Here is a 72,089-nt window from a genome sequence, read left to right as displayed (position 1 = left end):
GCTCCTCTCAGACCTCTCATTCGTTCGCTCCCCTCCCCCCACTTGCAGCAACTAAAACTAAGCTCTGCTGGCTCCGCAGCCAACGCATGCGTGTTTTGTTAAGAGACTCTTAACAAAATGTGCAGGCGCAGGCTGCGAAGCAGCAGGACTTAGTTTTAGTCACGGGGGAGGGGGCGAGTGAGCGAAGCGCGGCGCTGGGGGGCAGGGGAGTGGAGCGCCAGGGAGAGAACCAGGGGGACTACCTGCCTAGGGCACTATTTGCCCTAGAGCCGCCCCTGGCTATGAGGCCTTTGTTAACATACTTGCTTGGCTCCAATTTACATTTGGGGAACTCATCGGGTGCCCCTGCCTGATTAGTAGGTGTTGCCAGGGTTGCTATAGACTCCAGTGGTCTGTGCCTTGCAATTGGGCAGCATATCCTCCCACCAGTGACACCACTATTACATTGGCAGCTGGCTACCACCACTACAACAGCTCTCAGAATTGAGCTTTTAATACCTCTGTGGCAGATGTTGTATGTCAGTGGGGTCTCTGTGCTGTGCAGATGAAATATGTAGCCACTTCTAGCTCTGCCTTACCCCAATTGATTCCTGCTAGCTTAAAATGATAGACAAGTTTTCTCTTCTGTTCACAGCTCCTTGTCCACAGTATGATAAACCTTTATTTTCCACATATAATTCAAATTACTTGGGCTGTGTGCTTTTTTTGTAACAGATGGGATGATGTTCATCACACTCTCCCAAAGGTGATTGGAAGTACCAAGAGAGACATTTCTCTTTTAGTGCCTGAATTTCTCATCAGGGAAAGAGTGCTGATGCACCAGAATTAGTGGCATTTCATTTAATATTCAGAACACAGTACTCGATTCCATTTGTTACATACAGCTGTGGAGAGAAGTCACTGGTACTGTCCAGAAGTGGGGGTTACAGTCTAATTCTGCAGAACGCAGTTTGGTAAATCAATTCCAACAGAGGTGTGTGTGAGAAAGAGAGACAGAGACAGACAGAAGGAGAGACCTAGACTGCATATGCTAGTTCTAAACTGCAACCATGTCTACAACATAAGCCCACTGGAGGGGAAACAGCAAGTAAGTAAACAAACAAACCCCAAATGTTTTTATAGTTCAGGTAGGAAATCCAGATAAGTAGGTTTTTTAAAGATTTGTCTGCAATCATATATGCCAGGGGTGGCCAACGGTAGCTCTCCAGATGTTTTTTGCCTACAACTCCCATCACCCCCAGCCAGCATGGCCAACATATATGTTATTTGAGGACAATAGAAGGATATTTGTTTAAGTATGTTACCCTCCACTCTTTATTTTCAAACACAATCATGGCAGTATATAGTCATGAAATAAAATACAAACAGTATAAAGCACCAGTGCATGAAACAGTAAAAATTACAACATAAATTAGACAGAGTAGCAGCAGCCATATAATCATATTGGATATGGCCTTGTAACTCAGGACAGTCCAAAGGTTAATTTGAGTTGCAGTTTCATAATACAATCTCCTTTTTGCTTTATTACTTACTACAATATATTTGCTTATGTATTTAGTATTGTGGAAATTATGGGGACATGATACTCTACAATGTTTTGTGCTGCAGTGAAGCACTTAACCAAATTGCAGGGAACAGTTTTGTGGTGGCACAACTGGTATCATGGAACTCATGTGGAGGAACAGCTATGTTGATTGGGAAGCTGCAGTGAGAAGAAAGTGGGTGAAAACTTTCTCTTCTGTCATGTCAGCACAGCTGTGCTTGTACTGTGGACTGCACAAAAGGAGCAGTTTCTCCCCCTACTCTCTCCTCTCTGCAGTGTTCCAACCCATATGGATATTCCTTCATGCAGGACTAGCATCCCCAGGAGTTATCTTTCTAGGAGGCAAAAGGGACTTCCAGGACAGATAAAAATGTAGGGAAATCAGCACTCCATCCATACATGTAGTCAAATACAGGCAGTATTAACTAAGGGAGAGGTGTCAAACATGTGACCTGGGGGCCGAATCAGGCCCCCAGTGAGCTCCTATCAGGCCTCTGAGCAACTGGCTGTCATCTGCTTTCTTCTCCCTCTCTTTTGCTTCCTTCTCCATCACAGCTTGCTTTGCAAGACTTGCTCAATCGCACAAGAGCTATAGAGCAAAGCCTCTATTTTCTCCATTGGATGAGGCTCCTCCCTTGGGGAGGAAGGGGAGAGAGGCAGAGCTTGCTTTGCCAGGCTTTCTCAATTACACAGCAGAGATACTGAGCCAAGCTTCTTTTCCTTCTGTTGGCTGAGGCTCCTCCCCCTCCTGGCCCCCTGGGGAAGGAAAGAAAGAGCCAGAACTTCCTTTGCTCAGTTCCCTGGTTCCCATGGAAGAAATACAAAGAAAGCACCTTTAAGACCAATGAGTGCTAATGTTTTAAGTATGTTTTGAGGTTTTTTTAAAAAAATCTTTAATTGTGTTTGTGTCTTTTATAAAGTTTATATCTCTGCTACTTAATCTTTAATACGTACACACATGGCCTGGCCTGACATGATCTGGCTCAACAAGAACTCCTTTATGTCAGATCCGGCTATTATAACAAATGAATTTGACACCCATGAACTAAGGGGCCACAAGTATGGGTCATGAGAGGCAAGTTGCTTGGTCCCAATGGTCATGAGAGGCAAGTTGGTTGACTACAAAATTTCTATGGTCATTTTCGCACTCCCCTTAATTAGCAGCGACGACCCTCTTCACCGCGCAGGATCTGCGCGGATTTCGCACTAATTGCCGCGGAGCACCCAGAAGAGCCGGAAAGTCCCGGCGCTTTTGCGGCGCAAACGGAAATCGCCAAAAAGTTTCCGTTTGCGCCGCAAAAGCACCGGGACTTTCCGGCTCTTCTGGGTGCTCCATGGCAATTAGTGCAAAATCCGCGCAGATCCTGCGCGGTGAAGAGGGTTGTCGCTGCTGATTAAGGTGAGTGCGAAAACGACCTATGAGAAATAAAAATGGAAGGAGCCTGAAGAAGCCAAGGTGGTTCCATAAGCAGCTTTCTAAAGACCTGAAAAATTAAAAAAGACTAATTTAGGAAATGTAAGGAGGGCCTTATAACAAAGGATGAATATAAACAAATAGCCAGTGCTTATAGTTAGAAAAGTGGAAGCCCAGTATGAGCTTAGGCTAGCAAGAGATGCTAAAAAAAAGTTATTTTCTTATGTTCAAAGTTAGAAAAAGAACAAGGACATGGTAGGCCCCTTGCAGAGACAGGAAAGTGATATTGCGACAGGTGTTGAAGAGAGGGCAGGATTGCTCAATTCCTACTTTTGCTCAGTCTCCTCTTGTGAGAGAAATGGTGCTCAACATGGCAAAAACAGAACACATGATGAGGGAACAGAGTTGCAGCCTAGGATTGGCATGGGGATAGTAGTTTCTACAGGGCCAGATGAACTACATCCAAGAGTACTAAAAGAACTTGCAGATATAATTTCTGAACCCCTGTCCATCATCTCTGAGAATTCTTAGAGAACAGCTGAGGTGCTGGAAGATTGGAGGGTAGTCCCCATCTTCAAGAAGGGGGGGGGGGATCTGGGTAACTACCAACTCATCAGCTTGACATCTATACCTGGAAAAGTTTGAGAACAAATCATCAGTCAGTCCTTGAGCATTTAGAAAGGACAGCTGTGATTATTAAGAGCCAGCATAGGTTCTCAAGAACTAGTAATGTCAGACTAGCCTTATCTCTCTTTTTTTGTTGTTTTGAAAAAGTTACTATCTTGCTGGATCAGGGGAATGCTGTAGACATCGTTTATCTTGATTTCAGTAAGGCTTTTGACAAGGCTCCACATAATATCCTTGGTTTGGATCCTATTACTGTTAGGTGGATCTGTAGCTGGCTGACAGATTGCACCCATAGAGTGCTAGTGAAATTGGAGAAGAGTAACAAGTGGAGTACCTCAAGGATCTGTTCTGGGACCTGTTTTGTTCAACATCTTTATAAATGATTTGGATGAAGGAATAGAAGGAATGCTTACTAAACTTGTAGATTATACTAAATTGGGTGGGGTAGCATTTAAGTAGGAAAAATCAAATGCATAATTATAGGACAGGAAAACTTGTCTTGGCAGTAGTTTGTGCGAAAAAGGATTTAGGGGTCTTAGAGTATACACTGAGTATGAGTCAGCAGTGTGATGCGGTAGCTAAAAAGGCAAAAGTAATTTTTGGCTATATCAACAAAAGCAGGGGTTGTTTTGTAGAAAAATAGGTGGTGGAGCTCATGCAGCTGCACCTACTATTCAAAGGACAAGATGGGAAGGAGGAGGTGGAACTCTCAGAAAGACTCAGGAGTTGTGCTCCTGTGAGCTCCTGCTGAATCCAAGGCCTGAACAAAAAAGTATAGTGTTCAGATCATGTGACGTGATAGTATCGCTTCACTCTGTTCTGGTTAGACCTTACCTGGAGGATTGTGTTCAGTTTTGGGCACCACAATTTAAGAAGGATATAGACAAGCTATATTTCCAAAGGAGAGCAACGTAGGTGGTGAGGAGTCTGGAGACCAAGTCCCATGAGGAAAGAATGAAGGAGCTTGGTATATGAAGCCTAGAGAGACGACGACCGGGAGGTGATGTGATTACCATCTTCAAGTATTTGAGCGGCTGTCATATAGAGGATGGCGCGGAGTTGTTTTCTGTTGCCCCAGAATGCCAGACCAGAACCAACAGGTTGAAATTAAATCAAAAGAGTTTTCAGCTAAACATTAGGAAGAACTTCCTGACAGAGCAGTTCCTCAGTGGAACAGGCTTCCTCGGGAGGTGGTGGACTCTCCTTCTTTGGAGGTTTTTAAACAGAGGCTAGATGGCAATCTGACAGCAATGCTGATTTTTTGCCAACTTCTGGGCATGGAGCAGGGGTCACTGTGTGTGTGTGGGGGGGGGGAAGGTACCTGTGTATTTCCTGCATTGTGCAGGGGGTTGGACTAGATGACTGTGGAGGTCCCTTCCAATTCTATCATTCTAAGGCCTGCCACACTGGTGTATCACTGGTACTGTTGCCACACTGGCATATGTAGTCTATGCTGAAAGGGAGGAAAGGTAAGGCACTGAGAAGTTTATAGTGGCCCTACCAACAGCCACTAATGAGGGAGCATAGTGCTGATGCCCCCCACCTGAATTTAGACATACATGCAAGGAGACAACCAATGCACAGCAATACCAGCATGTCTCCATTATGTATTGTCAGAACTTTTTTTTGTAAAAAAGCCCAGCAGGAACTCATTTGCATATTAGGCCACGCCCCCTAGATGCCAAGTCAGCTGGAATGCATTTCTGTGCATTCCTGCTTGAAAAAAGCCCCATGTATTGTTAAGTCAATGCACAATAGCTAAATAATGCAAAGGAATGGGGGAGCAATGGGAAAAAATGCAGCTGTCAGACATCCAGACATGGAACCTCCCTTTGTTGTTAAGCTGAGAGGGGTGCATTGTCTTTGAATCCTCAGACATGAGTGGAGATATCAGCAGGCCTGTAGCCATGGGGGCGGGGGAAGCCTCTGGGGGCCCTACCTCTGACTTCTGCTTGAGGTCCCCCAGCTCAAGGCCTCCAGTCTGCTGCCTGGCTGGAGCCTTCTTCCGGAAGCCCACTGCTGGGCTTGCAGGGCTGTGCTGTGGCAGCAGCTTCCTGGAGCCTGATTCGTCATCTGGGCTCATGGGACCAGGCTGTGCTACAGTGGCAGCTTCCTGGAGCCCACTGTGCTGTTCTGTGATGGCAGCTTCCTGGTGCTGCACAGCTTGTGTGACAGTGTGAGGTGAGTGGGGTGGAAGAACTAAGAAATCAATTTCAGGCCTTTGCAGTGGAGGCAGAGATGGAAACATTGCCAGTGGAAGTATCACAAACACAAAGAAGACAGAGGATCATGAACAGGAAGATGGTGTTGGTCATAGGTGACTCCCTGCTGAGGGGTATGGATTGCCATGTGTCCAGGTTTGACACCCTATAGCAGCGCCCGCCTCACGGCCTCACTCGATCTCTTACTATCAGTCTCTTCAGGGTATTTTACTTTTGTTCTCTGATGGAAATAGAATTCACTTCATAGGGGACCACAGCAGCTTTGTTTGTTTTTCCCAAAAATATAGGCTCCAGAGAAACTTTAACGCAAACCACAGATTTTATTTTAAACACAAAGTCTTTAACTTGGGGATATGGGAGATATTTACACAGGCTAACACGTTGTTCAGTTGTTTCAGGCTTTACACAAACTTTTTCTTGCTTTAAGTCTCTCAGTTTCAGTTCACGGTTTCCCTATATCTTGCTCTCTCCACCTCTAGCAAAGGCTGGCCTCTTGGGTATGATGTGCCCAGGTCTCACTAGTCGACTGGAGCCACTACTACCAGCCCTTCTGACTTCTTAGACCCACATCTGCTCCCTCAACCACCTTTCTAGTTCTTCCGAGATGTATATAGGTGTCTGTGACCGTCCAGGTCTTGACTAACTCACACTTGTTCCTCACACACACCGCCCTCTTGGCTGGTTTTGTCGAGCTTGTAGTCTCTGGAAGACTTTCCCGCCACTGTCTCAAGCTCCTTCACAGAATCAGCTGCCCTCTCAGCCTCGGTCAGGCATGAACTGACCCACTCAGTCTCTGTCAGGCTCCAACTCTGACAGACTTCTGACAGGCACCAACTCTGTCAGACACCAACTGACTGAATGACTGCCTCAGTAGTTTCTGTCACTCAACCACTTTCCCTCCCTGAGAGTTCCGAGCACTTTGCCCCCACCCTCAGGTCACCTGACGCAGGCCCTGTGCGTCTTCAGTTTCTGGTTAACCCATAGCTTTCCGTCACCCCCCCCCCCCGGCTTGCCTGGGTTGAAAATAAAAGATATTACAGACAGGATCTCAAAACTCATCAAACCTACAGAGCATTACTCATTCATGATGGTCCATATGGGAACCAACAACATGGCTGTGAACACCATCAAAAGTATTAAGGCTGACTGTGACGCTCTTAGAAGGAAGTCGAAGGGAATGTGGGCACAAGTGATGTTCTTTTCAATCCTTCCTAGAAGATATTGGATTTATAATATAATAATACATTTTTTATTTATACCCCCACCCTCCCCGCCAAGGCAGGCAGAATTTTATTTATATCCCACCCTATACTCTGAATCTCGAGTCCGAGGAAGAGGAATACAACGGGTGCAGTCAATAATGGAGGTGAACCGCTGGATGTGTTGGTGGTGCCAGCAGGAGCAATTTGGATTCTGGGACCACGGGCTATGTTTTCTGGAGGACAACCTACTAGCACATGATAGACTTCACCTGTCAAAGTCAGGTAGGCGTCTCAATCCCCTGTCCCAGTGGGGAAACCCTTAGTTTTCCAGGCTCCATCCTGCTCCCTGGCAGTTGGCTGGCAGAGGAAGCCCCATCCCAGAGCCACCATGTACCCTTGGATCTCCCACAGGTTTGGAATCCTGCAAACACCTCACATTTTAAAATGTGTGTGTGTGCCTTTCAATTTGAGCAGGAAGTGAAAGCTGCATTGGGAAGGGCCAGTAGTGGAGCAACATGTGTGAGAGAGCACAGAGCGCAGTCCCTCTGCTTGCTTTGCTTCAGACGTCTTTGTATAGGAACCAGAGCCAGTAAGTGTATGTGTATGTGTGTGAGAGAGAAGTCTATGTGCTTGTTTTGGATTCCTTTTGGACGTCTTTGTATAGGAACCTGTTTATGGGATGGAGGAAAATTCCACCTCTCTCTTTTTTCATTTGCCTTTGTTAGTTTGAAGAAGTTGGTTGGAAATACAGCAGCTCCTGTCCGTGAAGCTCCAGTGAGATCACAAAAGTATGTGCTTGCAAACTGTTTATTTTGGCTGCTTTGTTAGTGTGTTTACTTTCATTTAATGGAATTGCTGCTCGGGGGGGAGGAAATTAAGACTATACAGGGGGATTGTATTGCTGTATTTTTATTTATTTTAAGAACATAAGAGAAGCCATGTTAGATCAGGCCAATGGCCCATCCAGTCCAGCACTCTGTGTCACACGGTGGCAAAAAAAATTATATATATATATACACACACACTGTGGCTAATAGCCACTGATGGACCTCTGCTCCATATTTTTATCTAAACCCCTCTTGTGCTTGTGGCCGCCACCACCTCCTGTGGCAGTGAATTCCACATGTTAATCACCCTTTGGGTGAAGAAGTACTTCCTTTTATCCGTTTTAACCTGTCTGCTCAGCAATTTCATCGAACGCCCACGAGTTCTTGTATTGTGAGAAAGGGAGAAAAGTACTTCTTTCTCTACTTTCACCATCCCATGCATTATCTTGCAAACCTCTATCATGTCACCCCGCAGTCGATGTTTCTCCAAGCTAAAGAGTCCCAAGCATTTCAACCTTTCTTCATAGGGAAAGTGTTCCAGCCCTTTAATCATTCTAGTTGTCCTTTTCTGGACTTTCTCCAATGCTATAATATCCTTTTTGAGGTGCGGCGACCAGAACTGCACACAGTACTCCAAATGAGACCGCACCATCGATTTATACAGGGGCATTATGATACTGGCTGATTTGTTTTCAATTCCCTTCCTAATAATTCCCAGCATGGCGTTGGCCTTTTTTATTGCAAACGCACACTGTCTTGACATTTTCAGTGTGTTATCTACCACGACCCCAAGATCTCTCTCTTGGTCAGTCTCTACCAGATCACACCCTATCAACTTGTATTTGTAGCTGGGATTCTTGGCCCCAATGTGCATTACTTTGCACTTGGCCACATTGAACCGCATCTGCCACGTTGACGCCCACTCACCCAGCCTCAACAGATCCCTTTGGAGTTCCTCACAATCCTCTCTGGTTCTCACCACCCTGAACAATTTAGTGTCATCCGCAAATTTGGCCACTTCACTGCTCACTCCCAACTCTAAATCATTTATGAACAAGTTAAAGAACATGTGACCCAGTACCGAGCCCTGCGGCACTCCACTGCTTACCGTCCTCCACTGCGAAGACTGCCCATTTATACTCACTCTCTGCTTCCTAACGTAGAGTGAATGAAGTGAGCACCTACTTGTGCCTACATCCTCTCTTGGCCCGCGCTTGGAAGGTGGTTGTAAAATGCTCCTCTACTAAAAATAGACTAGAGTCCAAAGACAGCCCAAAAACTCACTCACAAATTGATTGGCAGTGCATTCTCCCCCACCCCTCATCCTTCCCCAAACCAAAAGTGAATGCTGGTTTAAAAACTGCAAAGCGATCCAAATTTCCCCAGTCCCCCATCCACACATGCCTAATAACACTGAAAGGCCCATTGTAGCCTCCAACTGTAACCGACAACACCCACAGGCCCAGCCCGGATAACCTGGGTTTTTTTCAGGGGAAGGTGGAAGAAAGAAGGAGGTGCCAGTGATGACAGGCAGCCGGCAGCCATACCAATGCTGAGGTCCTTCTAATGGGACAGTGATGCTGGTGTGTTGCTGAGCTGAGAGAGAAGGAATGGTTGCCTTCCTCTCACACAATCTGAGGCCCTCCCAGTGATCTTCCTCATTTGGGGTGCAATTCTGCTTCACCTCCTCGTGGTGCACCCTGGGTAACGCAAAAGAGCCTGGACCAGCCAACCATCCATCACTCAAGGTAAGTCAAAATGCTTCTTGGTTTGTGTCAGATACAGAATGACGTGGAGCTAAATGTGGTGTTCCACCACTTCTCTTGCTTGAGAGTTGTGTTGTTTGGGGCAGGGCTGGACAGCTGGCATCTGTAGATTGTGTGTTCCGTGGCAGGGAAGCTGGCACCTGGGTGAGAGACCCAGAGCCAGCATGCTTGTTGTGCTTTGCCAGCTCTCCCCATGTTGTTTGGGGCAGGGCTGGAGAGCTGGCATCTGCAGATTGTGTGTTCTGTGGCAGGGAAGCTGGCACCTGGGTGAGAGACCCAGAGCCAGCATGCTTGTTGTGCTTGGCCAGCTCTCCCCATGTTGTTTGTGGCAGGGCTGGAGAGCTGGCATCTGGGTTTGCTGCAGCCAGGCAGATTGTGTTTTGTGTGCCAGTGACGTTGGCAACTGGGTTTATATTGGTTCCAGGCCTGCAGGGTTCATAGAATAGATAGAGGGATGTAGTGCATTTGGGTCCTATAGAGATTCTCTGGTGTGAAGTTAGGTTTGGCTTTTGGTGCCCCAGGAATTAAACCCCCTGGTCCATTTTTTTTTTTTTTGGCCTTGTGGGTTTTGTGTGGGACAGTGCCCTGAAGCTGCACAGCAGTTTGGGGGGCTCTCCTCAAAACCTCCTGCTCCCCAGAGCCACTTTTCCCACGACAATTACAGTGAGGAAGTGGCTCTAATTGGTTTTTTCTCACCATTTGGAGCAGTGTTCCTTTTGGGGTGCCCACAGATGGGTGCAGTCTTTGTGGGCTAGGGGGATTTCATGCTGGGGAGTCCCCTGAAGCTGCCCTGCAGTTTTGGGGCCTCTACCTCAAACTCCCCTTTGGCCAGAGCCACTTTCCCCACAGCAATTATAGTGGAGGAAGTGGCTAATTGGGCTTTCCCCATCATTGTTGGCAATGGGCCTTTTGGGGAGCCCAAAGTCAGGGACCCCCTAGCCCAATCTTTTTGGGCCTTGGAGGTTTTGTAGGGGAGAATCCCCTGTGGGTTCCCTGCAGTTTTTGGGGCTCTCCCTCAAACCCCCTGCCCCCCAGTAGCCTCTTATTATGCCCTATGTTGCCATTGATTTCAATGGCCCATAGGGTATAATGGTGGGATAGGGGCATCCTCTTTAGGTGCCCCTGGAATGGGACCCCCTGGCCCAATCTTTTTGGGACTTTGGGGGTTTGTAGGGGAAAGTCCCCTGCAGGTCCCCTGCAAATTTGGGGACTCTCTCTCAAACCCCCTCTCCTCTAAGTGGCTTCAAATATACCCTATTTGTCATTGATTTCAATGGCCCATAGGGTGTAATGGGGCCGTATATTTGGAAATAGCCGCGCATCTACCGTATATGCGGCTATTCCGACTACAGCATTCAGAAATATACGGGATTCCGTATCCCTCCCCCCCCCCTATACTTCCGAATCCGTGTACTTCCCAAAAATTTTTTTTTGCACATCCCTACTGCTATGTTGCCAAGCCACTCTTCCCTGCAATGGCCAAGACCACCTCTTCCTCCTTTTGGGAGGAAGCAGGTCTTTTCTGAGCAGGAATGTAGTTCTGGCTGGCTTGGTGTCAGGGTGTGTGGCCTAATATGCAAACGAGTTCCTGCTGTTTTTTGTTTTTGTTTTTTTACAAAAAAGCCCTGTGTGGAACAGTGGTGATGTCAGTGGGTATGGCCTAATATGCAAATAAATTCCTGCTGGGCATTTTCTACAAAAAAAGCCCTGGGAGGAAGGGAGGGGAAAGGAGGGAGTGCATGTGTGTGCACCAGAGAAAAGCTTCCTCAGTTACTCTCTTCTGCTTCATCTTCCAGGAATGCTGCCTAGGGTGCCAGCCTCCAGGTGGAGCCTAGAGATCTGTTTTTACAACTTATCTCCAGCTGGCATAGATCAGCTCCCCTGGAGAAAATGGCTACTTTGAAGGGTGGACTCTATGGCATTGTACCATGCTGAGGCCCCTCTACTCCCCAAACCCCGCCCTTTCCTGGATCCACTCCCAAAGTCTCCAGGTATTTTCCAACACCAACCTGGCAACCCCATGTGTCACCAAGCCTCTCTTCCCTCCATTGGCTGAGATCTTCTTCTCCTTTGGGGAGGGAGAGAAAAAGGGAGTAGGAAAGAGAGAGAGCGCCTGAGTATGTGACAGAGTCCCATGGCACTTTAAGACCAACGAAGTTTTATTCCAGGTATAAGTTTTCATGTGCAATCACACTTCTTCGGAGAGAGGGAAATTCTTCTGACAAGCACAATTAACATTAAGATTGCCTGGCTCTGCTGTTTACTTTGAGACCTGATCACACACATGTACACTGAAAAAGGAAGGGGGGCAGGAAAGAGATGCATCTGGGTAAGGGGATTAAAGGGAAATTGTTTTGGCTTGTTCTGGAAAGGTGTTTTTTTTTTAAGATTAGATTTCAATGTCGCTATCTGGGATTTTATTATCTTTTTAAAAGATCCTGATTAGGAATTACAACACTGGGAGTAGACAGCTAAGTATTTAAAAAAACATTTATGGTTTCATATATTCCAGTTCAACACATGGTCTCCATCTCTTCCCCTCCCTGCCCTCAACATTACTGGCTGCCTTTCTTCACATTAACCCCACCCCTTGCTTTTAAACTGTTTTATTATCATTCCTAGCACTGGGTGAATTTTGTCTAGTCTGAAATCCACACATTATTTCACTTGGAGAAATCTTCTTTTTCAGTTCTAACAGACTGGGGGGTGGAGAGGAAACCTAATGGTACAGCTTGTAATCTTTATTAATGGAAGGAAGTAAGAGTCCAGTAGCATCTTAACAACTAACAAAATTTGTGGCAGCTTTCATGCATCTCTGCTCACTTCTTCAGATAAAGCTAGAACATGAGTTCATCTCTCCTTATATCTTGGAGAGTGAAGTGATTTCGGATGCCAAATGACAATAGCAGGCACTGGTAATGAGAGAAGAAATCCACATCCAAAGGGGGATATTATACTGGAGACAGCATTGTCAATCTGAATAGACCGGGGGGAAGGGGGGAAGAGAAGCTTGCAATACCTAACCATTTAATGTTTTCCCAGGCTCAGAGCATTTTATATTTTTAGTTTCTGCTGTGATTTTTATGCTTTTTCTTCATGTTTTATTTTTAAAATTTCATTGCCAAATCCCAGTATTTTCCCACCTTTCAATTTTAAACAAAATGTCAAGAATTTTAAGCATGTTTGTATTTTAACTTTAAAATAATATCCTTAGTTGTGTTTATCTGTATCCTTTATAAAGTTTATATCTCCACTACCTGGCAATGCATTTTTATGACCCACATGGCTGGACCCCACAAAGTCCCATTTGTGACAAATCTGGCCCTCATAACAAATGACCCCTTTGGACTAATATCTTCAGACTTATGTCCATTTATTATTTGCATCCTCCAGGACTGAATCCTCCTGGACCCAACTGAGACCTAAGTTTCCTGTCTCATGACCAATGCTGATATCTCCACATCTGCATATCACACTTAATCCAGTCATTATTTTTATTAGGAGCAAGCCATTCTTGAACCTCCTCTAACCAGATGCAAAAGCCTTCTGAATTTTGCTGGCAAAATGCTCTCAAGATCAAGAAGGAAGCACAAGGCTCACAGTAAACACAGGCTATACAATAAATGATACTAAAGCAATTGAAAAAAAGAATGCAATGTAATAATACAAATTCTATGAAGGAATGATCCTGTCTCTACATGAGACTCAATGCAATGTAGACTCGACAAAAGAGCACCTATGAAGTACATATAAAAGTTCAATCATTTTAAAGTGGAACTCACGTTCCTTATGCTGTACTTTCGTATTGATTGGAAGTATTTTCTGATGGCCCAAAATTCTTGTTGGTCCAGGCACACAATAGTGTTGTAATGGGATGGAATGCTAGCTGAACTGTCCCATTTCCCACAGAGGCTTCCTCAGGCTTGCGTGCTTGTAGGACTCATTTTTCAAAAATTCCATCACTCCGAGTCATGCATGGAAACTGGCGTCAATTGCCGCTCAGCTGACAGGACAGTTAGGCTAGCATTCCATTGCATTACAACATGATTGTGTGCCTGGGCCAACAAGAATTTGGGACCATCAGAAAATACTTCCAATCAGTACAAAATTACAGCATAAGGTACAGGAATTCCAATTTAAAGTGATTGAACTTTTGTATGTACTTCATAGGTGCTCTTTTGTCGAGTCTGCATTGCATTAAGTCTCATGTAGAGATGGGATCATTCCTTCATAGAATTTGTATTATTACATTGCCTTCTTTTTTCAATTGCTTTAGTATCATTTATTGTATAGCCTGTGTTTACCGTGAGCCTTGTGCTTCCTTCTTGATCTTGTTATACACAGTTCCCCCCCCCCCTTGTTTTGGCAAAATGCTCTCTGCAAAAAGCTTGAAAACTAACTCTACTTAAAAGAAAAATACTGGGTAACTCCATGCAGCGGTGCATTGGATATCTCAGTATTACATGTGATTTTAGCCCATAATAATTTTGATCAGTGTTATACTGTATTTTATACCTTTAAGAAAGAGATACCCAACTCACTGCTGCATGGAGTTACCCAGAATATTTTTCTTTAAGTAGAGTTAGTTTTCAAGTTTTTTACAGACAGCATGATATGCAAAGAAGTTCCTGCTACAAAAAAAGCCCTGGTACTTCCACTTAAACTCACTTTAAATATGATGATCATGTAGAGAGCATTTTGCCAGCAAAATCCAGAAGGTTTATGCATCTGGTTAGAGAACAGGTTCAGGACTGGCTTGCTCCTAATTAAACACATACTGAGAGGATTTTGCTAACAAAATGCTTTTGCATCTGGTTACAGAAAAGGTTCAGGACTGGCTTGCTCCCAGGGCTTTTTTTTTGGTAGAAAAAGCCCAGAAGGAACTCATTTGCATATTAGGCCACACACCCTGCCATCACCAGAAGTGATGTCACCCATTCAGTAGGTTATTTGCGGCATATTGACAAAGGATGGGAACCAGGCAAATGACAGCACATTCTACAAACCCACCCCCTGGATCTCCTGGGAAACTTTCCTGGTGTCTTTTCCCATGACATGTCAGGGGCCATGGTGCTGCATGGATGTTGCTTGTGCTGCACCTGCACAAACTCAGTGCTGGGCTTGAATGCAAGATCCACTGTTATGGCACCCAGCCTCAGTTGTGAGGAGTGGGGGAGTAAGTTTAGAATCGCTGCCCTTACCTGTCAGTGTTGCCCCTATGGGTGTCAGCACTAAGTGCTCACCTTGTAGTGCTAAGTGCCCTATCTGTGCTTTTTCCACTGCCAAAGTGCTCACCACTTGCTCTAAGTTCACATGGCAGGGAGCTCTGAAACAGTCCTATATCATGCACCCTAAAAACTGAGTTGTAAGATGTCCTGGGTGAAGTTTTTGTAGGATGGGGGGTGCAATTGGATGATGGGAAAGAGGGTTTGGCTGCCACAGGGAGAGAGGTGATTAGCCAAACCTGTAGTTGGCATTCTGAGCTCCTCTGAGCCTAATTGGCAAGGCTACAGTGGTGGGGGCAATGACTTGAGTTTTCTGCTCAATTGGTGCCTGTCAGCCACACCATATTTTTTATTGGCATATCATTCCACCTCTGGCAGGGGTCATTCCCTGATGAAAGGGCTCAGGAAGCCAACTAATTCTGGCCTCACATCCCAAACTGCCCACAACCACACCAAAGCAGAGGCCTATGCTGCAGTTGCATCAATGGGTGGCTGCTGTTGCCTTCCACTAGTGCCTGAGAGTGACAGAGCAGTGCTGGGAACCTGTGCCATCCTAACTGGTCCTTGCACTGGCATAGACATATGAGACACAAAGATCAGTTGGCTCCCTGAGTGCTTTCAACCCCTGCCCCTTTAGGATCATGCTGTAAGTGAGCAAAGTGGAGACTATTTTGTTATGTTGCCACTGGCATCAAATTTGGTTGTCAGCCTCCAGGTGGGGACTGGAGATCTCCCACTATTACAACTGATCTCCAGGCAATAGCGATCAGTTCCCCTGGAGAAACTAGCTGCTTTGGAGGGTAGACTCTATGGCAGCATACCCTGCTGAGGTCCCTACTCTCCCCAAACCTCACCTTCCCCAAGCTCCACCCTCAACATATTCAGGTATTTCCCAACCGGGAACTGGCAGTACCACAGTGGTGGGAGGGAGGGCTCAGTTGCCTCCCTATACCTCTCAAGAAAGCTTTAGGATTGCACACAAAAATCCCTGTTTAAGTCTCACTTTTACCATAACCTCATTAGGCAATCTCCTAGCTCTCATCTTTTTAAACACACTCCTTACTGGATGTGCTGTGAGGACAATAAATATTGAAGTGTGCTTGCACAAGAAATCTTATACTTTGAATGAAACTTTGTTGTTCTTAAAGGTGCTGCTGGACTCAAACTTTGTTTTACTGGGCCATTTTAAGAGTCAGGATGAATATGATAATTAATCAAAGTGACAAATCCACCATCTCAAACAGGTCCGATTGGAAATAAATCCCGCTTATCTATGGAACTCCTCTCTGCGTCAGTCTAATTAAGGCTCAAAGTAAAACATAATCGCGTGATCCCTGATCGTGCAGCAGCACTCAACAACACAAACTTGACAGTCGCCTTCTCCGCTTAGAATCTTGGTCCTACTTAGCCACTGTTTATATTCCCTTATCAGGTGACTAAAATCAGCTGACAGCAAACTTCTGGGTGCGGAGCAAGATGGAAGGTGTGTTGGAGCACCATTTAGAAGACACATAAGGGCTGTTTTCCTTTTCTTCTCCGCATAAAGTTCCCACCTGCCTTTTTTATAGAGTCAGGATTTCAAGAGGGAGGTGGCATGGTACTGTTTACATGTTTGTTTTATTCAGCGTAGTTACTGTAGTTTTCCTCTTTACTAGAATGAAGAATCCTTCCATTGCGGGAGTCTTATGTACCAATTCTCAGGGACTAAACCTGGGTTGTGAGTAACTTAGAAACTTTGCTTCTCATACAACATACCTCTTAAAGCTTTCATGTTCTCTTCCATTAGGTTTTGTCCACTCTCTCCTTATAAAGCCCTCAACTACCTCATCGGTTACTCTCCACTGCTGCCAACTCCTGGTAATTCCTCCTAGTGTACACCAAGGGCTGTTAACTTGTTTACAATGAACTCCTGAAACACTTAATGATCTAAGTCGAGTTGTCCTCCTTGAATTAATAGGAATGCAGAATCGTGGGTAGGGGTGGACTCTAAACAAAGGGAAATTATCTTCATGCCCCTCTTCCTAGTTAAGGAGATACAAGTTATCTACAACTTAGAACTTTGTGGCCATTCTTAAAGTCACTTATGTAAAATAGGTAGCTAATATAGTTGAAGAGCACAGGCTATTGATTTTAATTCTTGTATTGTGGCAGCAGGCCAAAAAGAAGATATTAGGATGTGTTTGGGATCTATATCTATATCAATTGAGCTAACAAAATAGGATTAATAAGACAGGCAAAAGAAAAGGCTTCTTGCATTTTACAGTTGAAGGCTTTTTGCATTCTACAGTGGAAGAAAAGAGGAACTGAATAAAGGTAGCTTGCGACATTATTGTAACCAAGGCAGAGACCTACTGGTAGAGTACTGCATATGCATCAGTAGAGGGCGTTATCATATAGGCTTCAGTAGCTGAACTGTAGCTGAACTAGTGGTTTGTGGCCAGGGAAAGCACCCTGGCTTACCAGTAGGGAACTGAAATACTAACGGTTTGTTTTAAGCAATAAGAAACTGTAATGCCAGCGGTTTGTTTTCAGGGCCTGACCAGAAAGCCCCGCGCTGCATCTAACGTACTGCAATACTGAAATTAGCCGGAACTACTGATTTGTAACCAGTAAACTATTAGTAAACTAGCAGTAAAGAAGCAGTTCATGACCCATGTATTGCAGCTATAAGCAGCAGTTCATGACCTATGTATTGCAGCTATGTAAGGCTGGGTGAAAATAATATAAAAGGCTTGTGTTTCAGTGTGTTCTTTGCTCAGACTCCCACCTTTGTGGCAGATGCCAGGGGAGTCTGGCCCGCGCATGTGTACTCAAATAAAAGGAAGCTGTTTTCCTGATTACGCCTCAGACCTCCTTTGTCATTGCACCCACTCTAATTGACAAGGCAGGGTCTTCCTGCAACAGTATCTCTTGGGCTGATGTGTTATGGCTGGGGCTGATGGAAGTTGTAGGCAAGAAATATCTGGAGAGCTACCGTTGGCCACCCCTGCGCTACAGAATGGTGAATGTAAAAACAGCTGGTTACTGTAACTTGGGGCTGTATGAATTGGTCTGATACAGTTTTCTAAGTGCCCCAGGAGAGCTAGAATATTGTAGTCTTGATAAATAGGCAGGTTTTTCCTATGTTTGGAACTCTTCTGCCTTTCTCAGATCCTTTGGTTACTATTTCCAGGCAGCTGATACAAGCCTTGTAGCTGAGCAGGTGTGGAGTTGAGAACAAGGGAATAAGAACCTAAAGAATGGAAGACATGGTCAGGGAAGAGAGAAAAGACAAATGAGAAACTGAGGAGGGGTAAAGAAAAGGTTGGGAAGGGCAGTAGAAGGGAATAGTACCAGAACAGAGAATCAAGAGGATTAGATAAATGAAGGGGAGGAAAATGGGGGGAGAAAGAAAAGGAATGAGGAAAGGGATAATGGTAATTGTGAACAACACAAAAGGATTAGGGGAAAGTGGATGTCATTGGAAGAGAACATAAGAAGAGTGGTGCTGGATCAGACCAACGGTCAATCTAGTCCAGCATTCTGTTCACAGTGGTCAAACAGCTACCTCTAAAAAGCCCACCAACAGGAAGATTGCAATAGCATCATCCTGCCTGTGTCCCCCAGCAACTGATTTAAAGAGATTTATTTACCCACCCTCCCCGCTGAGGCAGGCTCAACTCTGATACTAGAGGGAGTAGATATCTGTCATGATTAGTTGCAATTGATAGCCCAGTCCTCCATTAAGTTTGCACACTTCTCTTGGAAGCCCTGCTTCATTGTGGAATAAAACATGAATATTTTTGCATATATACAGAGTTTACTTCTTTCGCTATGTTGTTGCTGGGACAAACACTGAAATCTGTATGTGAGGGTGATATATGGAGAGTCTCTGCCGCTGTTAAAAATAAGAGTTGAATTTATACCCCACCCTTCACTTGAAGTCTCAGAGCAGCTTACAAACTCCTTCCCTTCCTCTCCCCAAAACAGACACCCTGTGAGGAAGGTGGGGCTAAGAGAGCTCTGAGAGAACTGTGACTGACCCAAGTTCTTCTGATGTAGTCAAGGTCACTTAGCTGGCTGCATGTGGAGGAGTGGGGAATCAAACCTGGTTCTCCCAGATTAGAGTCCATGCTCTTAACCACTACACCAAACTGGCTCCTGGAGCAAGATGGAAGGTGTATTTACTCTGCTACAAACAGGGCCAAGACAATAACAGTGTAGCAGAGGCAAGTAAAAACCTAATCCGTATTCAGATCCCCGTGGGACAGTATTTTGTATTCAGCAAGCAGCCAGCCATCTAGGAACCTCACCAGTGGGGTTACTTGCTCCCAGAATCTGGAAAATGTGCAGTGACCTTTGGCAGATCTTCCATTAATGTGTCTTTTAAAAAGTCATCTCAGCTAGTGAACAAAACTACATATAGCGGAAACAAATTCCAGTTGTATGAACTAGTACTCCCTTTTATCCTTGAACAGAGTATTTCATTCAAGTTCTTCTGATGTAGTCTTGGTACATCTCATAAAATGAGATTAAAAGTGGAAGAAGGTGCTGCTAACAAAACAGGATTAAAATGCTATCCCACCCTTTTTTGTAAGGAATAGTGCACTCCTGAATTAACTCCATCTTATATCTTTAAATGGCTTAAATATGTATATGTATGTGTGTGTCAATCTTTTACCATCCGGCACTGTCTTTTAGGTCGTGGCACCCTTACAGACGAACATGCAGGTGTGATATCTGTTCTGGCTCAGCAGGCAGCCAAACTAACATCTGATCCAACAGATATTCCTGTTCTTTGCCTGGAATCAGATACTGGCTAGGCACGTACATCATCAATATATCTAATTTTCAGTGTGGTCCCATCTGTAGAAATTTAACCTCTCCACCTCCCTGGTTTGCAGAAAAATACATGACCACTTTTTTACATTTCCCTCTAGAGGAAAGTTTGAGAGTCATGGAGTAAAAGGACAGGTCCTCTTGTGGATCAAAAACTGGCTGAGTAATAGGAAGCAGAGAGTGAGTATAAATGGGCAGTCTTCGCAGTGGAGGACGGTAAGCAGTGGGGTGCCACAGGGCTCGGTATTGGGTCCCATGCTCTTTTACTTGCTCATAAATGATTTAGAGTTGGGAGTGAGCAGTGAAGTGGCAAAGTTTGCGGATGACACTAAATTGTTCAGGGTGGTGAGAACCAGAGAGGATTGTGAGGAACTCCAAAGGGATCTGTTGAGGCTGGGTGAGTGGGCGTCAACGTGGCAGATGCGGTTCAATGTGGCCAAGTGCAAAGTAATGCACATTGGGGCCAAGAATCCCAGCTACAAATACAAGTTGATGGGGTGTGAACTGGCAGAGAATGACCAAGAGAGAGATCTTGGGGTCATGGTAGGTAACTCACTGAAAATGTCAAGACAGTGTGCGATTGCAATAAAAAAGGCCAACGCTATGCTGGGAATTATTAGGAAGGGAACTGAAAACAAATCAGCCAGTATCATAATGCTCCTGTATAAATCAATGGTGCGGTCTCATTTGGAGTACTGTGTGCAGTTCTGGTTGCCGCACCTCAAAATGGATATCACAACATTGGAGAAAGTCCAGAAAAGGGCAACTAGAATGATAAAAGGACTGGAACACTTTCCCTATGAAGAAAGGTTGAAATGCTTGGGACTCTTTAGCTTGGAGAAACGTTGACTGTGGGGTGACATGATAGAGGTTTACAAGATAATACATGGGATGGAGAAAGTAGAGAAAGAAGTACTTTTCTCCCTTTCTCACAATACAAGAACTCGTGGGCATTCGATGAAGTTGCTGAGCAGACAGGTTAAAATGGATAAAAGGAAGTACTTCTTCACCCAAAGGGTGATTAACATGTGGAATTCACTGCCACAGGAGGTGGTGGCGGCCACAAGCATAGCCACCTTCAAGAGGGGTTTAGATAAAAATATGGAGCACAGGTCCATCAGTGGCTATTAGCCACAGTGTGTGTGTGTGTGTGTGTAAATTTTGCCACTGTGTGACGCAGAGTGTTGGACTGGATGGGCCATTGGTCTGATCTAACATGGCTTCTCTTATGTTCTTAAGTTGTCTGCACTTGCCATCCAGCAGCATCCCTGTTGCATGTGGGAGGTACTAGAGCAAGGGGACTTGCAGATTGAGTCAGATGGGACAGGGCAGAAGCTGCTGCTCCCCTCCCCACTTAAAGAACAGTGTTGGGGCTGGGAAGCAAGCAGCAGAATAGCGAGGGAAGGGAGCAGGAAGGCAGACAGACAGGGGGAAATGGTGAATGGGCAGGTACAGTATTAGAGTGGGTAGGCAAGCAAGTTTGCCTTTGTGGGGGAGGAGCTCAAGTCTCAGCTGTCACTTCAGCCAGGGCCCATGCGAACAGCAGAGGTGAGCAAGAGAAGATTCTTTCTCTGATTTCTTCAGTATTCCAATACTAGTATACAATAGCTTGCATAATCTCTTGATCGGCCTTGTGGATTGCTACTCACATGGGACAGGTAATTACTTTTGCATAAATTGCTTGGGAGGTCCATGGGTTAAGTTTTTTTGTGATACGTAAGTGTAATCAGGCTAGTAAATTTTTACTGCTTTGGGGATTCCATGAGAAGACACTTTATCTTTTACTTTTATTAGATATGAATTTGGGAATGCACCTCAGAAGCAATGACTTTGAATGCAACTCTGTAAGATTAAAAAGGGCACAGATTTGGAAACACTAGTAACCATTTGTTTTGCCTTTTCAAACTGGGAAAAATCTTGAGCCCAAACTGACAGAACTTTCTTGTTGATTTCCCATGCTATGAGACATGCTGAGAGCATGTTGCCGAGTCTGTCCCTTGCATTTGCACATCTCTTAAGCAGCAAGTTGCTCACTTTTGCTATTTGTGGCAAACAATCTACAAGACTACTTGTCTGTTAATGATACTGCCAGATTGTTCCTCTTGACTGTTCTGCAGTTTCGAGTGTTTGTTGATGTTTGAAACACACTGAAAAGCAAAATCTATGTCTTATTGGAGTGTAAAATCTTATTTTGTGACATAAAAAGCAAAAACCTCTCAGACAGGGCACTACTGAGGGCTGTGGGTATGGAAATCCCTATTTCATAGACTTCAACTTCTTCAGAGCTGTTGTAGTAATAAATGCTACAGCTTCATCACACATAAACACTTTGAAAATTAGACTAAAAGTAACAGCTGTTTTTAAGAGTTCTGTTAATGTGATTACTCGGGATTATAATAGTGGTGTATGTGGGGGAAAAATATTTCATTTCCTTTTAGTAATATCATGATCCAGAAACATGATGGCATCACAGTGGCAGTACACAAAATGGCATCTTGATCGTACCCTGCAGCGTGTCTTTTTGCCCTTCAGTAACTCACTATCGTGGACTGCTTTTCTCCTTCACATTTAATACAGATTTTATATCTGACGTCATTAGAAGAACCCAGTTGCTTCTGACTGTGAGTTCACGCAGGAATCTGGTTCATCTTAATATCTGCTGCCTTATGCTACCAAACCTGGAAAGCTTTTTTGCTGTGGAGCTGCAGAAACACCTCAGCAGCTGCTTCATGTGTGCTAGAAGAGGAAAATACACTGCTTGTTTGGTGCAGTTTTGACTAAATTTCTGTATATTCCATTTTGTATTTCTGGCTGTAATGTTCTTTCTTCATGAACAAGATACCTCGATATTTACAACTTCATATTTTACAAACATTGTTAAAATTTGCCTAGGAATGTGATGCTAATAGACATGTAACTTCTCTCAATACAGTTATTTATGCTTCTAAGTGACTAGCCTGGGTTTCTTAGCCTATTTTGTAAAACTCTTGCCTATTTTTGTATTACACCACCTGATCAAGAGATACAGAGATTTGGGATTTCAGTAATTCTTGAGACCCCCTCAATTAGATAGCCCTCCAAATCCATATGTTTAGAAGAGAGCTCAAAATTGTCCATCCACAAGATCATAATCCTCTGGCAGCTATCCCCATTGAGCAAATAAATAGGATTTGCAGCTGGATGTATTCTAGATCAGGTGAAACAATCGGAAACAAAGGAACTTCAGAATGAAATAGCTGCATTATGTGATTCTTTGGAATGCAGATTCCTCCAGTTGGGAAATGGTATATTGATATTTTCTTTAGCTTGGTCTGAAGGTTTGTAAATCTAATATAAACTAATCCCCATAGTAGTTTCTAAAATCCTCCTACTTCTAAACAGGTATTTCAGTTAAAACTTGTACTCTGCTCAAGAAGGCTTAAGTTTAGATTCTGAAAATACTGGGAGTCTGCTACAGCTTAGTACAGACATGGCTGCTGCTAAAAATTACGAAAAGAATTCAAAATCTTGTCTTGCTTAATTCCTGGGTATAGCCAATATAAACATACATTTTGAGAAGGGAAAAGATTATAAATTTATCACTAAAACCCAGAATGAAAACCAAAATTATTGAATGCCAGTAAAGGACAGTCAGAACAGATGTGGAAGGACAGAAGATGTATTACGGATACTCCAGTGTCAGGTATGGAAGTTAGGTTTGCCTCCTGTGACAGCACCTAAGGTATCTTTTTAATACCATCCTTCCTGTGAGCAGGTCAGGGTGATGTACGTGGTTCTTGCATCAACCTGTGAAGCAAATTAGGCTGGATCCAGCGTTATTTCTGGAGAAGTTAACACAGCTACAAAAAATGTTTCCTTCCCACTTTGTCAACCCTAGTCACCTAGATCCATGCCACAGTAATGGATTAGACTATTGTAATGTACTCTATATGGGTCTGCCCTTGAAGTCAGCCAGTTAGTACAGAATGCTACAGTCTAGTTATTATTAGAAGCTAGATGAGGCATGCACATTACATTCTGCAAACAATGTACTGGCTGTACATTAGGTACTGCATTCATTTTGAGATATTATCACATACAAAGCCCTGATTGTCTTTGGATCACCATATCTACAAAACCACCTTTGTGACTGTTCTGCTATAGCAGCTCTGCTCATCTGTTCAGGGCTTTCTGTACATGCCCTCTCCTGTGTGTCACCAGGGAGCAATTCAGAAACTGTTATAGAAAAGATCCACAGAATAAGAGATGAAACCCACAATATACAAGTACCGTGAACAAATTACTGAGTAATTGTCTCAACAATATATAATTTATAACTTCAAGTGCAACTACTTTGAGACACAATTTTATAGCATGGTACATATAAAGTGCAATTCTCAGACCAATTCTAATTTCCTCAGTCTCATTCAAAGTAAAGTCTTTGTGGCAAAGTTCATACAAACTTCAATAGTAATTCTTAGGACAGTAAAAGGATCCTTTGATTCCACCTCAGCAGAAATACTGGTCTATGGGTCTGTTTCCAAGTCCTTCAAGGAGGGGGTTGAATGCCATCCAATTAATCATTTATTCTCAGTCCAATAAAGAATAGTCAACATGTTGCACAAGCGCAGGTCTGAGAATCTACTTTGTGACTGAGGAAATTGGGTCTGAGAATTGCACTTTATATGTACTATGCTAGTTATAAATTATATATTGTTGAGATGATTTCTCAGTAATTTGTTCATGGTACTTATATATCGTTGCTTGAAAATGCAGCCTTTCTGGCACCAGATCTTAATTTAGAATTAATCTGTCATGATGTACTGTTTTATTCTGTGTCTACTTTATTGTGTTAAAGACATGTCTCAAACAGAGAACTTACAATGACAGTGCTTATTTACTAAATATGCAAGTTCAATTTTCTCAGTGAGACATAGGGCCAAACTAGATACTGTTGCCAATTTAAAAACTCCATGAGGCAGCATGACAGGACCAGGCACTCTTGATCCCTCCCCCTCCAGCCCACTTACCTTTCCAAGTGCTAAAACAGCTGCTAAGAGATACTGCCATTTTGGCACTTGAAAAGGTGTGTGAGGGGTGTCTGGTCTTGCTGTCAGGATCAAGCCCTCTTGAGCATTTTCCAGTCACCCATGTTAGGCTTTAAAATGACAGTAGGGTCCCTGTGTCAGACCTGGTGATGCCACCTCATCTATCTTGGTCCTCAAAGTGCATTACACAGTTTTAATCAATACCAATCCATACAAAGAAGACCGACAGCCAGACAGTTACCTGATAAAGCAGGCCAGGACAAAAATCCACTGAGATTTATAGACATTTGCTTTCTGCAGGGACTTTTCCATAAAACAGCATCTTAGGTGGTAGTTAAGAAGCCCATATTGCTTAGAAGACATCCCTTTCATAATACTTTCCAACAATTAAAAACATGTGGTTAATGGTTAAGTGGAAGATCAGAAGTAAAGCATCAGAGCCAGCTTGCATTTTTAAGAGGCTGAGAAAGAGACTTCGAGTTAAAAGGGGCTTTCAGAATGTCAGTCATCACTACAAAACATGCAGTAAGAACACGGATGAGAGAAGATCAGCCAATAATGGTAAAATATGGCAAAGACCAGAACAATATAGAAGCTCCTGATGGAGGCTGGGGATGGATGATCGTGCTTCATTTTTTTCTGGTAAGAAATTGGAACAAAGGTGTTACTTTGAACATCATAACAGGTGAGCTCAACAGATTATTATGCTTCTTGGAAATAGATTGCTTGAACTCAAAGTGGTTAGTTACCAGCCTACATGACAGACAGGTACATGTATATGGGCTTTGAATTACCCATTGTCAATTTAATTTAATGAGGATGAAGGCTGTCCTACAGGCAAAAAGTTATGTCTTTTCCTGAGGTTCTTTCTGTGGTCCCACATCCAATCAGAAGCAGAGGAAGCTGTCATCTGAATGAGCTCAGTCAGTTGCAAGTTGCTGTTGAATGCCCATAGAGGACCAGGAGGGTGGGGTGTGTGCAATAACGTAAGTGAAAAAGCAAATGTATTCCTAATCATGGAGATCCCCAACAGGGGATCTACCATGAGAGCCCCAAATGTATATGGAAGGATTCCCCTCTTCTAGGTCCTATACAGACTCTAACCTAAAATGGGGAAGTACTATGTTCTGCAGAACAGGGACAAGTGGGAACTAGCAATTGACTTTCTGTTGCAGTTAACATTGTACTGAGCATTTTGTTGTTATTAAGGTAAATGTGTCTGTAATGGGAACAATGAAGAACTTTGCAATTTTCTTTGTGGTCTTTCAAGAAAATGTTGGTGGCTCTTCTGAACACATCGGGTGGATTGGCTCTATTATGAGCTCTCTTCGATTCCTAGCAGGTTAGCACAAGAATGTTCATTTAAACAATGTAAAGAGAGATTATCATTCAAAATGTCATCAACATCTACACTATAGCATTTTTCTGCTAATCTTTTTTCTTGTAAACCACTGACTTAAAATTATTTGTAACAAGGACATGAGAATCTAAATTTCCACTTAGGGGGATCCCCCCCCCAAAAAAATCTTATTAAATGGTATTGGACCAGTCATTATATGTCTCAGCCAGGAAACCACCACATCTTTACATGCGAGCATCATGAAATGCAAGCCTTTATCATATGAAGCTTCTCTAAAGCCTATAGTGCAAGAGCCCTGGGCCACTGGAAGTGTCTCTTGTATTTGTGGAAGATTCCTTTACCAAGAAAAGGCCCACCATTAGTGGGAAAGTTCTTAAGTAATCAACTCACTAATTCTTCCAGCTAAAACCCTGAATTATTCCTCAAAATACTGTAGTGCATTTTTTAAAAGGGCTTCCCCCCAACTCTGTTTCAGCTCCGCTAGTAACGACAGTATGTGATATGCTAGGAGATCGGCAGACGTCACTGATTGGAGCATGCTTGTTTGGTGCTAGCTGTCTTATTAGCACACTGGCCACTAGTATCTCCTTCCTTTGTGTTTCTATGGGATTTCTATCAGGTAAGCACAGATTGCAAAACCTGTCTTGTAAAAAAAATCAGCTCTAGATCGCTCCAGATCAGAATCATATTAGCGATGATAAACACATTCAGTTTCAACTGGCTGAGGATAGAAGATACATTAACATAAACATAAATATTACATATATATTTTTCCATTTTAGGACTGGGTTTCGCTTGCTTGTATCAGGTGGGAGCTGTAATGATTGTTAAGTATTTCAAGAAGCGGCTAGCTCTAGCCAATGCAATTAGTCGTTCAGGAATGGGACTGTGTGTTGTACTGGCACCTTTTGTTCAACTCCTGATAGAAAGTTACAGTTGGCAAGGTTAGTAGCCTTCCCACATCTCAACTTAGACAAACCTGCAATTTGGCTTTTTAGTTCTGACATACTTTATCTCTAAAATGTCACAATGATGTCAATTATATTTTCTTCCAGCTGTTAATCAGTAACTGAAATTATTGATGTTATCCTGAATGAGATATTTTAGAGTAAAAGAGTAACTTTATTTTTCTGCTGCTTTAAGTCACTTGGCTATTCATTCTATAAATGAATAAAAAATCTTTAGGGGAAGGGTTGCAGGTGAGGTAAAAAACCTTTCTGCCTGAGACCCTGGAGAGCTTGCAGAGTAGACAATACTGACTTTGAAAGACCATAGTCTGATTCAGTATAAGACAGCTTCATGTGTTCAACCTGCAATGTCACATCTTTCACAAAAAACTGCTTTGTAATAAAAGAAAGAAATGGGTCCAATGCTTTTTAACTTGTTCATTAACGATGTGGAGTTGGCAGTAAGCAGTGAAGTGGCTACGTTTGCGGATGACACTAAATTGTTCAGGGTAGTGAGAACCAGAGAGGATTGTGAGGCACTCCAAAGGGATCTGTCAAGGCTGGGTGAGCGGGTGTCAACATGGCAAATGAGGTTCAACATGACCAAGTGCAAAATAATGCACATTGGGGCCAAAAATCCTAACTATAAATACAAGTTGATGGGGTGTGAACTGGTAGAGACTGACCAAGAGAGAGATCTTGGGGTTGTGGTAGATGACTCACAGAAAATGTCAAAACAGTGTGCAACTGCAATAAAAAAGACAAATGCTATGCTGGGAATTATTAGGTACGGAAATGAAAACAAATCAGCCAGTATCATAATGCCCCTGTATATATTGATGCTGCAGCCTCATGTGAAATACTGTGTACAATTCTGGTCACTGCACCTCAAAGAAGATATAGCATTGAAAAAAGTGCAGAAAAGGGCAACTAAAATGATTAAAGGGTTGGAACACTTTCCCTATGAAGAAAGGTTAAAAGCTTGAGGCTCTTTAGCTTGGAGAAACATTGACTGAGGGGTGACATGATAGAAGTTTACAAGATTATGCATGGAATAGAGAAGGTAGAGAAAGAAGTACTTTTCTCCCTTTCTTACAATACACGAACTCACAGACATTCAATGAAAGTGCTGAGCAGTTGGGTTAAAACTGATAGAAGAAAGTACTTCTTCACCCAAAGGGTGATTAACACATAGAATTCACAGTCATGGGTGGCAGCTGCAGGCATGGCCAGCTTCAAGAGGGTATTGGATAAACATATGGAGCAGAGGTCCATCAGTGGCTATTAGCCACAGTGTATTGTTGGAACTCTCTGTCTGGGGCAAGTGATTCTCTGTATTCTTGTGCTTGGGGGGGGGGGGCACAGTGGGAGGGCTTCTAGTGTCCTAGCCCCACTGGTGGACCTCCTGAGGGTGCCTGGGTTTTTTTGGCCACTGTGTGACACAGAGTGTTGGACTGGATGGACCATATGACTGATCCAACAAGGCTTCTCTTATGCTCTTAATTGCTTCTAATTAGTGCTCTTAAATGCACTAATGATTAGGCAGGACAATTTCATGAAAAAATAAAAAGGATCTGAATATTCAAGTATTCTTTTCTTCTTTGTTAATCACATCCTAGAATGTCATGGGGAAATACCATAACAGTATACATCGGGGCGGCCAACAGTAGCTCTCCAAATTTTTTTTGCCTACAACTCCCATCAGCCCCAGCTATTGGCCATGCTGGCTGGGGCTGATGGGAGTTGTAGGCAAAAAAAACATCTGGAGAGCTACCGTTGGCCACCCCTGGTATACATTATTTCAGAGGACAAATTTAAAAAGCTCTTTTAACAAATTTAAAAAGCTCTTTTCAAGCATTTTTCTTGCAGTGAAAATGTTAACCAATTTTGGCTTTCCTGGTGACATGATGGAAAATCTCATCTTTAGTCTCTCCATTCACTTAGGTGCTCTACTAATATATGGTGGCATGATGTTGAACCTTGTACCTTCTAGCATGCTACTATGGCCAGTTAATATGAAGAGAATCAAAGATGTAGGTATTAGAAATGATGACATGCAAATATCTCCAAGCTGTAAGTTTCCAGAAGCGTTTGAACACTGTCAAAACAAAATCTGCATCACGGGATTAGACCAAATGAATCCTGCAGGTCAAAAATGTGCTGACACAAGCAACTTCCAACTGGCTGAAGAACAACTGCCAGCTCCAGTAAACCACAAGTGTTCTGAAGTACCACAAAAAGACAAGCTTATCAACAATCATTCAAACAACCAAGCCAGTAGTGAAGCCTACTTTCCATCATCCAAAGAAAAAGAATCTAAGCCTTTTCCCTTCAAGCAGTGCCATCTTGATTTTTCCCAGCTGAAAAATCCTTTCTTCTACCTTTTCACTTGGTCTTTTCTCTTCAGCCAGCTGGCCTACTTTGTTCCCACCTTTCATCTTGCAGCCAGAGCTAAAACACTGGGCATAAACTCAATGGATGCTGCTTACATCATTTCAGTGGCTGGTAAGGAGAATGCAACTTCTTTTAAAATGCGGTGTTGGATTCAAAGATGCCTTTCTGCTAGCAGAAATTACTTATGCTTACAAAAGGGTTCCACTGATGTTCTCAGATCTCTCCTCAAGCTACAGTCTACACTGTTCTGTGTGTGGGAGGTGAGCCATAGGAGTAGGGTTTTGGGGTGATATAGGTTGAAGATGATGGTGAGAGGTAGGAAGGATCCATTCCATCAGTAGAGCCTTGTTTTTTTGGATCTGTTCAGCTATACAGTTCATTAAATCTGAATTATATAGGAAACCAGAACCACAGGATGCAATGCTTACACTACTGAAGAAGTGTGCACGCTCACAATAGCTTATACCCAGAATAAAATTTTGTTGGTCTTAAAGGTGCCACTGAACTCAAAATTTTGTTTTACTACATGCTGGTAGTTCCTGAGGACTCTTAAATTCCAGGATTCTAAGGCTGATTTAAATACATTAGTTACAAAGGATCTCATTGCACTATGATAGCAGGCATAAGCAAAGTAAATCTGATGCTATAAATTACAAAATAATCAATATTTAGGAAAATTAATTATAACGTTGGATTAGTGTAGACTACCCCCTGGAAACATCAACATTGTGTGCCGTAGGCATAAAGAACATTAGAAAAGAACTAATGATGATGATGATAATAATAATAATAATAATAATAATAATATTTTATTTTTATATCCCGCCCTCCCCGCCAGGCGGGCTCAGGGCGGCTAACAGACATGATGCAGAACATGCCACTGTATAATCTTTGTCCCAAAGATACATTTACATATTTGTTAATATGTGCACTTTTCACAACCAATTCACAAAAATGGTTTTGAACAAAATTTGATCCCTCACTGGATATTTATATTAAAGTAAGAAACACACAACAAGAATTAAAAATGACTTTATTAAATTGTGAACATTCACTGTCAACAAAATCACTTTTCAAATGTTAATGTAAAAATTCTGTGGCACAGATATTGACACAGAATAGGGATCAGCAGTTGAAGATCCCACAGCCAAATTAAATCCTTGAGGATTATTGCCCAGCCTTCAGCTGGGGTGAATGAAGTGAATTAGCAGGCTGTTTGGGGGTAAGCAAGTCACATATTTAGTTCTAACCCTGGACATGGGACAAGGAAAATAATTTAGAACTGAAAATAATGGGGAATGACTGCAATCTAGAAATATGTATGAAATAGATATGCATACACAACAGTGCAGTTTATTTTTTCTTAACCCAAATCCTGACAGCATAAAATCATTTTATTGCTTGGGGGGGGCAATAATAATTCATCACTTCCTGAGATGGGGGGAAAGACAATAATTCATCACGTCCTAATATTAGTTTATAAAATATTTCGCTAATGATGGAGGATCTGACAATTCCAAAAATGCTTATGAGACTACCAGACTATGAGCACTGGCTACTGGTATCAATGAAATATTAAGTGTAAATAAATGAGTCCTGAGCAAAATCAGTAACTTGGGAGTCACTATCATAAAGTGTGTTATCTGTGCCCTTTTTTGTTAAGGGAGGAGGTAGCCTCACACCAATGAAAACAATTGGTTCTCCTTGATTTTGCTGACATTTAAATGAGATTCTTCTGAAGGTTTAATATAAGTGAAATTATTCCAACTAGCCTGCTTTTCAAAGTGCTAATCTGCTTGAGGGGAATGTATTATCAAAAAGAAAGCAAGTTTTAGAGTTACATCTTTCATGAGCATTGTTATCAACCTTTAGAAGATTCAACTGAGTATTTAGATGTGCACTTTATAGCTCCTGTATATGATGCATGCTTTAAAAAATGAAAAACAGGTGCCAATGTTTTAACAATTCCTAAGAAGGTTTTGTTGGAATGCAGATGAAACACCCCTCCCCTCAATCTTTTTAGGAATAACAGAGACAGTCTGCCTGCTGCTTTCTGGCTGGATTGCAGATCAGAACTGGATTAAGAAGTATCATTATCATAAGACATACCTCATTCTTTGTGGTGTCACTAACCTGTTGGGTCCTCTTGCCACAACCTTCCCAACACTGATGACCTATGCAGTAGTCTTCGCCATTTTCAGTGGTGGATACTTGGCCCTTTTGCTTCCTGTACTGGTAAGTAGCAAGAATTCATTAGGCAAACTGTAAGGCAGCACTTTACTTCCAAAAAATAATCTGTACAATGCACACAATTTCTGATGAGCACACCCTGTTATCAACTTCATTATGCAGAACAATTAGCATCAAGAGAATAAAATACTTTTAAGACATCATATTTCTGGTTTCTTTCAACCATTACGTTCTTGCAAGTTTTGGTCCCTACTCCTTCTTGTTCCTGTGCCTGCACAGTCAATGAAATAACCAGCAGCTAATAAGAAGCCTTGCTGGGCAAAAAACCCACATGGCCCCATCCACTTCCTTAAAAAAACACCACCACACATGGCAGTAACCAGGAAAGGTGCCAGCAGGTGCTTTGGTGCCCTTGAGCCCAAATTGGCATGACCCAAATGCAGCTATGCCATCAACTGATACAAAGGGCGTTTTCGCACTGACCTTAATCCGGAGCGACGTCCCTCTTCACCGCACAGCGTCTGCGCAGATTTCGCACACGTTGCTCCGCAGAACCCGGAAGAGCCGCAAAGTCCCGCGGCTTCTGCGTTGCAAATGTAAACTGGTTTTTGGTGGTTTACATTTGCAATGCAAAAGCCGCGGGACTTTGCGGCTCTTCCGGGTTCTGCGGAGCAACGTGTGCGAAATCCGCGCAGACGCTGCGCGGTGAAGAGGGACATCGCTCCGGAGTAAGGTCAGTGCGAAAACGCCCAAAGTCATTGCAACAATGGCCATTGTGTTTTTGATCCCTTTTCTAATAATAATCCCAAACATAGAATTTGCCATTTTCACTGCTGCTGCCACACTTAGTCAACATCTTCACTAATGGCATCTCATGGCATCAATATATCTGGGATCATCCTAGTCCATATTTTTTAATTGCCTCAAAGAACTCCAAAATGCTAGACAGCTCTCCCTTTTACTGAAGTCATACTGATTACTCTTCAGCATGCCTTGTTATTTTATGTGCTTAATTCTGTCTCTAATAAAAGTTTCCACCAGTTTACCTGGAGCAGATTATAAGCCTGTGATTTTCTGGGTGCCCTCTAGATTCTTTTTTGAAATATATGAGAATACTGTTACTTTCTCCAAAGCAGAAGTCATAGTTTGAAAGGCAATCAGCCTGATTTTGTTTTTAAAGGCATTTAATTTCAGATTGCCTCAACCAGTGCTGGTTGCCTTTTTGGCAAACAAGTCACAAGTCAAACACAGAAGCCAGTTACACTCTTGCTCAGGCTACAGTATACATGTAGCCTACCAGGCTTTCAGATGGGTTTGCCTCAGGCTAAAGCACAACACTGAAGAAGTAGGCAGAACTGTCAACATAACTTTACCCCCCACACATCTATTCCAGATCAAGTGTACAATCACGACATGTGCCACAGATGGGCACCCATGGTTTAACGACAAAGACCTGGAATGAATAAACTTAAACACACACCCCTACACTCTCAATAAAATCCTATTAAAGGAGGACGTTCTGCATAATGGGAAGGTACTATGGAAATTAACTATAAACACACACAAGCCTAGACTCTCTGGAACAAAGTGAGTAGAACCCCAAACAACATTTATCAGAGTGGCAGGTGAAACTGAGATTACCCCAGACCACACAAGGAATATGTGCATTGTACCACTCATTCAGGACTATATGAGCAGCATCCTGCTCACCTATCTCTGGAGCTCAGCAGTGTCATGGAACGAAGGGATTTCCTAATGATCCCTCCCATCCATCATGGACCACAACATATTCCAAACTGGGGGCAATTTGTTGGAATAACATTTGTTAGATATACCACACAATAAGCTAGAGGTAATAAATACTTGTTTTTTTCCAACAGGTAGATTTTGTAGGTGCCCCAGGTTTCCACAGTGCTTTGGGACTTGCTTCATTCTTTGCTGGGTTTGGAGTCATCATTGGTCCTCCAATTGCAGGTATCATAACAACAACAAAAATATTCATGCCATTAATGCCATAGTACCAAAAACAAGCTTGAGAGCAAACTGAAGGGCATCTTACTCTGTACTTTGTTTTTAAATAAAACTGGCTGTGATCTGACACTTTCAGTCACTTAATAGGAACAATCAGCACAAAAGGAATTTTATTTTACCCCTGCTAAAGATTCAAGGAAGGAAAAAACAGAATATATCCTCTTTTCTTCCTTCTATCCTACGGCAGACAGGTACCTTTCTGGGAGAAAAAAAGAAACTATAAAGTAACAATGAACTTCATTCTACCTATAGGAACAGAAGCAATAGCAACTGAAACTTATGTAATATTGCCTACTAGCAGTAAAAGGAAGACATACAATGGGTCCTAGAAAAATATTCAGGAGGGGGGCGATGAATGTGTAGGTGACAGGAAGGAAGGTAGCCAAACAGAATGAAAGAGAGAGAGACAGAGAAAGAATGGTAGGAAAAAGATAGGAAGAGTGAGAAAAAGAAATGGAAGGAAGGTAGACAGACAGACGCTGCAATCTCACACATTAAGTAATGCAGTTTCAATCTAGTTTCAAAGCACTTTCCATCTGGATTTTGCCAGTTCACACAGTAAAATACAGTTGGAAAGTGCATTGGAAGTGGAATGAAAGTAGGGTTGCCAATCCCTAGTTGGAGGCAGGGGGTCCCCTGGTTTTGAGGCCCTCCCCCCACTTCAGGGTCATCAGAAAGCAGGGGGAGGGGAGGAAATGTCTGCTGGGCACTCCATTATTCCATATGGAGACCGATTCCCATACGGTATACTGGATAATTGATCCGTGGGTATCTGGAGCTTTAGGGGAGTTGTTTTTTGAGGTAGAGGTATCAAATTTATAGCTTAGTATCCTCAAAACACCCTCCAAGTTTCAAAAGGATTGGACCAGGGGGTCCAATTCTATGAGCCCAAAAAGAAGGTGCCTCAGTTATTTCCAAATGGAAGGAAGACTTTTAAAAGGTGTGCAGTCCCTTTAAAAGTGATTTCCAGAACTCCCTTTGGAGCTCAATTATGCTTGTCACAACTTTGCTCCTGGCTACACCCCCAAAGTCCCCATATATTTCTTGAATTGAATCTGGCAATCCTAATTGAAAGTACATTATTTAGTGTGTGTGATCACAGCCAGAATGAAATAAAATGACAGAGATACAGAGAAAGAATGAGAGAAAGAACAAAAGGGAGGTAGAAAAAGAGGGTGGGAAGGAGTGAGAGAAAGAAAAATAAGAAGGAACATAGACAGAATGAAAGAAAAAGACAAAGGCCCTTTCTCCATTCAGCTTTGCTCCAGATCTAATGAGCACTGAATCCACCTGTTACAAACTCGAATCATTCAAAATGCTTCCACATTTAAAAATTTGCTCCTCACCTTTTGCGGAATTTTACATTTACATTTGCAAAAGAAGGAAGAAAGCGTGCAGGCCCTCACCCCTCCCAGAGGCTGGAGGTTCAATTCAGCTGTCTCTCAAGATTGCCCTGTCATAGGTGTTCGGGGGGGCGGGGTTGAAACCTCAGTCAAGACGCTGCAATCACACCCACACTCCCAACCACCCAAAATGGGCTTTGCTTTGGGTCTGATTGGAACTGGGCTTTTATTCCAGGAGAAGTGGGCAGAGCCGGCAACAACCTGGAACAAGGGAGAGATGCCGCCCCAGGCAAGGACCCACGTGCAGCAGTTGACACACTGCTGCCATGTGCTACCTCTTTCTCCTTGCAAGGGAAGCCGAGTTCAGAGAAGAAGGTATCCCGCTCAGCTGCTTGCGCATGAAGGCGAGAGCATCTGGGTGGGTTGGGTGCACTCTTCTCCAAGCTTGGTGAAGAATATGTCCTGCTTGGCTGCTCTTGCTTTCAAGGAGAGAGCAGCCAGGTGAAGTGCATTCTCCTGAGCCCAGCTTCCCTTGTGAGGGAAGCCAGGCTTGGTGGAAAACTCTGCCAACATGCCATCCAGCCACTCTCAGCTGAGAGTGTGGGGAGGGGGTACCCCATAGGTGAGGTGGTGCCCCAGGCCACCGCCAACCTTGCCTACTCCCATGCGCTGGCCATAGATCCTGCCACCCCAGGCAAGGACCCCTGCCACTCATGGCAGTGCACACATTGCTGCCATGCACCACCTCTTTCACCTGCCCAGGACCCAGGAAGGTGAAGGGGGCAGTGGGGTGCCTCTCTGCCACTTGAAAGCTGCCTTCCTTTGCAAAGGAAGGATGCCTCCGAGGGTGCATACATCACCACTGTCTCTTTTGCCTGCCTGGGATGTGGGCAGACCCAGTGCTAAGACCTCAGGCGCCCCAGGCCAGCACCTGCCTCACACCTCCCCACCCACACCTGCCCTGCCACTGCACTCCCGGCCATGGGGAGAGCAGGCAATGTGGTGTGGAAGGAGGGGTTGGGCAGGCTGCGGCTGAGCCAGGCCTGCACAGTACGCTCTTGGAGGCATGGAGCACCTCCAACAAGCACACTGTGGAGGTGTTGTCCTCTGAGTCACGCTCAGATAAGCCACACTCACACTGTGCCCAGCTGCTTTCACCTTGAGAGCAGCCGTGCAGGGTGTGTTCTCCTCTGAGTTGGACTGCCCTTGCAAGGGAAGCCCAGCTTGGAGAAGCTGCGCCGATGCCCCACTCGGTTGCTTTTCTCTTGAAGGCGAGAGCAGCTGGGCAGGGAGTGTTCTCCTCCGAGCTGGGCTTTCCTTGCAAGGGAAGCCCTGCTTGGAGGAGAGCACACGCCAATGCGCCTCTGAGCAACACAACTAGCAACTTCCTGAATCAGTGCTCTCACAAGCCAACAATGAAATGTGGGACAGGGCTTTGGGGAGGATTTTGAAAACTCAAGAGGGAAAGTTCTACAATTATGATCTTAGATGTGGATGTTCAGGAAAACTCCTGTTCAAAAGTACTCTTGTAAAGTGAGGGGGCAACTCCTGAGTGAAACCGTTTTTGATGCCCATTCAACAAACTTGAGTGTAGAAGACATCAGAAAATGCAAAGCAAGACAGAAATGAAGACAATATGCAATGTAGATGATCACTTTAAAATGAGCACTGAGAGAGGATCTTCTGCCAAGTGTAGAAACAGCCAGAGAGAGAGAATGAGAATAATGAATGGAGAGTTATGTAAAAGTTTTGGGGAAAGGAAAGGAAAGGAAAGGAAAGGAAAGGAAAGGAAAGGAAAGGAAAGGAAAGGAAAGGAAAGGAAAGGAAAGGAAAGGAAAGGAAAGGAAAGGAAAGGAAAGGAAAGGAAAGGAAAGGAAAGGAAGACAGAGAAATGACAGAAAGACAGGCAAGCAGGCAGGAAGCCATTAGAAGCCTGCCTTTCACCCCCTCCCACTTGCAAATGTGGGGGGGGAGCAAAAGGGAGCTTTCAAACGGCTTCCTGCCTTTTAAGAAGAAGCAGCTCACTGCTTAATTTGCTTAATTTGATTAGAAAGAGTGAAGACTATTTGCAGGTGGAAAGGGGGCTTGAATATAGAGAGTATAGAGAGTCTGGGCATTTTCCCACAGAGCTTACCTCGGAGCGACGTCCCTCTTCACCGCACAGCGTCTGCGCGGATTTCCCACCAACTGCTCCGCATAACCAGGAAGAGCCGCGGCTTTTGCATCGCTAACGTAAACTGGTTTTTAGCGGTTTAGAACTGCGACGCAAAAGGTCCGGCACTTCCTGGTTATGCGGTGCAGTTGGTGGGAAATCCGCGCAGACGCTGCGCGGTGAAGAGGGACGTCGCTCCGAGGTAAGCTCTGTGGGAAAACGTCCTCTGTTTCTCTGCTGCTGCTGAACTTCCCCCTCTCCTCGTGATGACACTTTTCTGTCAGATGAAGAGATTTAACTGTTTTCTGTCAGAGTTTGCTTCAGTGTATATAGTTATTAAATGATGTTCAATGTTACTTAAGCAAATATGTATGCCACATGAGATCAGTTCACACTGGATTCAATCACAGACTGCGCTGTAAATGAAGAGGTGGACTATTGCCTCATAAGGAGGAGTTTCTGGCATATTTATAAACAGAATATATTTATATCTCACTTCCCCAACAGTAGGGCTGGGTACTGGATAAGTGCAACTTCAGAAGGGAGTATTAGTTGGAGGTGGTAAAACGGTGGCAGTGTTGTTTGGGGCGGGGGGAGATGGTCTGAGGAGAGCCAGTAGTAATCAATAAGGATCCAGGAGAACCTCTCAGCAGAGAACTGTCTCCCTTAGACATCAAAGGCTGACTGGTAGGGTTCTGGCTTGGCAGGACCAGCAGCAGGCGAGTCACAGAGACACTCCCCTATGACAGGGGTGAGTGATGACAGAATGCAAGGCTACTCCTGTGGTTGCCACAACTTCCAATGAAAACTGAGGGATGTGCCACCACGTTGGGCTTTTATTGTATCTATGATGATTATAACTATAAGGTAAAGGTAGTCCCCTGTGCAAGTGCCAGTTGTTTCCAACTCTGGGGTGACGTTGCTTTCACAACGTTTTCATGGCAGACTTTTTTTACGGGGTGGTTTGCCATTGCCTTCCCCAGTCATATACATTTTTACCCCCAGCAAGCTGGGTACTCATTTTACCAACCTTGGAAGGATGGAAGACTGAGTCAACCTTGTGCCAGCTACCTGAACCCAGCTTCCACCAGGATCGAACTCAGGTCGTGAGCAGAGCTTAAGACTGCAGGACTGCTGCTTTACCACTCTGCGCCACAGGGCTTAACTAGTCATTACTATTTGCCCTCCACCTCATTTCTTCCCTTCTCTATCCATCTCTTAAGTTCTCTTTAACTTTTTCTTTGTCTACTTTGCATTTTCAATTGAAGTCCTTTGTAACAAAAGTATTCCACCTCGTTGTTTCCACACTAGGGCCCTATTATTTGTTACTACTACCATTATCATAGTTTGAGCCTGCTTGGCCCCATGTGATGAGAAGTTGATTCCCCACAAGGAAGAAATCTGTAGCACACAACCAACTTATCAGCAAAAAGCACTCACATACCTTATGGCCAGATGATTAACACTTTACGTGGTCTCAAGACATGGTATTTGGAAGGGCTGTAGTCTTCCATACATACCCGCCTTATGGTTAAGATCTTTGTCAGAGGCCCCACTTCATGTGGTTCCACTAACAATGGTGAGCAAATACCAGAGACAGTATCTTCTCTAGGCTGACACCTAGGTTACGGATTGCCCTCCCCAGAGTCCCACCATTGCTCCAGCTATGTAAGTTTTCAGGTACCTGACAAAGACAATTTTTCTCCAGAGCTTTTTATAATTCAGCCTCTTTGGGAGTTTAGCTGAGTCCCTTCCTGAGCACTTATCCACTAATATGTGCTAATTTTATTGCCTGAAGAATGTTTCTATGGATTTTCAAATGGCTGTGGTTTTTAAGTGCTGGATTATATTGGTTTTATTGTATGTGTGGTTTTGTAATCATGGTTCTATGGTTTGTGTTTGAATTTTTTACATGTCTTGCCTGCTAATATGGCATTATATTAATCTGTTTGGTTTTGACTTTTTAAGTCTTCTTGCTATTATAATTCCAAATCACACTGAAAGCCACCCATTCTTCATTTGAACTCAACACTATTTCCCAATGATATGTCAGGAAATGCCATGCTCACATGAACACTGAATCCCCCCACCCAAAGGACTGGTACCAATAGTGATCTTGAGGTGGGAAAAACAAGTCTGTAAAGCAACCAAAGGATGACATGTAATGATGGGTTGCTTCAGTTATTTTTTTGCCACATGGTGAATGTTAAAGTCATGATGCAGTTTTCTAGATATTGGGGGGGGGGGGGGGGAGAGATAGGTAGCATTTGTCAGGAAGCCAGAAGAAGATAAACATTCATTAAATGCAGAACAGCGCCGATATATTATTCTCATATTATTGCCAAGCAGCTTAGAAACAGTGACCACCACAAGATTAGCAAGCTGAACAGAAGTGTAAGTAGAAATCACTGAGAAAGTCCAACCCAGCCTCCTTTAATTTCAGAAGATGAAACTTCTTAAAAACTGGGTCAGTTAAATGAAGCTGAAGAGGAGAGAGAAAAGCATCAGAGCCCTTTTGGATTTTATAAATTATTTAAATCCACAACAACAGAACACATACTGTGGTTGTGGAAAGTATGATCAAATCCATAGGCATGCCTATATGGTAAATGTGTTCAAGTAACAAGAGAGAATCATGGAAAGGCAAAGTCATAAACAAAACAACGGACCATGAAATAATAATGATGAACCCAGTTAAAGTAAACTGAATGATAATTAGTGTGTGTTTGATACAAGAAATTCAATAAAGATTCTCATTAAAGTGACCTTGTGCTGGTTTTCCATCCTCAACATACTAATTGAGTTAAAACAGTCAACATTACGTACTTCCTTTTACATATATTTCCTATTTGAGAACACAGAACACATATTTTTGAGAACACATGTATTTCCTAACACTCACCAATACAATTTGAATCATACAATCACTGTCTCATTCCATTCTCATACATCAGTTAGGTTACATATCCCAATATACTTTAATTACTTTCATTAATGCCTCACAGCTGGAATGCTGTTACAAACCTTCTTAAAGGCAATGTTACCAAACTTGTTCTACATAATACATTCCTTATTCAGACAAGCCACCACATTATAAAAAGCATGACAAATCAGTATTCATATTCAGTCCATTTGGTACCAGAGACCAGTGTTCCCTCTAAGCTGAGTTAATGTGAGCTAGCCCACAGAATTTTAGACTCCAGCTTACATTTTCTTAGCTCAGGAAAACTGGCCCCAGAACACACTAATTTATGCAGTAGCTCACAACTTTAATGCCAGTAGTTCACAAAGTAGAATTTTTGCTCACAAGACTCTGCAGCTTAGAGGGAACATTGCCAGAGACTGTTTTAACTTTGTAATGATTTTTAGATTGATCCTCAGATTGCCTTTGAAAAAGCTTTGGTGAAACTATAATGTAAAGCCAGCAACTATTGTTGACAGAACTACCTGGAGGAGGCAAGACCAAGTTCGAGAACAGTTTGGAGTACCTGCACTACAACAGAGGTACTTGGGTCCATTTAGGTGTCAGAAGTTGTTTACGACTAATGAACTGTGTACAGTCTGTGTGTCCAAGGATTAGAGAGACTGTTTACAATAGATATTGCAATCAAAAGGAATTACTCCTTCAATGGAATGATACGGGTGCCGTGAAAACAGTTTAAAACTTTGTTTTGATTTTGTAACCAAGTTGTTATACTGAGGATAGAAAACCAGCACAAGGTCACTTTACTGAAGAATCTTTATTGAATTCCTTGTATCAAATACACACTAATTATCAGTTTATTTTAACTTGGTTCATCATTATTATTTCAGTCTGTTGGTTTGTTTATGACTGTACGGTAAATGAGCAGACTCAAGATACTGAGTTCTGTAACATCAGTTTAATAAAGGGTGCAAACAGATTTTTCCTGCTGCCCTTCTATGCCAGTAGCCATGAATGAACCTCAGAAAGGTGATGTGAGGAGTGGGGGGCAAGTGGAGACAATATTACTTTAGGTGACAAGGATATGCAGAAAGCTAGAGAAAAAATAGTACATTTGCAGATGCATTAAATGAATTATTTGCATTTGTGCCCAACTATGGATGATATTGGAGGAATATCCACATCTGAACCACTGTTTCAGGAACAGCCTCTAAGCAGCTAGGTTACACTGACAAATGATGCTACCTGAAAGATTTTAAATGAGCAAGTCAGAGGGACAATGTGGCATTCACTTCTGAGTCCCTAAAGGCATCAAATGTGAAGCTGCTGAACTTTTAATTGAAATATGCAACCTCATTATAACTGGCCTCCTCACAAATGGAATGGGGACTAGCCAATGTAATGCCACTTTTAAAAAGGGACCTGGGAAGTTAAAGATTCACCAGCCTAACTTTCTAATATTCCCAGAACTGGATTTGCTTAACACTCAGTGAACTGCATGGAAGGTAGATTCAGGTGGTTGGACATGTTGATCTGAAGCAGCAGAACAACATTTGTTCCAGTGGCACCTTTAAAACCAACAAATTTTTATTCTGGGTATCTGAATAAATATGCATGCACACAAAAACTTATACCCATAACAAAACTTCATTGGTCTTAAAGATGCCAAAACATTGTTCTGCATGGAAGGTGTATAGTTCCTACCTCCAATCCCCTAGGAGCCCCTGAGACTTCCAAACAGCTGATTATAGTGGTCACTGGAGCCTCATGGACAAAATGCCATGTATGTATAGTGAAGGCTGTGTAATATCACCCCAGTTCCTTCTCTCCCTCCCCTCCCCCCGCCCCAGTAGATCTTTTAATGAAAAGAGGTTGTTTTGTCTGATCCCTTTCCACACAGCAGCTCCTTGTGCTCAATAGTATTTTGTCCATGAAACTCCAAATAACCACTAACACAGGGTGTCAAACATGCGGCCCAGGGGTCAAATCAGGCCCCCAGAGGGCTCCTATGAGGCCCCCGAGCAATTGGCTGTCATCTGCTTCCTTCTCCCTCTTGCTCCCCTCTGCATCACAGCTTGCTTTGCACAGGAGCTACAGAGCAAAACCTCTATTTTATCCATTGGTTGAGGTTCTTCCCTCGGGAGGAAGACAGAGCTTGCTTTGCCAGGCTCTCTCAATCGCACAGCAGAGCTACTGAGCCAAGCCTCTCTTCCTTCTATTGGCTGAGGCTCCTCCCCCTCCTGGCCCCCAGGGAAAGAAGGAAAGAGCCAGAGCTTCCTTTGCCCAGTTCCCTGGATTTAATGGGAGAAGTATAAAGAAAGCACCTTTAAGACCAATGAGTGCTAATGTTTTAACCATGTTTTAAGTTGTTGTTTTTTAAAAAATCTTTAATTGTGTTTGTCTGTGTCCTTTATAAAGTTTCTATCTCTGCTACCTAATCTTAAATAGGAACACCCAACATGGCACTGCCTAACAAGGTCTCATTTATGTCAGATCCAGCCCTCATAACAAACCTCTGCACTAACATCACATTTTCAGAGGCCTCAGGGGACTACTAGGGAATGGAAGAAACATCTGCATCCACATGCATTGTTATATTCATAGTGCATAAATCCAACACAGAACAACTTTGCGGAAGGTGGATCAGCAAGTATTCTGCAAAGGGAAGTCCTCCTTCACTAGTCTTCTAGAATCCTTTAGAATCATGGAAAAAGGGGACACATCATCTTCAAGACTGGTTAAAGAACAAGATGTGGGCAGTTTTCTCAGTTAATGGAAGTAAACAGTGAAATTACCAAAGATTCATCTTGGGTATGCTGGCATATAACTTGTTCATAAGTGACCAGTGATATATTATATTTAGAACTGTATTGGGTTATGTTTATTAGCAGTATTGAGTTGAAATTTTAAATTTTGTGGTTTTAATGTATTTTATTTTCTGTTTTATCTATTCTGTAAGCTGCCTTGAGCTCTGAAAGGAAGAAAGGTGGCCAATAACTATTTTAAACAAACAAATAAATAAATAAATGTAGCCAGATGACACCAAAGTATTCAGGATAGTGAAACCCAAAACAGACTGTCAAGAACTACAAAAAGATATCTTCAGATTGAGGGAATGGACAACAAAATTGCAAATGAGCTTCAATATAAATAAGGACAAAGTTACACATGCTTGCAGTGGAGGGAATCTAACTTCATACATAAGTGTTGACTGTGATCCAAACTGGTTGTGTTTACATAGGAAATAGCTCTTAAATCATACAGGACAATTCACTGAAAATATCTGCTCAGTATGCAGCTGTACAAAAGGCATATGCAGTATTAGGAATGATTAGAAAAGTTAGAGAAAATATAACAGTCAGAACTATAATGATGTCAGACAAATTTGCCACATTTATAATTGCCTCCATTCAAGGGGTATCATAGCACTGGAACAGATTCAGAAAAGAGGAATTAAAATTAACAGAGGATTAGAGCATTTTCTCTATGATGCTAAAACATTTGCTTTTTTAAATGGTAGGTTTATAAAATTGTGACTGCTATGCAGACAGTAGGCCAGAGAAATTCTTTTCCGCTTTTTCATGATGGTAGAACTCAGGATAACTCAACAAAATTGACTGATAGAGTCAGAATGGGTAAAGATAGTGCTATTTCAGGCAATGCACGGTCAACTTATAGACTTTATTACCAATGGTGGCAATGACCATGATTCTTTAAAGAAAGTCAGACCTATTCTCACAGATTAGTAGCCATGATAGCTAAATGAAACTTGACAGCACTGAATCCCAGATACTGATGACATTCATGGAGAGGACTGTTAGAAACCTCCTAGTGGTAGAGTGGTTCAACAACAGAAAAGTTACCTGGGGAGGCATGGTGCTCTTCATCACTGAAGGTCTCCAAAGCAGAGGCGGGACAGCCATCGTTAGGGAATGCTCTTATTGCTTTTAATTTCCTGCAATGAAGAGGGGGTTGGACTAGATGACCTAGAAGGACCCTTCCAGCTCTATGATACTATGACTTTCAGTGCCTTATAACTTGTTGGCTTCTCAAAGTCATCTGGCTATCTGGCTGTCTATTGCTAGAAAAGGATACTCACCTAGTTGGATCCTTTCTCTGACCCAGCAGTGTTTTTCTTATGTTCTCCATTGTTGTGAGTGATAAAGGGAAAAACTACATGAATGGAAGACATAATAGCAGCAACAGTTCAGAACAGGGGTGTCAAACATGTGGCCCAGGGGCCAAATCAGGCCCCCTGAGAGCTCCTATCAGGCTCCTGAGCAACTGCTTCCTTCTCCCTCTCTCTAGCTTCCTTCCACATCACAGCTTGCCAAGCTTGCTCAATCGCATAGGATCTACAGAGCAAAGCCTCTATTTTCTCCACTAATTAGTAATGATAAACACAACTGGAATCCGTGTACTCAATGGATAATAAAAGGAAATCACCGGAAACAATGTAACTTTCACAAAACTGTGTACAAATATATTTAGTGCAAACTGAATTGAGCAAAAAGAACAGAACACTGAGTATACAGTATGAATAATGTTCCCACAAAGTCTTTTCACAGCCTGAAAGTCGGCTTCTTCTGATAGACACAGGCATGGGCAAGACTCCTCGCAATTTCCTGCAATAAGCGGTTTCTCCATGCCAATTGGAGTTGAACGCTGAGTTCAAAGGATTTTGCCCACCCCTGTGTCTATCAGGAAGCCGACTTTCAGGCTGTGGAAAGACTTTGGGGGGGACATTATTCATACTGTACAGGTGTTCTGTTCTTTTTGTTCAATTCGGTTTGCACTAAATATATTTGTACAGTTTTGTGAAAGTTACATTGTTTCCGGTGATTTCCTTTTATTATCTATTTTCTCCATTGGCTGACGCTCCTCCCTTGGGGAGGTGGGGGAGGGAAAGTATATCTCAATTGCACAGCAGAGCTACTAAGTCAATTCTCCCTCCTTCCCCTCCTGGTCCCCTGGCGAAGGAAGGAAAGAGCCAGAGCTTCCTTTGCCCAGATCCCTGGATCACACAGGAGAGATATGAAGAAAACACCTTTAAGACCAACAAGTGCTAAGTTTATATCTCTGCTATCTGGCATTACATTTTATGACACACATGGTTCAGCCCGACAAGGTCTAATTTATGTCAGATCCAGCCCATGTAACAAATGAGTTCGACACCCCTGGTTTAGAATATTTTGAAACAGAAGTCCAGTAAGGCTGTCTTGGAAAAGGCATGAGCCCTCTAGTGGTACATTTTAAAAACAGCATGACACAGCATGAAAACAGAAAGTAATAATCTTACCAAACAGGGCCATGAGCACCCAGTCACCATAGACTGTGTTCTGCAATTATTTCATATCACTACAGTATGATCAGATTGGCATTTCATGGCAAGTGCTCAAAAATTTTATATTTTATATATTATGGTTTTAACAATTGCTTAATGTTTTATACTAATATTGTTTTATAATAGATTATTGTATTTTATGATGTTAATATGCTGTTAGCCACCCTGAGCTTGTTTGCAGGGAGGGCGGGATACTAATATAAATTAATTAATGTGTCATTTGACAAATGTTACAGGTGGCTAATATGACATTCATATTAGTATGAACTTAAGCAGACTTACAGAAAAGACATGGGGGAAATCTGTCTCCAAGTCCTTTGCCTTTTCCACTTTCTATGAACATAACATTAGGAGTATATACCAGAGACGTATTAGCATCTCTTCAATAATGCTCAACAAATGCTGACTACTGGTATAGAAAAGTGAGAGAGAATTTGGAATAGACCAAAAATATGGTTTTACAAGCATCACATAAAGAAAAGTTAAAAGAACAGATATGTTTAATCTTGAGAATACAGTCTATATAATCTAAAATGATGAAAGCTACCAAAAGCACGTAGAACAATCTTTCCTTGAAGGTTACATAGCGGAAAGATGCAGAACACATCAAGAAAACCTACAACCATGGGCACAGGTCAGGATTTTTAATAGAAAAGCCACCTGCTATGCTACAGTCTAGTCCTTTTGAGGTATACAAGTCCAAAGTCTCCTTGGACATACAAGCTGAGCATACAGCTCCTGGGGTTCCTTTTACCAGAAAACTCTCTGGCATAACAAGGACCCTAGAAAAGTTCCGAAAAGAGGCAGCATGTTTATCTGGAAGACAATTTCAAAGTAACATGAATTCTGTCTCCTGGTCTATATTTACAGTGCATTCCTGAACAAAATTACAATAGGACTTAAAAGGTATAAAACTCTGCTTAGAAGTGCACTATCAAATCTGAAAAACATAAGATGCTGATCAGGGGTGTCGAACATGCGGCCCGAAGGCCAAATGAGGTCCCCAGAGGGCTATGAAGTCCCCAAGCAACTGGCTATCAACTGCTTCCTTCTCCCTCTTTCTTGCTTCCTTCTGCATAACAGCTTGCTTTGGAAGGCTTGCTCAATCACACAGGAGCTACAGAGTAAAACTTCTATTTTCTCCACTGGCTGAAGCTCCTCCCTTGGAGAGGAAGGAGGGAGGCAGAGCTTGTTTTTCCAGGCTCAATCGCACAGCAGAGCTACTGAGCCAAGCCTCACTCCCTTCTATTGGCTGAGGCTCCTCCCCCCCACCCCCTGGGGAAGGAAGGAAAGAGCTAGAGCTTCCTTTGCCCAGTTCCCTGGATTTAATGGGAGAAATATAAAGAAAGCACCTTTAAGACCAATGAGCGCTAATGTTTTAAGCATGTTTTACGTTTTTTTTTAAAAAAGAACATTTAATTGTGTTTGTCCTTTATAAAGTTTATACCTCTGCCACCTAATCTCTCTCTCTCGTTTGAAAATGATGTTTAAGACCTGATGGTCTTTTCAGATGATTTTTTTTACTGCAGTTACTTAGTTGCTGAAAAGTAGTTAGGCAAATACAATACTCTCAGCTGTTTTTTGGTTCACTTGTATCAGAACTGGTGCAGTAATTGCCTTGAAAGAGGTGTCAGTAAAAATATACTTAATGCAATTATCTCTAAATTTTCATCTTGGTGGAAATACAAAAGCTTTAATAACTGAACTGTGGAAATACAAAAGCTTTAATAACTGAACTTTAATAACTAACTGCATTCTTCTTACAGGTTGGTTGTATGATTACACTCAGACGTATGCCTGCTCTTTCATTTTTGCTGGCATCTGCTTCCTTGTTTCTCCAATTTCACTCTTCTTTGAGCCTTTAGTCCAAAAATGGAGGAAAAAGAAAGAACTTGAACCAGCTGCTTAAGCAGACAAAGTTCTTCACCAATGGGAAAAGCTAAATCTTGCTGAGGCTATAATTAAATTTACTGGCTTGTTCATTGTGAGGAAAAAGGAATAAATTAAGGAACCTTTGCCCAATAAGACACCTTTCTGAAACTGATGTCTCAACACCTCAGCATGAAAGTAATCTATGCTTCCAACCGAAAATTCCTGAACCTATACCTGAACTGCAAGCTGGACTGAGGACTCCCATTCACTCCTACCTTGTCCACCGGAAGCTTAGCATGCCATTTCAGTATTCTCAGGGGACAGCTGGTTTATTCTTACATAGATATGTAAATAATAAGCACCCTATCTCTCCCAAATCTTGAGAAATGCTTGATTTTGTTGTCCAAAACATAAGAACAACTAACTCACCTTTGAAGATCCCAGGTCTGCATTCAGAAAGTGAAGACCAACACCATTAAAAGAGTAAACAGGAGACCAAAGAAGGAAACACTAGTGAAGAAGATGGAAGAAATTTAAATGTCATAGTAAAAAAAAAAATCCATCACACTTTAAAGGGTAATCTGCCAAGTACAAATCCATTGAGAATGAAGACAGAAGATAACACTGCTGGCTCAGGTCACACAGCTTCCTATAAGGGACTACACAGTAGGGCACAAAGTTTCCCATTTCATCAATATCTTTGTGCACAAGGTCTTTTAACTGCAAAACATAGATACTGGCCTTTGGTTGGTATGGGAAAATAAGTGAGTAGAGTACAAACATCTGTGAATAAACCTACTTGTAAATGGATGCAAGGCGCTCATATAGGAAAACACTTTCTTTGCCTAAACAGATTGTGCAAAATCAAACAAGTACAGAAAACTGTATCAATTTTTATATTCTACAGGATGGTTCACACAAAAAAAGGATAACCTCTAAGTACAATCAATCTCTCATGTTACAAAATTGGTATTACATCTTGCCTATACACATGTATGATTAGTATTACATGCAAGTGTTTCGCTGCATGTACACATGCCAATCACCTCTTCCCTATAAGCATATCAAGACCGCCTATGATAAGGTAGGATATTGCCTATTCAGGAACCCTTGAATTAGGAAATTTGTAATCTGAAAGGTGACCAATTCTATACAATGAAGCATATCCCCAGCTAACAAGGATAAAAATAAATATTGTGAAACTTCACCAGTAATGAGCCGGGGGGGGGGGGATTTTTCCTATCCTCCCATCTGTTCATCATTGGTATGAACACTCCATGAGTAAATCCCCACATGATGGCACTTGAGACAAAGCAACAACAACCAACTCTTGTATAATGTTGCCTTTCAAAGTCTTTTACCCAGACAATGGGATGCATGGGGTACATGGCCATTTTACACTTTGCTTCATGCAGCCTTAAAAATTGCCAGCTGCCTAGTGACAAAAGGAAGCCAAAGACACAGATCCATATGGCATATTCAGGTGGCACATGTCAATGCTGAAGCACATGGTTTTTGTCTAAGACATTTCTGGCTATTTCAGCTTGCCAACCAGTACCATAACTCATCATGTGTTTGACAACCTCAGTTTTAACAGTGCCAGGCAATAGGTATATTAAGTCCTTACCAGTGCTGGGCCAGGTACCCTACTTATGTTTATTTCCCTTGAGTAGGTCTGTCCCTATTGCACGTTTATATTTAATCTTTTCCCAGAAAATAAACATATGCAAACTGAGAGCCAGTTTGGTGCAGTGGTTAAATGCCTGGACTCTTATCTGGGAGAACCGGATTTGATTCCCCACTCCTCCACTTGCAGTTGCTGGAATGGCCTTGGGTCAGCCATAGCTCTTGCAGCTGTCCCAGGTTAACTTCTGGGAGAGCTGTCTCAGCCCCACCTACCTCACAGGGTGTCTGTTGTGGTGTGGGGAGGTAAAGGAGATTGTGACCACTCTGAGATTCAGAGTACAGGGTGGGATATAAATCCAATACCTTCTTCTTCTTCTTCTTCTAAAGTGTACAAAGGGAATGAAAGTGTTGGTATTTGTTGATGGCTGCCAAATAGCAGGTTTCACATGGTTTTCTTTGATTCTTTCCATCTGGCTACCCTTCCAACTTGGAAGATCCTTCTACTACAATGAAGACAGAGGATGAGAAACAATCACAAGAAAACAGAGACTTTAAACCCATTAACCATTGGCAGCCATTTCCTAGGAGGAATCTCTGACCTCGTACCATTGTACAGTATACCTTCACTTTCATTAAGGCCTAAATCTTCAATTTCTTCCATCCATGGATAAACATTCTTAACGGAAATTTCTTGCTCCCAGATTTTCAACATAAGCATGGAAATTCAGATACTAGTAGCCACTACAGCCAATAATCAGGTTTCATGCAGAAAGTGTATTACTACTGCTAATCTTTCTATTATAAACTTAGCAGTAATAATAGGGAAGTCAGCAGAATATATTGGTTAGAGTGTCAAACTAGAATCTGGGATACAAAGGTTCAAATCCACAATCTGTCATAGGAGTCAGTCACATGGTCTCAGCTTACTCTACCTCAAAGGGCTGTTTTGAAGATAAAATGGAGGATAGGAAAATCATGTATGCTGCTTTCAGTCCCCACTGGGAAGAAAGGCGAGGTTTAATGAAGTAAATAAATACATTTATTTTGATGGCTACGTTCAGTCACAGAACCTATGATTCAGATATGAATGACTCTGAAATCTGAGCTTGCATGCTCTTTTCCACCATTCCCCCTAATAAAGAACTGAGGCTGAAAACTTCCTGGTTTACAAGATCTTCCATCTGACTTCAATTTATGGTGATTTTCATGCTTGGTCACTTAATGAAATCTGGGTTTCTTCTTGCCTCCTGCTTTGGGAGCAGGGAACAAATTCCAATTTGTTGTCTCAATGTGGACAGCACCAAAAAAGGTAGTTAAATTGAAGACCTGTCAAACCAGAAAGAATGTAATCTGCAAAGAGAGGAAGAAGGGCACATACAAACCCATTCATCTCAGATCATGAAAAAATCAGAAATTGTTGAAGACACCTGGATATTTGTCTCTCTTGTTTGTGCTTATATATGGATCAAACTTTGAGAGATTCAAAATCTTAAAACAGCAGATTCTAGCATAGTGGATTGGGTTTATCTGTGATATGACTATTTTCAGGAATGTGTGTTGTCCAAGCCCTCAGTAGGGTGAACTCAGATCAGCAGCCTTTTGCATAACTTGCTACTAATAAGATGTAGTCCACACAGTTACCCCTTTTTCCTGTACCATGCTTTACTTCTAGGTAGTTTTGTGAAAAAGCATGTACTCTGTTGAAAGGAAAGAGCATTCATCATTTTAAGTCTCAATAGTGTATCTCTTCTTTCTATGCCTACTCTTTTACCTCCCTTACTAACAAGGACATTTCCATTGAGGTTCATTAAGGAGACCCAGGTTTAAATTCTATTCTTCCATGAACCTCACTGAGTGACCTTGGTCCAGTTACACCTTCAGCTATGCCAAAGAGTTGTTGCAAGGATAAAACAGAAGAAAGAAGAATCCTGCGTGCCATTCTGAGCTGTTTAAATGAAGGGTAAGCTACCAGTGGTAAGGGATTTAGCAATGTCCTTACGCATTTGCAACAATAAGTGCTTCCATCTCGATTAAAAAATGAGAACAAGTTAAAACTTAGGAATCACTTTTAACCACAAGCTAGGCTGGTTATCACATCGTAACAAGACCATCAACTTGGCTAAATGTTAAGTTATTCAAATCAAACAATTTTTCTTTGCAAGAAGCAACACCAATTAGTCCCGGCAGAAATTAAAGTGTTCAAAGCTAAAACACTAGCCCAAATTCTCTATGGTATCCCTATATGGATCTCAGCATTTACTAGGAAAGTGGAGGACATCCAAGCCTCATTCTTTAGACAAATTCTTGGTATGCCAAAATGTGTGTCCTACTTTGCTCTCTTCTCTGAAGTGGGTCAGTCTTTGGTGGAGACAAAAGCCTGGATCACAGTGTTTAAATTCTGGCTCAAAATTCATTTTAGAAGGGATCCTAGCAGCCTTCTTGATTGTCTGAAAAGAGATCCATATATCTCATCCTGGTCAGCAGTTATGTTCAGAACTTAACCAGATAGGGATAGCGGTTGATGATTTTCTTACATCTGATGAGTCATATATCTTCAGATGTATTAAACTGAGATTGTTGGAGTTGGAGGAAATGAAACTATGCCCAACAGACCCTTATATCTGCTCCTCAGCATCCTTAGGTCTCAATGTTTTTTGTGGCAAAATGCCCCATTATCTATCAGACTTAACTATTCTTAGCCATTGCAGGGCATTTATGTTGGCTAGACTAAATGCGTTTCCTTCCAAAGTTTTACAGGGGAGATATCATCGAGTCCCTTTATGTGACAGACTCTGTTCCTGTGGAGCAAATATTCCCAACTCAATTCAGCATATATTGCTTGATTATTCTATATATCATAATCTCCGTAAAGATCTATTTTGCAAGCTTTCCTTCTCCCCAGATCTGTCCATTCTGCCACCCTGTCATTATTTACTGAATGATACTGAGTGGGAGGTTAGCAAGGCTGTGGCAAAATTTTTGGCTGACATTCTTACATTTAAATCTGATCATGTATGAATGCATTTGTAATCTCAGTTTCTTTTTTATTTTTATCTCCAATGTTTAAATTTTTCATGTTCGGTGTATTCTCATTTGCAACTGTTATGCCATTAAAGTTTTGATATGGAAAAAGTTTTCTATCAATGGCAATGCTCATTGGGAGACAAAGAGGGAATCCTACCTCCGGCTGTAGAAAGAGGAAATCCTACCTCTTTTTTGCTTGAGCCTCAACAAGGGGTGTGATACAATCCTTCCAATATGCCCAGCATTAGACACATGCTGTCCATTTGGGAAAGGGCTCCTATATGGAACAGAATCACATGATAGAATCATATGTGGATTCTCATGTGAAGCGGGTGGTTTGCATACAGCAGAGGAAGTTATCGCATGCTTATTTACAACACATTTGTTTAAATGCTAATATTATTTCAAATAGCAACTCTAGCTTAAAAGCACATTATCTACTGATCACTTCCCCCCATTTTCTATGCTCAAGCAGCAAGTTTCCCTAACTAGAGAATGATTTGTCAGCCTCTGTATTTGTTTAATCTTTTGTTTAATCATTCACTATTTCAAGGGGCCCAACTATTTATTCCCTTAACTCTGAAATATAAAATTCATATCCATAAATAACGGACAAGGAAGGTCTTGTGTCTGTGCCATGTCAATAAAGTTCTCTCTTCACTAAGTGATAGTTCACCATTTTCCAACCAAATACAACTTCATCTTCAAAAAATCCATTTTTATCCTGTGTAATTCTGTTTCTGAAGGCTGCTACAGACATTGGGCTGGATTCAGACTAACTTCCACTCATGCAAGACACTTCTGTCAATGGACCAGTACATGCCTGCTTCCCCCCCTCTACTGAACTCTCAGAAATGCCACTCTTGGGATCCACAGGACATCTGGGTACAGCCTGAGGCAAAATTGGGGGTCTGCCATGGAAAGAGAGAATTTGTAAAAATTACATATTCCGTTAACTGAAAATTTAGTTTGGATCCAACATGTAACACTCTGGTCTCGTAATCCCACTCTTTCCTTCAAGGTTTTAGTCACTTTAGGATTATGTCTCTGCTATTATTAATCATGGCTGATGTTAGCCAGATCTCAAGTTTTGCACAACTGCTTCCAGTCCTGATTAAGTAGTAACCCTAGTAGGCTTGAAAGCATTATGAAGGATGGTACTAACATAAGTAATAATTACAAAGAGCAGGAAAATACAACTGACACACAAAATAAAAATTAGAATAAGTTTGTAAATATATACACTCACCCTTTTCTTAGTGTCCCTTTTTTAGAAAAATAAACTGGTGTTACAATTGTTACCTGCCAGTCCTTTGGTTAGGTTTAGTGGTATGTTTTAGCTACTTAAGTTAAACTGGTGATAGGAGAAGGGGTCTTAAGGGAGAATGGCCTAATGAAACATGGGATGCCAGTGATATATACTAGAACTGATGTTACTTAATACATGGTCAACCTGGAGTATGAGAAGTGGACAAATATTCACATGACACTATATTATTCAGGGAATGCTGTACAAGGAAAATTATAAAGGGAATGAATGGGCAACAAAACAGAAGCAATATTCAACAGAATTAAGACAGGGAGCACAAATTCTACGTACATTGATGGGTATCTAACCTGGCTATAAGCATCCTGGAAACAACTGGGGGTGGGGCCTCTGCACACTACAGAACATAAACAATCTATATACTATACAAAACTCAGCTATATTCAAAATAATATGTACAGTCTGGGTCAGTTTACCTCAAAAAAGAATATTGTAGAATGGAAGAAAATACCGAAATGCAGAAGTGACTAATGGGTTAATGCCTCTTCCTTACAAAGGAAATCTATAACATTTGGACAAGTTTAGCTGAGATCAGAGAGAGCCCCATGGCGCAGAGTGGTAAAGCTGCAGTACTGCAGTTCTAAGCTCTGCTCATGACCTGAGTTCAATCCCAGCAGAAGCTGGGTTCAGGTTGCCAGCTTGAGGTTGACTCAGCCTTCCATCGTTCCAAGCTTGGTAAAATGAGTACCCAGGCTGGGGGTGCGGGGGTGGGATGGAAGTGTAGATGACTGGGGAAAGCAATAGCAAACCACCCCATAAAAAATCTGCCGTGAAAACGTTGTGAAAGCAATGTCACCCCAGAGTCGGAAACGACTGGTGCTTGAACAGGGGACTACCTTTACCTTGTTTTTTAGCTGTGATCAGGAGAGGAGAATGAGAGAACTGGATCATGGTAGACAGTCATAAAATTATGAACAATGTAGAGCAAGTGGGTAGTGTGAAACGTTGTGTTAATTTTTCCCCAGTCCATTCCCAGATATCTGGAAACCCTTTTTCCAACATCTAGCACAAAATTCTTAACTATAGAGATCATGTGTAATCTAATGTCTTGGATCTCTCAGGGAAGTTCATGACATTATTTAGCAGCAACACTTCAGGAGCAAGAGGGACATACACACCTACGCCCAACTGCAACTTTTTAGAAATAGTTCTCCAATATTTAATGGCACTAGGGCAAAACCATAACATAGGTAAAAATCTTGCTTCAGGTTGTTTCCAAAACCAACACCTACTCTTAAGAGTCACAAATTTTAGCAAGTTTTTGTGATGTCATTTATAAGAGGTGAATAATTTTAAATATGTTTTCTCTTACTTGAATATGAAGGAAAGACCATATGAAAGGATGTAATTACAAATTTGCTCTGGGATCATATAACCAAGAGTCTTATACCACTTTTCACAAAAGGTTTTTAAGAGTAAAAAGCCTTATTTGTATGTTGCTACTTATGTGTTGTGAGCTGCCCTGATCCCACTTGTGGTAGGGTGGGATATAACATAAATAAACAAAATTAGAGGTTATCCATCTTAGATGTGAGATGTTTACCACTCATTTACTAATATTTGCTCAAAGTCATAACAGATTCTGAAATTCAGACACTTTATAATCTTATTGTACAAAATGCTTCAAATGAATGTATTCAGACCACTGCATTCTTAAATAATTACTTTATATGGTATCATATCAGTTTGGTGTAATGATTAAGAGCAGCAGACTCTAATCTGGAGAACCAGGTTTGATTCCCCATTTCTCCTCATGCAGCTGCTGGATGATCTTGGGTCACAGTTCTTTCAGAGCTGTTCTCTCAAAAGCAGTTCTCTCAGAGCTCTCTCAATCCCACCTACCTCACAGGGTGTCCGTTGTGGGGAGAGGAAGGGAAAGAGACTGTAAACCAATCTGAGACTCCGAGTGAATGGTGGGGTATAAATCTAACTCTTCTTCTTTAACTATAGTGATCTGTAGGAGTCATAGCCTACTTTCCCCTAACTTTTAAATAAGGAGGTAAATTGATAGTGTTGTAATCTATTTAAATCACAAATTGCAGAAGCCAAAGGTGGGACCTGAGGTGCTTAATTTTTTCTATAATCATCCCAACAAATTAGTAAATCATTTATCACAAATTATCATAATGGTATACTCTTTTTCTTTCTTTGGAATCCACAAAAATAATCTTAAAGGCCTACTGATGTTTACTTGCTCAATTACTACTTCTGATTCATTATCTGAAAACCATCTACTTAATCATTTTAATTCTGTAGAAGCATATTATGTTTTAACAACTGGGATTCCTAAACCACCTTTGCACTATTTAAACGGTACTGTAAACCAGTTAACTTTGCTCTTTTCTCTCTCAGATAAATCAGTTAATCATATTGTCAAGTTACATTATTTTGTATGGATTTAGCATTAGTTCCTTAAGGATATCCAATCCTCCTGAATAATCAGGGATAGATGAAAAGGAGAGACGGATTGGTTCCAGATTGGATAACAGCAACTCCATGACTTCGACAATCTTGCCCACTAGAACCTCATCTGTTTTCTTTTGTTTTTTAAAGTTGAATATAAAGGAAACCTGGAGGATGCTGAAGCAAATGTCCTGGCTGGACTCTCTCATTACCAGACATGTGGAGTGAATTTTTCCCCTCAGTGTTTTATTTCTCCATGGACATTTTTCCATTTCTATACATGTGTTGTTTCACAAAATTATAAACAATGAATGGGAACCACTGCCAATACAATATCAAGTAAGTTAGGCAGGTTCAAAGTTGCAATTAACATTTTTCAGTTAATTATTCCTAGGAATTGTATGGAAAAGTACATGCATGTTTTATTGATTTATAAATGGAGAAGAGACAATGAAAGCACAAATACACATAATAATCAAAAATCAAGTGATGAATTTGGCTGATTGTCTGTGCTTATCAAATCAAAACCAAAAAGAAAATTCATATTTAAAGAAATTTCTTATTTATGACTCCTTCCAGAGCAGAAGCAATACCATAATCAATCTGATATGAAATCTTCTAGTAATGCTTCAGAGTGACAGCAAAACTGAGGTGATCCAGTGACCTCTGTTGAAACAGATGAGAGGATAGCCATATCCACAGCATATTGTAAACAGTTCTATGGATGTCCTAGAACTAGTGTGCCAACAGTTTTTAGCGCCTTCTGGTCCCCCCCCCCCCCCGCTTTACAGCATGTATTTTCCTGTACTGTCTTTAATTTTTAGATTATTCCAATAAAAATAATTCCCACCATTAAAGCCATTTTGCTCACTAGATCAAAATCAAAATGAACATGTTAGATCAGCTCATGTTATATAGGACATCAGAATATTTTTCAACTCAAATGTTTCCAGAAAACCTACATCAGCTATCGTTATCCTCTTGATCCTCCCTGGCACATGAATTTCTAGCCAAACAACTAGCTTCTCCTCACTACATTTCATTAGCCACAATAGTCATGAGTTCACCTGGCAAGCAGCTTCCCACATACCCTCAAAAACAACCCATTATATCCAAATTATGGGGATAGATCTAAAAGCCTTCAATATCGCATTTTGGACGTCAAAATAAACTCCCCTCAAAGTGAAACCGAAAGAGTTTTTTTCCCCCTGCACAATATCACATCGTGTGCAAAATGGCTCAGTTCCATAGTGGACACAGTTGCGTAGCAGCTAGCTATTCACTAGCTAGAGCTAACAGCAGCAAACAAGGTTACTTTGTTGCCCTTTACTGGAGCAATCATTTGACTTCAGCACAAACACTTGTACTCTAATCTCCCCTCCCAATCAATTTCATAAAGTTTATACTTACGCAACAGAACTGACTGCAAGAGTGGCAACCAACATCTGGCTTTAATGACCTTGGTCAACTTTTTATTTCACCTATCAACAAGGCCAACAAGACTATTCCCCTAAATAACCGGAACCTTAGCTAACTCATGAAGTCTTCAGCAAAGAACCAGCCTGCCCCAAGCGACTGTGGGATAATGGCATTTATGCCTTCAAAAGTTAACAGACAGCATAATCTCAGTTTTTATGCCAGTATATAACACAGAATCCTTTTGTTTCCTGCTATATGTACTGAGTCGGACTTCAGCAACAAAAGATTCATAGTTGTCAGAGCTCAAGGAGCCGAATTCCTTCCTGGCATGCCATGCCTGCCATTTCATCCAGAATACCAGTTCCAGAAATTTCAAAAAACAATATAAGATCTCAGAAGATCTGCCACAGATATGCAAGGTGGTTGCCAGTTGCCCAGTTCCTCTAGAAATATTTGGCAAGTACTATCTTAAAATACCAAAAGCATCTTTATATTGATATATTTTTTAATATATATATACAGTGCCTGGCTAACTGGTCACTGCAAACACTGTATGTTTTAAAAGCAAAGCACAACCACCATCTCTAATCTTGCAGGTAGCTGTTTTGTTCACTACTGAGTCTGCAATAACTTGCAATGACAGAAGTATCACTGACCTCAATGATTAAACACCCCAACGCAATAAGATAGGATATCTATCCCACCTCTGCCTTGATGTCCTCAAAATACTTTTATTTCATTGTTGTTACTATTGTTGCAGAAGCTTGACTGCAGTTCAAACACTCTCACTTCAAACCATCCATTCAACAAGTGGCTCCCACTCCCTATAATGGCAGAGACTCTCATCTCATAACTGTTATAAAGACTTACAAGAATATTACTGGCTTCATGCCGAAGTTCCTTGGAAGATCAAGCTATGGAAAGGCTACAGAGAGGGGCACGTCCCAACCAGGAACAACTTTGAATGCTCCTTTCCTTTCTCAATCATGTATAATTAGGTTGATCACAGAACAGGGATCTGGATCGGGGCGGCTCAGCGGTACTGATGCTGTTGGACCTATCAGCGGCGTTCGATACGGTCGACCATCGGCTGCTGGCCCGCCGTCTCGCCGACGCAGGGATTCAGGGGTTAGCCTTGCAATGGCTTTCCTCTTTCCTTGAAGGTTGGGGACAGAGGGTCGCTATTGGGGATGAGCTGTCCCGCAGGCACACGCTTGATTGCGGGGTGTCTCAGGGTGCGGTTCTTTCCCCGATGTTATTTAACATCTATATGCGTCCCCTCGCCCAGATTGCCCGAAGCTACGGGCTGGGTTGTCACCAGTATGCTGAGGACACCCAGCTTTATCTGCTTATGGACGGCCAGCCGGTCTGCGCCCCACAAAATCTGGACCGGGCACTACAGGCTGTGGCTGGGTGGCTCAAGCAGAGCGGGCTGAGGCTAAATCCGGCGAAGACAGAGGTCCTTTGCTTGGGCCATCGGGGTCCGGGAAGGGAAATACGCCTTCCGGTTTTTGACGGTGCGCCGCTAATTGCGACGCATAGAGTCAGGAGCCTGGGGGTACTTCTGAAGCCTTCCTTAACAATGGAGGACCAGATAGCAGCCACTGCCAAGTCCGCATTCTTCCATCTTAGGCGGGCAAGGCAGCTGGCTCCCTTCCTGGAGCGCGACGATCTAGCAATGGTGATCCTTGCTAAGGTCACCTCGAGGTTGGACTACTGCAATGCCCTCTACATGGGGCTGCCCCTGTGCCGAACCCGGAAATTGCAGCTGGTGCAGAACGCCGCCGCCCGGTTGTTATTGGGGCTCCCAAGGTGGGAGCACATCCAGCCGGGACTTCGGGCTCTGCACTGGCTGCCAATATCCTACCGAGTTCGGTACAAGGTGCTGGTTATTACCTTTAAAGCCCTATATGGCCTAGGACCTGCCTACCTGAGGGACCGTCTCTTCCCACACGTTCCCCAGCGAGCACTGAGATCGGGAACTCAAAATCTCCTGGTTGTCCCCGGGCCAAAAGAAGCCCGTTTGAAAGCTACAAGGGACAGGGCCTTCTCCATAATGGCTCCATCTTGGTGGAACCAGCTGCCGGAAGAGGTAAGGGCCCTGCGGGACCTTACCCAATTCTGCAGGGCCTGTAAGACAGCCCTCTTCCGGCTGGCCCACAACTGACCGGCACTGAGTACTGGACACTGAACATCGAATTTGAATTGAGCGTAACTTGAGACCGCTGAATGATTTTAATGTTTTATGTATATAACAAATGTTTAGATTTTTAACTATAAATTATGTAATGTTAATTTTAATGCTTAATTTTATATTTTATGTTAGTTTTACATGTTGTAAGCCACCCTGAGCGACCTAGTGGGAAGGGCGGGATATAAATCTCAGATAAATAAATAAATAAAATAAATAAAATAAACAGGGATGGCTTCTTCCTATACTGCTACATCTGAGAAGGCAGAGAACTCCTAACTTTGTGTTAGTAATCTCCAAAATGTGATGCTACTTTGTTCAGCCAATCTTTGCTTTTCAGAAAAGAAAACACTACAGCAGGGGTGTCAAGCATGCAGTTCAGGAGCCGAATAAGGCCCCCGGAGGTCTCCTATCAGGCCTCTGAGCAACTGGCTGTCATCTGCTTCCTTCTCCCTCTCTCTTGCTTCCTTCTTTGTAACAGCTTGCTTTGTGAGTCCTGCTCAATTGCACAGGAGCTACAGAGCAAAACCTCTATTTTCTCCATTGGCTGAGGCTCCTCCCTTGGGGAGGAAGGGGGGAGGAATAGTTTGCTTTGCCAGGCTCTCTCAATTGGACAGCAGAGCTACTGAGCCAAGCCTTCTTCCTTCTATTAGTTGAGGCTCCCCCCCCCAGTCCCCTGGGGAAGGAAAGAAAGAGCCAGAGCTTCCTTTGCCCAGTTCCCTGGATCCCATGGGTGGAATACAAGTAAAGCACCTTTAAGACCAAACAGTGCTAATGTTTTAAGCATGTTTTAAGTTTTTTAAAAAATATATATTTGTGTTTGTGTGCTACCTAATCTTAAATAGGTACACACATGGCCCAGCCTGACATGGCTTGGCCCCTCAAGGTCTCAATAATGTCAAATCTGGCCCTCATAACAAATGAGTTCGACACCCCTGCACTAGAGAGAAATGCAATGCAGCAAAATGCACTAAATATGTCAGACAAGTGATAAGAGAACTGAGGGTCAGTTTCAGGTTGCTCAGCTACAGATAAAACCCCATCAGCTATAGCCTTTGTCATGTCAGTGGCTAACCATTTTTACAGGGCAATCTCATGTAGGATAACTCCTGTCTAGTCCCATTAATTTCAATAGGCTAAGACTGTAATAACTTTACACAGAACTGTGCTATCAATTAGATATATTTGTGACATTTTAAATGCATGCCATTATGACCAAATTTTATTTCAAATATGTTCCTGACTGGTTACATTGATGTGTTTTAAATATTTTTATTACATTACTCTGAAAAAAAGCTGAAATGTTTTTAAACAAAAGGAAAATATAGTCTGGAAAGAAAAAATGAATATGCAAGACTGACCGTGTAAAAAACCTTCACAAGGATACCAGGTTGCTGAAAAGATAATGAATGAGTACATGGGAATCATATGACACAAATTCCTTGCAGGAATGGTGGAATAAAAATGCAAAATACTAACCACAACCCGTAACCATTTTACTTTGGAAGACCAATGTGCTCACAGCAGATTCACAAAGACAAGATTGCTGAAACAGGCTTCAAAGAAAACTACAGGTCATAAGAACATGAGAAGCCAATCACCCATCCAGTCCAACACTATCACACAGCAGCCAAAGAAACTAGGTGCCATCAGGAGATCCACTAGTGAGGCCAGGACACTAGAACTGGGCTCCCCCATGTGACTCATTGGCGTTATCGATGGGGGGGGGGGGGGAGGCACCAGAAGTTAGCCTTGTCTAGGGTGCCAGACAGTCTAGAACGGGCCCTGCCAGTGATCCAGGGTCTTCCCCACTCTCCCAGAAACCATTTTGAATCCCAGGGAAGTTGATTCTTAGGGCTGAGCAACTCATGTTTACTAACAACCACATAGTTTGGGTGATTGGACTGGGGAAGGGGGAAAGAATGAGATTGCCCTTTTTTGCCTCCTGGGTGAGCTTACAACATAGGAAGAAAGAAACAATTTCACTCTCTCCACACTACAGCCACCCAACTCACATGACTGTTAGCACACATAAATCCCTTAACCCTGGGAATAAACTTTCCTGGACTGGAAATGGCACTGCAGAAAGAGAAGGACAGGGAAGAATCTGCAATTTTTCCACCAGTGAAATGCAGTCTTGTGTCTACAATTCTAACCATGATTAAAGTATTTAGCTTAGTATTAAAACAGAATTCTCATTTAGATAAACTTCCATAAACACTGACTGTTGCTGTTCATAAAGCCACTTTAAGTGTTACCAACCCTGTAGGTATCTACATCCGCTCTTTGTAGTTAATCTTCCTTTACTGTAAAACAGTAACAGAAAAGTTAGAGCATTATCTTGCAGAGCGCGTATTCTAGAGAACCCAAGGGAAAAATTGATCCATCCTAAAAATGAGAGTGTTTCTTTATTCAGCTCTCCTTCAAAGACACAGGCAAAGATATAAGAAACAGAACATCTGTCAAAACAAAAATAACCAAGACAGTGGGGGGAAGTACTGCCTTGTTTGATGTATCATTTTCTATATGTTAAGGAAATATTTAGTTATAGATTGGATTAGTAAAGCTAGAATTTGCAGATGCAGTCCTATACATGTTCACTTCAGAACACACTCACTGAATTGAATAGGATTTACTTATTAGTAAGTATATATAGGATCAAGCTACAGTGAATACAAAAATTTGTTATAAAAATAATAGATCCAGGTGGGTAACTGTTGGTATGAAGCAACAGAAAATTAAAGCTCAGTGGCACCTTTAAGACCAACCATGTTTTATTCAAACTTTTGTGTAAAAGGTATAAGCTTTTGTGTACATACACTGAAATGGAATTTACCAGTAGAGGGTGAGCACCAAATTAGCATACAACAGCAAAAATGTTTAACAGATGCAAGGACCAAACTGGAATAACAAGCTTAGTTTACGCGGTCAGCATGGGTTTGGATTTAATTCTAGGGGGAAACAGTGAAGCAAATAAATGCATCAAAATTGGAGATTGATATGTAAATGTACAGTTCTTCATCATGGAATACTGAGAGTAATTAACTAAAACCCATCTGTCTTCTCCCATGCATGAAGGTAAGTAACAGCATCCTTTTAAGGTGGGGTGATTGGAATTTTTTTCTCTGGTCTGGTGACAAAGGAGGTGTAGCACTGCACAACCATTCCAAATTACATTATATTCTACTATTCATTGCATTACAATCACTATTCCAATCTACTATTCCACATAAGAAATATAACTAAAAATACAATAAAATAAAGAGGATGTATGGCCCTTCTTTGTGAGAATACAGATGTAAGCACTGAATGAGATTAGAATATGTAGTGAGATAAGAAATCAATATCCATGTTATATTCTGGGAACAAAAATCTCCAGGACTTAAAAGGGATATTGGTTTATTATTTCACTACATATGCTAATCTCACTCAGTCCTTACCAGGAAGTATTCAGTATTCTCACCAAGAAGGGCCATACATCCTCTTTATTTTACTGTATTTTTAATCATATTTCTTATTTGGAATAATATATTGGAATAGTGATTGTAATATAATACAATAGTAGAATGCAATGTAATTTGGAATGGTAGATTGGAATGTATTTCTCTGGTCTGCTGACAGAGGAGACATAGCGCTGCACAACCAATCACCTCACCTTACAGAAAAAGATGCTACAGAAAAGGATGCTTACAGAAAAGGACCAACGTGCGTGAGAGGAAATTGATGGAGCAAAGCAGGATATCAGTTAATTACTCTCAGCAATCCACAATCAAGTAAACTACATTTATATATCAGTCTTCAATTTTGATATGTTTGCTTTACTATGCTTCCCCCAGATCTGAACCCAAATAAATGGTGATGATATAAACTAAGCTTGTTATTCCTGTTTGGTCCTTGTATCTGTTAAACATCTTCAATATGCTGTATGCTAATATGCTGCTTTCTCAACCTGTATGTATGGACTGGTAAATTCCATTTCAATGTATATGTAGTAGTCTGCATGTACACAAAAGTATTTCCCTTGAATAAAACTTTGTCCTAAAGGTGCCACTGAACACAATTTACATAAAAATGAGCTTGAATTATATTGTGGAATGGCCTAACACTAAACACTCCTGATACGATGCAGCCAAAGTTCAACATTTGTCAGTAGGGATATTTGGACGCTCGTTGATTTGGGTTATGTGTTGTTCGCCAGTCGCAAACAGTGAGCTGACTCATCAACTGTTTATCAACCCATTTGGTGCTATTCAGTGGATAGTTTTGTTGTATTTATTACCATGCAATACTGTGCAATCTTTTTGCACATGTGAATCACACACAGCCATCTTCTCTCCTACCCTCGCTGCCTAACTGCTCTGCTCAACAGGCAACTGTTTATAAATACAATTAAATCAGTCAACAAGCATATAAATCAGTCATAAATATGTTTTAATAAAACCCTACCTTCAGTGCCAGTCTAAGTAATCCCTAGCAATTGTAGGTAATGGTTTGTTTGAATCAATAGTCTCTTCACACATGCACAGTTCTGGAAGTGCCTGATGCAAACCTGGGCAGCAGTTGCTCATGGTTGTTCATAATGAACCAAACAAACTGGGTGATCAACTCACATCTGATAAGACACCTTCAAACACAGGAAGTTCAGCAATCAAACACATTTATAGAAAAATTCACAGCATCCATACTTGTAAATCCAACTAATTTCATTTGGGAAGCTAAGCACTTCATTGTCTCTCACTTAAATCAGTGGAGCTTAAAAATGTGTACTTTTGTCTGGACTGTGCTCTTAATTTTTCAGAGTATTCCAGTATAAGCAGTTTCAAATACCTATACGATACAATGTAATTCTAAACAAACATGGGCTCATTGTCTGAAGAACCACATGCTTCTATTTGGCCTTTTTACACTTGAATCTGTCTTTTAATTTTCTGATACCCCATAATCCCAGCCAATTTAAGCAGCCGTATTTCAGTATTTTAAGAAAAGTGTACAGTTACCTTTCAGATAAAGATGTCCCTCTAACCAATCCAGAGGGGCTGACCAATCCTGTGAAGAAATAACTCACTATTATGCAACAGCCATTACAGCATCTTCCAGCACCACAATTCAATGCTGTTAACATTACTAGGGTAAACAGTAAGACTATACAATCTACTGTTCAGTTGATTCAGAGTGATCCCGCTTGATCCAGCTATAGGGTCCTCAGAAAAGTAGGTACCAAAGGAATACTGTATATTTAGCAGACTACAGCTCCAAAAATAACTGATTTGTTAGGTACAGTCACTCCCTCTGGATATCTTCCCAAGGCCCAAATTACCTACATTTTAACTGCAGTGAATTTTAATCAATCTCTTTATATTCCTGTATTAAAACTTTCTGGTTTATTACAATACCAAAATACTTGAAGAAAAATTCCAGTTAATTTTCAAATCTAGTCTAGCAATGAATTAAGTTGGCATTATGCTTGTTTATAACAGCTTTATGCTAAAGTCTGCTTCAGCATTCATCAAGAACTGTTGCATTACTTGCCAGACCTCAGTACACTCAGAAACAATAAAGACAAATTCTGAATCATTAAACTACCTAGTCACACAGTGATCCTCCTCTGGATATTTCATGTTGCAAAGTGCAGTCACCGATGAGCACACTTGTGTCTATATTGCAGAGTGTACAGCAAATAAAACACATTTGTGGCTTCTTCACATGATGGTGCAGTTATTCTTACAAAACAGTAATATTTACACAGGAAACCATGTCTGAAGCAGCTACTGTAACCAGGCTAAATTGCAGCAGTCTAGGTTGCCCAACAGAAATGTTAACATTTATTATTGGATCAGTACTGTACACCCCCAATAATCTGCATAATTAAAGACACTCAGAAACTAACTGAAAAATGACATTGACAGCGACAAGTATCGTATTAGTATTAATTCAGACTGGAAGTCATTACCATGGGATAGGTTAGTAAACGTTAACCAGTAACATGATGGTCTGGAGGCTATGAGAAAAGGTTTAAAGCAGTAACCCCAGATCCCTAGAATTACAATTTAGTTTGACCTCTTAAAACCCCCTTACCTGTTTAAGAGTTTTATACAGCAGATTGCCATGGGAACAGATAATTTGTAGAACACAATCGTTGTATCCTTTGTTGATAAGCACCTGCTGCCTAGCAATCATCCTGCATGGATACAGGACAGTGCTAGTGTTCTTTATCCACAATACGTTAAACATTTCAAGGCAACCAGAGCAAGCTTGCATTTCAAGGTGTCTTCCATCTGCATGTCAAATGGCAACTAGTTAATTCTAAAACAGACAGGCAAACAAATGCAGTTTCTGCAGCCACGGTGCAGGTGCAGCACTGTGCACTTCCTCTTGACCTCTGGTGAAGTGTTGTCAGCTGTGCCCCAAAGTCTCCTGCAGCAAAGAGTTGTACTCCTGCACTGTGGGAACAGCTTTCCAAAGCTCAAGAGCCCCAAATGCAGGAATTATAGCACATATTTTTCAAAGTGTCACCACTTTTTTCCTCCTCTCATCATCTGTACTACAAACTACAAGTTTGCAGTGGTACCTATGAAACGATCAAGGTTGCATGCACATCCAAGGTGTGTAGAGCATTTGCTTCAAAACTGGTCAAGTAACAGCACCAACACCAGTGGCACACGTTTTAATGACAGCACTCTAGCTCTCAGGAACTCTTCATCCATTCAGAACTACACCCAGGACTGTATAACTCTTGTGAAAAGCCCCTGGATGTTGAGGAGCTCTTCAAGTATGTCTGGAAACGTGCTATCACTTAATATTAGGAGTTATTTTTTCTTTTTTTCAATTTGGTGAAAAGGTTTTATGCGCAAGATGCAAAGTAATTTCAAACTTTCTTCAAACTAAAATCAGAACTAAGGCCAAACACGTTAGATGAACAAAACAAATCAAGAACTTAAATTCAGGAACTCCAGCTCTTCAAAATCAACAAAGTCCCAGATTTGTACACTGTTCTGAGACTTAAGATGCTTTCCCTGTTTCTTGCATGCCAGCAACAGCACCATTTCCTCGAATAGATGAGGAGATAGCAGCCATTGATCCCCATTCACTGTAAACAAGGGGACACAGTAACACAACAGACTAGAGATTTCTTCAGATCTGATACAACAGGATGGTCAATATCAAAGCGTAGGTCTCCCTGCTTCTTGTGTGAGACCAACAACTATCAGATCGAGGAGGAGAAGCAGCGGCAAAGTACCCCCACAGCTGCAAACAAAGGGGTCAAAGGTTTGTCGTCAATTCATTTCCAGGCAGAAAAACCATTTTCCTCAAAAGAAACAATTTATTTAGAATGAAACAAAATCAGCTCGACTGTGAGCGCATGTTTTGAGTGACAGCTACTTTAAGCTGTGTGAGCCATAAAAATGTTTTTTCCTTTACTTTTGCAGAAATCTTGTGTACACAGCACAAAGCAAAGAGGTCAATTTTCCACTTAAAACACGGGCATTGGCATCACAATAGCAGATACACAACTTTTTTTAAGCTGCCATTTTAGTAAATGCACAAATACTAAACAGATAAGCTTTCTTCCATGAGGCCCATGTAAATTCCATACAAGCCAAAACTTTTCTTCGCAAAGGTCCATTAGAGCTTGGAATCCCTTGTTGTCTTCGGCAGTTCACCAGCCTTGCTTTCAGGAGGGAAGAAGAGGTTATTCAGTACAAATGTTTATAACAGATTTGCCCTCTCCCTAATATTACAGACAGAGAACAACAAGGCTTTTACTCTGAAAGCACCAATCAACCCTCACTGGCACAAGACATTTGAAATTAATTAACTTCTATGTAGATGCACAATGAACAGTTCAGGGGGTTAAAAATGTAGTTTACAGAGTGGTATGGTAAAAACCCAGGAGATAAAAAAAACTGAATTATTTTAAGATTCATGCAATTTCTCATTTTCAAAAAGGCAACTCAAACTAGAACATGGAATTTTAGTGTTCTGTTTGTGAACTTTTTCTCACTTGGCTGTATATCTCCAAAGGCTCATCAATTACTAGAGAAAAAATATCTTGTGATATATATCAGATATTCCCTCCCATTCTTAATTTTTATACAAGTATAGCAATATTCAGCCAGTTTTTCCAAAACACTGTGGTTTGGGCAGGAATTACTGGAAATGTTTATCTTCAATGAAACACCTGGAATATATTTCTACCTGAAAAAAATTAAAGATACACTAGGAAAATCTAGGGTTTTTTTACAATGATTTCTTTACAGCCAATTACTTCTCAAATTAAGCTATTTCATCAGGTCCCTTACATGTATTTTACAGTCAGCCCCTATATTCCATTTAGCATCCAATTCCAGGTGGTCTATAGGACACATTCTCGATAACATTTTCCTCTAAGCTGCGGCTACTCTCCAGTGGCTTACTTATGTTGTCCAAGCGTTTTCTTCTCATCTTAGTAAAAATTGTTTAAAAAATGCTAAGCTTCTGTTTCCAGTATTCTCCTCCAAACTAACCAAACTCAAAAGCCCACTCTACATAATACAGAAGTGGATCTCACAGTAACTAGGTAGCCTTAAGCTCATGCTGCACTGCATTGTCCATGTACTGAATTTCCAAGCATGCCCAGTTACTACTCACTAGAACAAGTGTTTAAGTTTCCAATTGAAAAAAATATTAATTATAGTATGCTTATGTTCATCTCCCCAAACTGTGAAAAAAACAACCCAAAATCCCAAGATGATGTTCAGAAAATGTCAACCCTCCATTCTAATGCAACGTACACAAATGGAGAAAGACAGACTTGAAGATACATGTAGCATTCAAGTATTTACTGCCCCTACTAAAACCCCATTGTGCTACATGCTGAGACAGCAATTCCCCAACCCTATTTTCATCTGTGTAGAAGTGGCATTAAATTCAACTTCTGTTAGTGCTGAATTATTTGCCAGGATGGCTCAAGTGAGTAATTGCACTGCTTTGCATACTCAGAACAAAGAATACAGCCACACACAAAAAAAAGCGTATTTAGATTTCAGGGCAGTTACAGCTAAGTGCTGAAATCATAAAATGTTTTGTCTTATAAAGGGCACCTACAATTCTAATTTATCTTCTCTGGATACAAATGGGCCACTTAAATCCAATACTTGTAAATAAGGGTTTGGAAAAACTGGCATCTGCAATTTTACTGCCCATTTCACTTAACCATTATGCACTTCGTCATGAAGATAAGCAGCAGAACATAATTTGTTTTCATTTTCAATGAGAAAGAGTCCATGGTGCAGTTTCTCCAACACCTGGTTTCCAGCAGATCTGCTAGTAAGCAGGCATTTCCACACAATTAACCTCAAACTGAAGTTCCACAAAGCTTTTAACAAACAAGAGTATTGCATATTAGATTTAACACGCACTATTTCTGACTTCTGAAACTGAACACACATACATTTTGTATTTTTGAATAATGGGTGACTATCTTTAAATTATCAAACTGATCAGGCTACCTCTCCAAACAAATACAGTACGGTGTAATTCACCATCAGTGCCTGATAAACACAGTGACAGATAACACAGTAGCATTAATGTTATGCAGTAACTTGGAGCATAAACCTGACCTACCAACATTGTTTAAAAATGGAAAATCTAAAACACCTCCTTAGGCTGGTGTTACAATTTTAAATTATTATTCTGTTCTCATTATTAATAGCAAGAAGAATTGCTAATTTTCTGTCTGCGCTGTAAAGGTCTCTAACTTTATACTCCAAGGCTGTCATATCTCTAATGGGCATTACAAGATGACTAATTCTCAATCTGTATTTTGAACCAATGGAATTATTTCAGTCTTGTTTTTACTCCATGTGGGTCTTTCAGCTACTAAAGTCACAGTTTTAAGAATGAAAATAAAGTATTTTGTTTTGGAAGTGAACTGTCTGTTCTATAAGGTGACTGTATAAATAGCACAAGCTACTTTACTGAGCAGCATATCATTGTTCACTCAGCCACATTTTAAAGAACATTAATCCTCTGTACCTGGGCAAAACTATCTTAAACTAATCAAATAACGTTCTTCAATATCTAAGGGCTACTGCAATATTTTAGATAACAAAAAATTGGGACTAAAGAGATAAGGTAAACAATTCCATAAATCTGAAAAAGTATTTTTTCTAGTAATGGAGCATTTATGAAAGAGCTATTTAAAAGCTCATTTTCAAATAAATTATGTTTTGTGAACAAAGTAGCCAGCTTCCTCAACATCTGGAAATACAAGACAATTATAAAAATGTCAAGATTAAAACAGTGCTATCCAGATGACTATAAAACCTTGCATAATGCCCATTATATTTCACCTGAAAATGTCTAGCAGGTAGTATTTCTATTAACAAGGGATAAAATGATGTTTAAATGGTTGTGTGGTGGAACTTTCCACCTAAATTAAAAGCCATCTCTGAAAGTTATACTTATTTCCAAGTTACATTTAGATTTCACTGTACCTACCACACTTAGCAAAGGGCAATAAGAACAAAAAATGCAAGTAATCACAGTTGTCTTATAAGCACCTGCTTCTTGCATACTGAAGCACAAGATGGTAATGGACTACAGCAAAGCTCTTGGCTCTTTATCAGGTATTACAAAAATTCACATGGGTTTCAAAACAAAAACAAAATATGCTTGTTTAAAGCATTCTTGGTGGCCATGCCTTCTGTGAACTTGGCAAAATTCCCAAACTAATACCCAGTTAAAGATGACATGTGTACCGTGAAGGCATCTGCCAAGGTGGAAGTCAACCTTGAGTGAAGTAATGTCAAATTTTAATTTTTCATGTTCTTGATGCAGGAATTATTTTGATTTTTAGTCTCAGGCCTTCACTGAAAACAAGCCCAAAGACTTCTAATATTTACTTGTCTTTTTAGTCTTGTGACAGTATATGGGTCATGAATGTTTTATAGTTGCTCAAATTTGTACACATAGGGAAGGCATTTTTATATTTGCTTTTTAAAAAGTTATGAAATGAAAAAGGACAAAAAGTTAAAAGCTAAAAAAAGGTCAAACTTTTTCTGGGTTTCATATTTCAGTTGAAGGAGACCTTCCCTTCCTTCTACCTGCATATATGCAAGACAATCAAAGGTAGTCTAGTCATATTAACAAGTAGATATCATGTCTGCCTTCTAAAGAGTTTATAGAAAATTAGGGAAGATAATGTTATCTACAGATCTAATTAAAATTATACTCAGGGAGCTGGCTAAGGCTTAGCGCATAGCACCTGGCAGACATTTGAACTAAGGGGCTGTATGAAGAGCAGGGTAAACAGAAAGTATTAGGGTTTTAAGATGCACCACGGACAATGATCATGACCAAATAGTCATCATCTGATTTAGCCAAGGCTTTGGCTGTAGAATCCAGAAACTGCTGAGAAAAATCACAGGGTGGAAAAGCATGCAAAACCCCACTGTTTTCTTTGTCTTTGTTGCCTCCTACAGGGAGGCTAATCACCCCAGCTGCCTGTTTTTGTTTAAGATAGGACACCAGGTTTCTGAGTGGACGCTGTGTAGAGGTGGTGTTAGCTTCACCAGCCCCAGATGAGGCACGGTTCTCCGTGGTACCAGGCACAGCCAGAAGAATAGCATATCCATTGGGCCCTGCCACTTTGATACGACGGGTAACCTCATCCAGCTTGGGTTGGTCCAAACGAAGACGCTGGGTGATCTTTAGCTGGGCAACTTTGCCACCAGTTGCTCCTTCTACTAGAAGACCACTGGCCACACTCAAATCCCCCTGAAGTAGGTGCATATTAGATGGGAAATTGCTGTTTTTTAACAGAAGCATTCCTTGCCAGGCCAGGCATAATTTGGGGGAGGACCCAGACTTTGAGGTTCCATCCTGTTGTTGCTGCTGCTGCTGCTGCTTTTGGGGTGGAGGTTTCAGCCGAGAGCCCCCACCACTGCTCCCTTCTGAAGCATGCTCATCCTTTTTAGCTGGGCTCTTACATTCTTGGGGGGTAGCTGACACAAGAGCACGGTGTTTTCTCTCTCTTTCTGCTGAGCTCTTACGGTCACGCTTCTCACTCTGACTTCTCTCCAAGCTACCCCTACGCGGCTCTCTAATTGGAGAAGGACGATCCAAGAGGAGCAAACGGGAGGATGGCCGTTCTGTATCACTGCTGTAGCGGTCTCTGCCCACGCCTGGCTCAGGACTACGATCCTGTGGAGAGGACACAGCAGGGCAGTGCCGCTTTCGAGATGAAGATCGTTCACTGTCTGGTGAACGGTCCAAATGCCGCCCTCCATCCTCCACTAGCCTTCGCTTCCTTGTTGGGTCCCTACTGCTACTGCCTAGTTCCCTCTCCCCACGGGTTCTTTCTAGAGACCAGCCATCTCGCCGGCGTTCCAGACTTTCAAGTGCATCATAGACAGTTCCCCTATTACCTCTGTCCCGAACAGGAGGTGGTGGAGGCACCCACTCTGTCTCAGGATAGAGATCTCTGTCACGGTCTCCATATAGCAGTGGAGGTGTCCTGTCCCGAGCACCCCGGAGTGGATCAGGTGGAGCTCCGCGATGTGTTGCAAAGGCAGATGTTTCTGCCACCAAATCATAGTGGGCAGGGGGAAGTGGCAGTGGCTGCAAGTAGGGCTGCTGATAGCGATGTTCAGTGTCAGCAAAGTCCACTCGCAGACGGCGGTCTGGCCCACCCAAAGGAAAGCCCCTCATGTGGGTACAAGCAGCCTGTGCAGCATCCAGGCTCTCATACTGGATATAGGCCCATGAGTCACCTTTCCGATAATCAATGGTGCGAATAGTTCCAAAACGGTCAAATTCCCTGGCAAGAGCAGCCAATGGCACCCAAGGACCCAAGCCACCCACCCAGAGTCGTGTGGTAGGTGTAGCCTTAC

At 41.9% G+C, this 72,089-nt stretch overlaps 3 protein-coding genes across 3 annotated transcripts in view; 2 read left to right on the top strand and 1 right to left on the bottom strand.

The window, feature by feature from the left end:
- Positions 1 to 16,302: 16,302 nt before the first annotated feature.
- LAMTOR5 (late endosomal/lysosomal adaptor, MAPK and MTOR activator 5) lies at positions 16,303 to 22,143 on the top strand. Its single transcript, XM_060233295.1, is given in 4 exon segments — positions 16,303 to 16,346; positions 16,482 to 16,543; positions 19,507 to 19,623; positions 22,082 to 22,143. Coding segments are annotated over 4 exon segments (285 nt in total).
- A 3,020-nt stretch (positions 22,144 to 25,163) lies between these two features.
- SLC16A4 (solute carrier family 16 member 4) lies at positions 25,164 to 47,402 on the top strand. Its single transcript, XM_060231623.1, has 8 exons — positions 25,164 to 25,313; positions 25,881 to 26,013; positions 26,507 to 26,650; positions 26,814 to 26,975; positions 28,923 to 29,483; positions 31,396 to 31,607; positions 33,443 to 33,536; positions 47,122 to 47,402. Exons 1-8 carry the CDS (start codon positions 25,170 to 25,172, stop codon positions 47,262 to 47,264), a joined length of 1,593 nt encoding a protein of 530 aa, XP_060087606.1. The 5' UTR covers positions 25,164 to 25,169; the 3' UTR covers positions 47,265 to 47,402.
- A 19,116-nt stretch (positions 47,403 to 66,518) lies between these two features.
- RBM15 (RNA binding motif protein 15) overlaps positions 66,519 to 72,089 on the bottom strand; it is a 7,004-nt gene continuing 1,433 nt past the window's right edge. The window contains exon 1 of the mRNA XM_060231621.1: positions 66,519 to 72,089. This exon is cut by the window's right edge and continues 1,433 nt beyond it. Coding sequence (XP_060087604.1) covers positions 70,525 to 72,089 — 1,565 coding nt within the window. The 3' untranslated portion in view covers positions 66,519 to 70,524.

This window comes from Heteronotia binoei, chromosome 2, assembly GCF_032191835.1.
Source record: "Heteronotia binoei isolate CCM8104 ecotype False Entrance Well chromosome 2, APGP_CSIRO_Hbin_v1, whole genome shotgun sequence".
Taxonomy (NCBI): domain Eukaryota; kingdom Metazoa; phylum Chordata; class Lepidosauria; order Squamata; family Gekkonidae; genus Heteronotia; species Heteronotia binoei.
This window is presented reverse-complemented; position numbering and strand designations above follow the sequence as displayed.

Excerpts from the sequence above, each read along its gene's own strand:
- SLC16A4 (XM_060231623.1), top strand. The coding sequence starts at position 25,170 with ATGTCAGTCATCACTACAAAACATGCAGTAAGAACACGGATGAGAGAA. Across the intron at positions 25,314-25,880 it reads TCGTGCTTCATTTTTTTCTG|GTAAATGTGTCTGTAATGGG; the intron begins GTAAGAAATTGG and ends GTTGTTATTAAG. Across the intron at positions 29,484-31,395 it reads TTACATCATTTCAGTGGCTG|GAATAACAGAGACAGTCTGC; the intron begins GTAAGGAGAATG and ends CAATCTTTTTAG.